The sequence below is a fragment of the Cibotium barometz genome, chromosome 14 (assembly GCF_041138505.1).
Source record: "Cibotium barometz isolate CiBa-2024 chromosome 14, ASM4113850v1, whole genome shotgun sequence".
Lineage (NCBI taxonomy): Eukaryota > Viridiplantae > Streptophyta > Polypodiopsida > Cyatheales > Cibotiaceae > Cibotium > Cibotium barometz.
This window is the reverse complement of record NC_141059.1, coordinates 25,020,987-25,093,075: the sequence shown is the minus strand read 5'-3', so window position 1 is coordinate 25,093,075 and position 72,089 is coordinate 25,020,987. Positions and strand designations below refer to the sequence as shown.

At 41.9% G+C, this 72,089-nt stretch overlaps 2 protein-coding genes across 19 annotated transcripts; one reads left to right on the top strand and one right to left on the bottom strand.

The window, feature by feature from the left end:
• Window positions 1–20,834: 20,834 nt before the first annotated feature.
• On the top strand, window positions 20,835–33,017 carry LOC147631845 (uncharacterized). Of its 18 annotated transcripts, none has more exons than XM_086808386.1 (5): window positions 20,835–21,241; window positions 21,477–21,510; window positions 21,587–31,658; window positions 31,960–32,472; window positions 32,585–33,017. In XM_086808386.1, the coding sequence occupies exons 3-5, from the start codon at window positions 30,564–30,566 to the stop codon at window positions 32,717–32,719; spliced, it is 1,743 nt and encodes a 580-aa protein (XP_086664512.1). In that variant the 5' UTR covers window positions 20,835–21,241; window positions 21,477–21,510; window positions 21,587–30,563; the 3' UTR covers window positions 32,720–33,017. The 18 variants fall into 18 exon arrangements, with proteins under 18 accessions (XP_086664512.1, XP_086664508.1, XP_086664505.1 ...); XM_086808382.1 differs by lacking the exon at window positions 21,477–21,510 and having other exon boundaries at window positions 20,835–21,476; window positions 21,587–21,704; window positions 21,910–31,658; XM_086808379.1 differs by having other exon boundaries at window positions 20,835–21,510; window positions 21,587–21,704; window positions 21,910–31,658.
• A 23,667-nt stretch (window positions 33,018–56,684) lies between these two features.
• Window positions 56,685–58,470, bottom strand: LOC147631844 (pentatricopeptide repeat-containing protein At5g44230-like). Its single transcript, XM_086808372.1, has 2 exons — window positions 58,056–58,470; window positions 56,685–57,976 (listed from the first exon to the last, which is right to left on the bottom strand). The coding sequence occupies exons 1-2, from the start codon at window positions 58,131–58,133 to the stop codon at window positions 57,182–57,184; spliced, it is 873 nt and encodes a 290-aa protein (XP_086664498.1). The 5' UTR covers window positions 58,134–58,470; the 3' UTR covers window positions 56,685–57,181.
• Window positions 58,471–72,089: the final 13,619 nt, after the last annotated feature.

The window sequence follows — 72,089 nt, the reverse complement described above, 5'->3', positions numbered from 1 at the left end:
GTGTGTGCGCGCGCACGTGCCAATGTGTATGCACGCGTATATCTCTATGTGCATGTACACGACGCGAATGAATGAACGCTCTCGAGGTAGATAGGGGCCATTATAGACCAATGTGGTCCCATACCACGTGGTCTTAACACCACTCCCGTGGTTTGTACTGATCATAAATGGTATTTATGATCAGTATAAATAAGTGGTTTGTACTGATCATAAGTGGTTTGTACTGATCATAAGTGGTTTTTACTAATCATAAATGGTATTTATAAGGTCTGACACATGAATGACACGTCAATATGGCAGGTACTCTCACTCCTCTCCTCTCCTGCATGTTTTTGATTTATTTTAGGAAATGTTATCGCGGTGCCTTATTGCCTTTGCCTTGCGAACTGCATATGCCTCCTCATCAACCCCCCCAACAAACAACTCAGACAACACCATCGCCTCTACATCCATCGCGTCTGCAGGTATTTTGAGATTTCTCGACCTAAACATAAGGGTCTGTTCAGGGGTCAATACTGTGCGATAAGGGGTCGCAGGCACTCCGCGAGCTCTTTATTGCTTTGGTACCGACCTTTTCTTAACGTATTACAGTCTGTTAGGGTAATGTTGCTGACAAGGTCTGCACCAAGCGATAAGGGGCTCATTGGCATCCTACTGGCCCCATATCGCTTGGTACCAAACCCCCTTACGGTCATGTTGCTCACGGGGTTAGTGCCAAAGTGACACGAGACTCGTTGGCATTCTTCTGGCCTCGTGTCACTTAGTAATGACCACCTTGTGGTCATTTTGCTCATGGGGTTAGTAGCAAGCGATAGGAGGCTCGTGGGCATTGTGCTGGCTCCATATCGCTTGGTACTGACTCCCCTTGGGACACGTTGCTCACGGGGTCAATACCAAGTGACACAAGTCTCGTTGGCATCTTGCAAGCCCCATATCACTTAATACTGACCCCCTTTTGTGGTTATTTTTCTCACGGGGTTAGTACTAAGAGGGTTAGTACTAAGAGATAGGAGGCTCATGGGCATCGTGCTAGCCCCATATCACTTGGTACTGAATCCCTTGGTTGGGACACGTTGCTCACAGGGTCAATACCAATGACATGAGTCTCATTGCCATCAGGCCCCATATCGCTTGGTACTGACCCCCGTTTTGCGGTCATTTTTCTCACGGGGTCACAAAAGCAAGTGACGCGAGTCTCGTTGGGAGGCCCCATTTTTCTTGGTACTGACCCCCTTGCGGTGGTCACTTTGCTCACAGGGTCAGTACCAAACGATAGGAGGCTCGTGGGCATCGTGCTGACCCCATATCGCTTGGTACTGACTTCCCTTGGGACATGTTGCTCAGGAGGTTAGTACCAAGTGACACGAGTCTTGTTGCCATCCTACAGGCTCCATATCGCTTGGTACTAACCATCTTTTACGGTCATTTTTCTCATGGGGTTAGTACCAAGCGACACAAGTCTCGTTGGCATCTTACAGGCCCCATTTTGCTTGGTATTGGCCCCTTGCGGTCATTTTGCTCATGGGGTCAGTACCAATTGATAGGAGGTTTGTTGGCATCGTGATGGCCCCATATCGCTTGGTACTGAGATGACCTTTTGTGGTCTTTTTGCTCATGGAGTCAATACCAAGCAATAAAAGGCTTGTGGCATCCTGCAGGCCCCATTTTGCTTGGTACTGACCCCTTGCGTCATTTTGCTCATGGGGTTAGTACTACCAAGCGATAAGAGGATCGTTGGCATCCTATTGGCCCCATATCGCTTGGTACTAACTCCCCTTCAGGTCATGTTGCTCACGGACTATACAATAAGGTCTTGTTAAGCAGGGTCAGTACCAAGCGATTAGTTGCTCCGAGCATCCCGCTAGTCCATTATCGCTTTTGGTATAGACTCCGAACAATTTATTAGTTGTCATCATACTGAGTTTATTTATTAGATGGCACGTATGAAGCAAACTGCTTGAAGGTTAGAAACAAGTGAAAAGCCTACGGAGTCGCTGCACATACAAGGTAGGAGGAGAAGATATCAAGCCCACACGACAGTTCTACAAGAGCTTCGATGGATTGAGCGACATATGCAACTTGCAATAGCTAGGCTACCATTTCAGAGGCTTGTGCATGATATTTGTCAACACTAGTGTATTGGCATGTGATGGCAAGTATCTGTAGTTTTATGTCTCTAGGAAATTACTAAAGATTGGCTGATTGATTTTTTTAAAGATGCATATTTCCTCTCATTGCCCATGCCCATAGGCTTACAATAATTCTTAGGGATTTCGATAGAGTCTGTAGATTGAGGTGCAAATATGACCGTTTATTAGCACCTATTTCTGTTAGCGATCGTCGCATGCTAGATATCCTAACAGTCCCGCCCCTCCATCCTCGTGCAAAGCCAATTGAGAACACCCATGCTGGTCATGATAGGGACACCCACTCTCGGACTTAGAGAAGAGTAGAAGCATAAGACCAACCGCAACAAGATACCAAAACCTCACGCACAACCAGAACCAGAGGCACAACCATAAGCACAACCAAAAGCTGCTACCGTGGAGCCACAACCCTCCGATTCTGCTAGTGATGGTGATAATTTTGCTAATGATCTAGCAGATGCTGATGATGCAGGCCAAGAAGCCAACAGGATTCGTAGAGAAATTAACGTCATTGAAGCAGAAAATATCAGAGAATTAAGGGATTTGGAGAGTATTGCACTTGTCAATATGGCATTTACAATTCGGGGCACAAAGGCTTGCTACCAACTTAGATACAACTAATTTACGTGTTTTGCGATGTGGCGGGATGCTGGAAGTCATAGACATAGTCGTGAATGTATCACTATGGTATGTTGGCATAATTGTGCTCGATTCAATTTTCTATTTCTTATTCTATTTTTCACCAATCCTAATTTTATTTTCTCACAAATCCTAATTCTATTTTCTATTCATTATTGCTTGCAGGTATTGTCTCTGACTTCTACCAGAAGAGATACATAATAGCACATATGTTGTAGACCCTCTCATATGAAGGCAATTGCAAAATGAGGGGACAACATTTTCGGACCTCAAGGCCTGGTTTGAAGAGGTCAACCTTGATTTGGCATGAATTATTGTCACAGCTTATAACAAAGAGTGAGTCTCATGTTAAGTTATAGACTGACAACATATATTAGGTAATTTGTATGTGTTTTTTTTATAACACCTATGTCCTATTTGTTTTTCAGCCAACATTGGAGTTTGCTTCTGTATGACATTACACAAAATATATGTTACTTTGCAAACTTTGTCCAAGGATATCATGGTCGCATTAAAGAGTAAGTCCCTATTGACATTTCCCCCTTCCACAAGCATAAAGATAGATTTATTGAAGTAGAATGAACTAATGCTTGTTTTGTTGACCTTTCAAATATGCTTGAAAGTTTGCACATCAGGTGTGGAACACCTATTATTGGAGCCAAATCTTGTTCGGACCATGAGATATTAAAGGATAAGGGTGCCAGTCCAGCTTGCATATGTCAGTTGTGGATGGAGGACGTGCCTTAACGCATTTCTTTTGTTAAAAAAGATTTTTTATATTCCTGATGTAAGTCATGTTTATAATCTACATCTACATCATCTAACATAGCCATAAGGTTTCTAACAAAACATTTTCCTTTATGTACAAGAACTTAATCTGCACAAATATAATCCATTACACGTAAAATAATTCTAGACAAAAACTATACAAAAAATTATTTGGCGGTGCATGATCGTGCAGAAGAAGAGATCAGATGGGCAGGTGCATTTGCAAGGGAAACCGAAGAGCGAAGGTGTCCCAGTAAGAGGAATGGTACCAAAGGGAAGTTGAAACGCACCAAACTACTATCGACGAATATAAAAGGTGCACAGCCAAGGTGGACGAGAAGGTGGATGAATGGGTGGAATCTAGGAGGTAGGTTGAGCTGGAGGCCCGGAGGCAAGAACAAGAGGCCAGCTGCCTGCTGGCAAGCATAGGAAAGATTGTGTGGGTAGAAATGAAAAGAGCGAAAGAGATCCTTAATCCAAGGCCACCCCAGTCTCATACACATTCACATTCACGTTCACATTCGTCACAAAAACCTTACCGCCATCCCCCACAATCTTCTTCTCACCGTTGCCCCTGAAATTCTCCCATGTATATATACACAAAACAACACACATGTATATTTTCTGGAATATATGAATACATCAGCTAAAATTCCATTGATATTGAATATTGTTGTCTTTTTTTTTCATTAGAAACATGTCAAGTATGCACACAATTGGATGGCATACTATTTTACACAGCTTTGTATCTAACTCGGGGGGGTCACTATATGTAAATCCTCTATATCACGTGCGTTCAAGGCCTATTTAAAAAGTCCCTTATCTGTGAATTTTTTAGTGAATATAATGTATCCTTTCCTATTCAAATCTGTAATTTTTTTCAAAAATACAATAAATAAATCCCCTCTGTAAATATATTTCTGTAAGTTTTAAATATTTAAAATGTCCTTCTGTTGAACCCACGTGATACTTACATATTTATACGAGTGACCCCCCCGAGATATCTAATAAGTATGCTAAAAATTGAATGGCATACTATTGTACATAGCTTCATGTACCTCAGTGGAATCATCACAAAGCATTTGAATCTATACTGAAGGAATATGTAATGTATAAAAGCACGCCAAATCAGTACAGGTGTTGGAGCACGTGTTATTGTTGTTACCTAAGATTGATCGAGAAGGTGTGTTGGATGCTTAACATAAGATTTTCCACCCACCAAGGCGCTTGCGACATACATCCTTTTTGTTGGATGAAACACGAGTATGGCTTAACCGAAAATTGAAAATAATATCTTTCACCTCATCATTATGCCTACTGCACGAAGATAATGGTAGAATACCATTAGCAGAGGTTTGCAAACACTCTCTAGCTATGTCTGTGTATATTCAACTGCCTTGAAGCATCTGTAATGTTAAGAGAGGATGTATTTGTGCCAGCGCCATTCATAAGAATCATTGGAAAAGTCTTTTTAAGAAATATCTCCTTAGAATTTCTAGGCACTTTCCCTGCTTCAAGTGTATTTCGTATGCACTCTATTAGACTTGTCTAGCTCCATAGTGGAAAACTATTGGAAATTTCCTTCATGAAGTGATGATGGAGAACCTAAGATAATATATCAAACCTCGTCTTCTTATCTAAACCCTTGGTTCGCTGATGTAAGTACTGAACAATGTCGTTGCATATTTTTTGACACTTCTGCTCGTTTGCACCATGACATGCATTGTGCTCATGTTCTTCTTGTAGCTTAGACTTCATCCTTGCACGTTGTTCTTGCTTCCTTTGTGCATGATAATCCTTGATTACATTGGTAGAAAACTTTACACATGACTCACATCTATCTACACAGCCTGAACTTCTACATCTGCCTCTAAATGCTTAGGAATCTATGATGGGTGAAAGGTCCATGCGTATGTGTGTGTATCGATGAAACAACAGTAAGGGGGCTGCAATAGGCACAGAGAGAAAGAAAGAGAGAGAGAGAGATAAACAACAAGGTGGCAGTGATACAGGTTTAGGGTATAGAGAGAGAGCTTGTGAGAGAGCTTGTGAGAGAGCGAGAGAGCGAGCGAGCGACACAGAGAGAGAGAGAGAGAGAGAGAGAGAGAGAGAGAGAGAGAGAGAGAGAGAGAGAGAGAGAGAGAGAGGTGTGGCGAAATGAGTGCACCACGTGCTGCTTGTAACTGGCTTTTGTTTTCAGGCTTTTCAAACGTACAAAATGTGGGAGAAAATGAGGGGAAATAACTTTTTCAAATGCCTAAAAACCAGTTTAAAAGCCACGTCCAAGACATAGGTTTCGAGTCCACCTTACCATGCATCCACCCATATGCATACTCCACATTCTAGGGTGTACCTTTCCTTTGATATATTAGTACATGTACTCATCTTTTCAGATGGAGGTTTCATCAAGGTCTTTGATAGGTTAGTACATGTTTTGTATCTTCTAGGATAATTTTCTAGGAGGAAAAACATACCCTTCTTTTGTACTAACTTTTTTTTCTTTTGGAAGCGCACCATTCATTTGATAGGTCAATATATATATTCTTTCTTGTCCTTTCTTTGATAAGTTGGTATGCACACTCTTTTTTCTAAAACAAATGGACTAGGCTTGGTGATGCTAACCCATGATGGGTTTGTTGGGTTTTGTTAGATTGCACATGTGTGCCTTCATATGGTGATATGCATAGAAGGTGGTGTTGCCTGTGATGGGTTTATTGGGTTTGTTGGATTGTACATGTGTGCCTCTCTTGGTGATATGCATAGAAGGTGGTGTTGCCCGTGATGGGTTTGTTGGGTTTTGTTAGATTGCACGTGTGCCTTCATATGGCGATATGCATAGAAGGTGGTGTTGCCCGTGAGTGGTGGGTTTGTTGGGTTTTGTTAGATTGCACATGTGTGCCTTCATATGGTGATATGCATAGAAGGTGGTGTTGCCCATGATGGGTTTATTGGGTTTGTTGGATTGTACATGTGTGCCTCTCTTGGTGGGTTCATATGGCCATATATATAGAAGGTGGTGTTGCTCAAATGATAGAATCTCAATAGGGGGAAGAAATGTAATAATCAAGTTGTGGTGTTTTAAAAAGATGGGAAATCCTTGTTGCTTATAAAGGTATGTAGAACTTAGAGGATCCTTATATGTGGGACCTCAAGGGTTGGAAACCTTAAGGATTAAGGTCACTAATGCGTGGAGGGGCAGTTGGTGTAAATAAGGCCATGTTGGGCCAATTTTGGAAGCCAATCATATGTTTTCTAGAGTACAGGCAGAACATGACGTTTGTCATGCACCAATCGGGAGCTTTAGCATATGCACATAGAACAACACATAGCATTTTCTCTTTGTCTCTAGCAAAGAGTATAGCCCTTAAGGGTAGTAGCAGTGGTTAATGAGGTGTGAGAAGAGTTCATCAGAGGAAAAACGAATGCATTTAAGAAATCAAACAATGATTTGAGGTGCCATGGGCTTCCTTCTTTGTTTTGTCACGCTAAAGCATGTCTTTGTAGGACCTTAAAGAGCTGAAAACTATTATGTTTGTATGTGCCTTAAGGAGTTCAAGGAAGAGATATGTGCTTATAGGATGGCTAGGGAGCTTTGAGGATGTAATTTACCTTGCCCAAGAGAAGAAATTGAAGATGAAAAAGGAAGAACACAAGATATAGAGAATGGAGATCATGTACAATGTGCAAATGTGTTATTTACCCATTTCAAAGTGCTTTTTATTGCTTTGTTTTGCTGGGTTGAATGTGGAAAGTATTGATGGTGAGAAGTCAATCATGTACATGCCTTATGTATGATGTGGAAAGTATTGATGGTGAGAAGTCAATCATGTACATGCCTTGTGTATGATATTTGGAGATAGTTGGTGTTTGATTGAGGTGGGAGATGCCCTTTGGACATGGTGTACACATACAAGCACACACACGGTGTATGCACACATGTGATTGTTGGCACACATAATACGCATGCACACAGAGTTGGTACACATAGTCTCAACGTGTGAGGGTAATGCGATCTGCCTTTATTAAGTCTTTAAAAGATGAGGGTTCCTTGCCATCGCCCTTTGCGTCGTCCATCTGCATCGTCATCACCCCTTCTTCTTCTTCTTCTATCTCCACAAGAAAACTGAAGCTTTTAATCAAATCTGTAGGCATGCTTTTCTCTCTATCTCTCTCTCTAATTAATGCACACACTTAAACACTCACAATATTCATTCTCAACACACACACAACCTTACAACCTTACAAAAAGAAAAAAATTATGCTCCATCTCCAATAACCTTATAGAAAGAAAAAAATTATATGATGTTTTAATGAACCATAGCCTTGTAATTGTGATGCATGCTCATTTTTTAAGACATGCAATGGAACTTTTATTTGAAGGGTTAATTCTATTATGCCCTTTTTTCCCTATATGTAACAAGGGGATTTTGAAAAATTTACCCTTCAATTCTTTGGTGGCCTTATGTGAAGGGTAAAATGGCTTATAAATGCATGAGACCTTATAATGCCACTTATGATTAGGACACACCACACCCATAGTGCTAAGACTACCATGTGGGTGTAAAACGGTCCGAATCTCCTTGGGGACATCGAGCTTTCTGCCCATCCTAAACCCTTCCTAAACCCCTGTCATCGAGCTCTCTGCCCTTCATGTCATCCCTCTGCATCACCATCACCATCGTCTAACCTCTGCCTTGCCATTGCCTTGGTGTCGAGCTCCCCTACCACCATCGTCGTCACCATTGCCAAAGCAGGTACTTGTAGTGCCTTATAGCTTGTTCTTACTGACCCCCTTTTCTTGTTAGTCAGTACGAAGCGATAAGGGGCTTGCAGACACCATGTATGACCCCTATCGCTTAGTACTGACCCCATGATCCATATGGCCTTATATTTACCCCCATGTCTCTCCTTTTATACACAAGGGGTCAGTACCAAGTGGTAGGGAACTCGTAGGCATCGCGTAAGCCCCTAAACACTTGATACTGAACCCCTTTTGTTTTCTTTGTTTTGGAGTCAATACCAAGCGACAAGGTGCTTGCATGCATCGCCTAAGCCCCTTATCGCTTGGTACTGACCCCTTGTATATTAAGCATGCTTGTCCTAATCGACTGAAATGTTTCTTTAGGCATGTCGGCAAATGAGTTGGACATTCTCTTGACGAGGTGGAAGAGTCTTGTGCAGAAAAGCTATATATGTTCCTATACAATGCACATGCCCACCACCATGCTCCTAAATTGGAGAACATTATCAAGATTTCTATGATTGTTCTCAGTGAATGGGAGCAAGATTATGAATAGATTATTTCTGGCAACATTGTGATGTCTGATGGTGAATGTAGAATTTCCTTTGGAGAACATTATCAAGATTTCTAGGATTGTTCTCAGTGAATGGGAGCAAGATTATGAATAGATTATTTCTGGCAACATCGTAATGTCTGATGGTGAATGATATGTTTATCCATTTGATTTTGCGATAGACAAAGTCATGAAAAGAAGGCTTAACCATTGTCTTAAAAATATCCCTAACTGCGATAGTAGAGTAGAGGAGAAATGCCCATTACACTCAAAGAAGTGTCGCCTTCTCCACTACAGTTCTGGATTTCTTTGTTTTCTACATCTCCTTACTGAAGACTCTGAGCGCCAGACAACGAATTTACCAAGCAGTCAAGTGCCAATCTAGGATGATGGAGTTGAGGAAGAGGTGGCTATCGATCCAACAAAGGAGAGGGCAGAGGCCAAAAAGGAAACGTTGTTGAAATATGCAAACACATCCCACATATTGTTGTATGGGGCTACATACATGCTTAGCACTTGAGTAAAGTGTGTGAACCACTCTCAGCTCATTAAGTCTCGTGCTAATCATCATTAAGTCCATTTAATCATGTGTTTACTTTTCCTTCATCCACCATAGCCTCCATGACTCCATGATCCTCATGTTTCAACTTGGTATCAGAGCCAAAATTTCTAAGCGCTACAACCTCCTCGCCATCTCTCCTCCGTCCACAGTACACCTTGCATTGCCTCTTGTGCACATGATGTAAGCAACCTTGCCATCTCTACATTGCGCAAACATGTTGGCGCTCTGGCCACATGACAAACCCGATGCCCATCTGCTAGTGCCGAGTCTTTGCTAGGGCTAGAGCCCACTGTGATAGCACTTGGCTGCGGACTGCATAAGCTACCAAGCGTCATAGTGACTCAGCACTCCCCCTGCTCCTCATATGCCATGCCCAGCTCTTCTGTAGGCTGACATCAAGCCTTGCCCAATCGAGTGCCCGACCTGCGCTGTCGTGACGTGGGCGGTATCGCTGGGAAAGTGTGAGACTTCTGGCTATGAGAGTAGCTACCAAAATCCCAGCAAGGAAACAAAACATATAACTCTTCAAGGAGCATAAGACATCTTCCTTTTTGATGACTTGTACATGTGCCAATTCACTTCAATACATTCCCAAATTTAGCTTGATGATTGCACATAAATTGTATATCAAGAGCATGATCAGATCCAAGCATAGATCTTCTGACCCTTTATCCAAATGCCATATACATGTCACATATTGGCATCACATAGACTTCGACAAGTTCCCAATACATGTGAACTTGCACATCACATATTTTGCATGTTGCCATCTTTACAACTTCAAGACGAAAATTGAACTTGTCGAAAAGACCTGCTTATAATTTCCATCATCTCACAAAGAAGCAATAGATAGAATGTAACACATATTCATTCTCTTCATGTGCCCATTAAAATTTCCAAACCGGAAATTTTGCTTACAACTTTCAAAGATCACCAATCCCAGAAGTTCTCCAAAACCATGGTTATTTAAGATTACAAAAGGGAATAAAAAAAACTTATATACTTAGAACTCCATCCTCTCAAGCTTTATAATTTAGAAATCGTAATTATTTAAAAAAAAACTTATCTCTGCATAAGGAATATTGCAAAAGCTTCACATTTTTCAATCCAATGATTTGAAAAATGCTTTGATTCCACTCGCCAGGCAGCATCTCGTTCATTTTCTTGGGATTTTTAGAAATGGATTCATTAAAAGGAGCTTCAAATACTCTTTAATTCAAACCCCTACAAGGTTAGAACAGAGGTAATCCTCACAAAACGAGATACTCTGCAAAATTCCCCCTCTGGTTTTTTCTTTCTCCCCCGTTTCTGCATACCCCCTTGTATGCGCCGTTTTGCTGGTTATTATCCCTTTCCCGCAAGAGAATCGGGCACCTCACCTTTTGCAGCTAAAATATCGTATTTTCCAGTTTCGAATACACTACGCCTCCATTATTTTAGCTTATTAATCAGAAATTTTCTTTTTTTTTAAAGACTCTTTCGCATGCCACGCAAGCTGCCACCTTGCGTCTACGCTAAGGTGCAGCTGAAGTCCTCTCTAATCATTTGCAGCTGCAACAGCCATAGCAAGGAATCTGTACGAGGAATCTCGTGCCCACCAGGGATTTCGTTCAAGATTCGGCCTCCTCCCGCGAGAGAATAACCCTTCTCATAGCACGATCGTAACGAAAGCTATGGTGCTCGGCGACACCCTCACGTCCGATGAGAAGGCCCCCGCACAAGAAATCCTGGCCCAGAGCGGCCATGATGGTGCTCTACTGGATGTCATAACAGAGTTTTTGAGCTGATAGTACTGTGCAATGATTTGGCTAGGTCCTTTGGAGAAATTGAGAGTGAAGGTGAGCTGGTCTGCCCCAAGGTAGTTCACGTGGAAGATGAGCTCCTCTGGCAGGTCTTTCTTGCTCTTCCATATTACCCACCCAATCCCTACGTACACGAGGCCATACTTGTGACCACTCACATCGATGCTCCTCACACATGGTAACCTAAAATCCCACTCTATCTCCGGGGACAAAATGGTACCACAAAACCACCGCTGGCCGCATCCACATGAATTGGAGTGTCCCATCCTGTTTCCTTGTTCTTTTTCTCAAGCAGATCATTCAAACGCTTCACATCTTCAAACTCCCCATTGTATGTGGAACCTAGAATCGTGCACACACAGATGGTGTTCTCATTCACTAGCTGGACTGCCTTCTCAGGATTCACCACATAGTATCCATCTCTCAGCCTTGTTCTTAATTCTAGGTGGTGGAAATGAAAGCCACCACCCAAGACCTTTCCCTCCATTAGCTTTATCATTGCCTTATTAATGCCTAGGCCAACCCCCAGCCTCCAACAGTGCATCTCATCATACAAAACCAGAGCCTCCTTGTTTTGCTCATTCCGAGTAAGAACAGAAATCATGGCATTCCAAGACACGATATCTCAAAAGGGCATTCTTCAAAACCAATCCTTACATCATACATGCTCTCACATTTCCATACATGTTGAAAAGGGTGTTCCCTACTACAAGATCTACCATAAGCATAAAACTCCATAATTCACACCACACTCATGTACAGAGGCTTCAAGACCTGGCTCAGCCTCAGCTCATCTTATTGAACCTCATTTACAATATGAACATATGTACTTAGGCATCATATAATGACTCAAGTCATGGCACTTAATCCCATGCATCTGGATTTGCATTTAATGGCCTCATATGCATGGTTTCACACCATAGACGTGCCATGGCACGACATCCACCCCCTCTAAACCTGTACATCCTCTGGTATGTGCCAAATCATCATCAAGATCCACATATAACTGGATGTCGTCTTCATCTTCTACATTACCAGGAAGATCATCCTCTTCCTCTTCAACCATATCCATACTATCACTGTCCAGCTTCTCATCCTGAGTCTCCTGTGAATCAAAAGGATCACTGTCATGCCTTCTTTTAAACATCTTGATCCTTTTGCCTGCTACAAGATTCTTTATCTCTGTTCCATCAAGCTCACACAGGGTATACGTGGCATTTCCATGCACATGCTTGACAATGTAAGGGCCAAACCATCTTTTTGCAAACTTTCTTTGAACAGTGAACTGGTTGTCAAGGCTACTATCATACATTAGGACCCAATCACCTTCTTCAATAGGTTTTGGCCGGAGTCTGTGTCTTCTATCAAATCTTTCTTTATTTTTCAACCTTGCATCTTCCAAACGAGCTTTAGCAAGCTCTACATCTTCAGGCCTCCTCTCCAGCTGCCTTATTCGCAATGCAAGGAGGTCTTCCCTGTTCAATCCTTCCACCCAGGGTAATACATTCCAAGTTGGAACTACTTCTTCAACTGGCATTACTGGCTTCTGACCATACATTAATTCTGCAGGCATGTATCCTGTCTCACTGAGCTATGAGTTGTACGGTCAGCCCACAAGCATATGGTAGCAGCCTTGGCCACTCTCGCATTCTTTCTCTGCATGCCTTAGCCAAAGCTTTAATGATTGGAGGATGTCCTCGCTCACTTTTACCATTGCCCTCAGGGTTGTAAGCATATGTTAGGGACAGTTTGATGCCAATTCTAGAGAAGAATTTCTTTGCTTCTTCAACATCTAGCTCACCCCTATCAGCTGTTATTTTCCCAACACAACCATACCGGCAAATCACATCTTCCAAGAGAAATTTGCACACTGTTTCCGTACTCTTTGTTCTAAGAGCACGGCTCTCTACCTGATTTGTCAAATCTTCTCTTGCAAGTGCTATGTACCGCATCTGCCAAATTCCTAAAGGCATTGTAACTAGATCCACTACCCATTTGTAGTGCATGGCAGGTGGGTAGGTTGGTTGCAAGCCATCACGATGTCGCACATTTGAGTACATTTGACATACCATGCATGTTTCCACATATTGGGAAATATCCTTGTACATTCCTTTCCACCAATATCTTTCCTTTATTTTGGTAAAGGTGGCCCACACACTTCGATGTCTAGCCCAGAGACTCTCATGGAATTCTTTCACGAGCTCCCCTTGAGTCTCTTTATCACATATGACTCTCTGTGGCATAGCATTCCTCTGCTTAGGATGCTTCCACACGTACCCATCCTTTAGAAAATACCCATATGCTTTTCTGCGGATCCTCTTAAATTCTGAGTTAGACCAATTTTCATGTCTTGTCAAAGTACTCAAGTATTGACCAATAAGCAACCAATCTCCTTCATACATTTCCTCAGTAAAAGACTCAAGTGCATTTGATAAGCAAGTATGGTCCCCTTTTGCATATGCAGTAGTATAGAATTTTGTACCTACATCATCAATGTCACTAATCATCCCTTCTTCATCTTCATACTTGGCTCTTGATAGCATATCTGCAACTGGGTTATCTTTTCCTGCAATATGCTCAAACTCAGGATTTAGTGACTTGATATAGACAATCCACCTAAGCATAGCGATATCTGGAGTGGTACAGCTTGCAATCATCCCAAGGAGTGGCAAGCAATCAGTTTCCACAAGTACAGATGCCCCAATAAGATATTCTTTTTCACATATTAAAGCAGTGACTATTCCCTATAACTCTCTCTTGATCTGCGGATATTTTCGTTGACGAATGCTTAATACCTTTGCTCCAAATCTGATTACATACCTGTGATCATCCTCATCATCTTGCCCTACTGCCCATCCTATCCCAGTAGGACTAGTATCAACTGTAACAATCATAGGCCTGCCACACTCATAATCTGCCTTCCTTAGAGTAGGTGATGATTGGAGCAAACATTTCAGCTTTCGCATAGCTTTAATATGTACTGCACTCCACAAAAATTTTTGATTTTTCCTCAAAAGTTGATAAAGAGGATCTGCAACATGTGCATAATGTGGGATCCAAATAACATAAAAGACACATGCACCAAGAAATCTCCTCAGCTCTGTAACATTAATGCATATCTCTTTCATTCTTTGTATTGCATCTATCTTGGCTGGACAAGGTCGGCGTCCACTAGTACTACAAAGATGTCCCACTATTAGCACTTCACCAACCCCAAACACTGATTTCAGTCTAGATAAAGTAAGATTCACCTCTTCAAGCCTGGATAGAATCATATCACAATCCTTTATATGATTCGCCACAAACTTGCGGCACCCCTTCGAATCCAAATCCCCATCTTTGTCTTTCTCATCACAGCCTTTTATTGGCACATCATCCAGAAAAGGCATAGTTATTTGTGGTATGAAGTCTCGCAAGACTTTATTCATTCCATTCATCATGTGCGCCACTGAGTTGGTGGCTCCCTGTGGTAAGGTACACATCCTTACCAATCCCAAAGGAGTTTTCATTGTGGTCAAGTCCTTGCTTTGTATATCCAGCTGGAACTGATCATATCCCGAATACAGATCACCCATAGAGTATATAGCTTTCCCTGCAAATGCTTCTGCAAACTCGTCCACAATTGGACCTGCTCCCACATTCCTGATTGTGACCTTGTTTACAGGTTGCATGTCTTGAATGAAGCGCAATGTTCCATTTTTCTTTGGCACGGTAAACCATCTGTCGGAATATGGAGCGCATGATGGCTCCAAAATTCCCATCCTGATCTTTTCTTTTAGTAATTCCATCAGCTTTGGCAAGAGAGCCTTTGGTACTGGAATCGGCCGCAGGTTCCAGGGCACATGTGGTATAGTGAAGATCACCATTGGCGCTGTTACACTTGGATTAACACAGCCTATCTCATGCGGCTGAAAAGCAAAGGCTTTCCCATGTTTTACAAGCATCTCCTCAAAACATTCCCTTTCAACTGGCAACAGAAAATCCTTTTCACCAATCTTCAGCTCTTTTAGGGTTTCCCGTGTAAACTTATGCCCAATTTTCTTCGGATCTCTGAGATTCGGTTGCATAGAGGCCTCATCTATTTTCTCCTTGCTTCCTGGTGGTGGCAAGGGCAAGGCAACTGGTTTCACCTTCTTTGCAACCGTTTTATACTTTGTATCAACATGAGCATCCATCTCACAATCCATGTTTTTACATTCCATCCCTTCAAATTCCCGGATTATATCATACATGCCCACAGATGACACCTCTATCATCTCATTTCCACCCTGTAAGCATGCTCTTCCCATAGCAAAAAGCACATCCATAGTATCCACAAATGACACCTCATCAAACACCCCTGAAATAAACTCATTCTTCTCCAAAAGACCACACTGCTCAAGACTTTTTTGTTCATTTTGTACATGTCGACGCATGCCACGCTTCAAATCCTTGCTTTTTACAAAGACCAGTGATCCATAGCTAGAAAATCCCTGAAAATTTACTGAAAAGTTATTTACATTGATTGAGTCCTGCGAGAACTCATTTTCCCTTGTACCATTGGAATCCCGCTTTACAATGGCACCTGGCCAAAATCCCTCATCTGCCTGATTTCAGGCTTAGCGTCGTGCTTTTTCACTAGTTGTGTGTGCACTTACCATCTCCTATATTTTTTCTCTTGAACCATACTTTTCCTGTTGGAAGTGTCCCTTTGTGCAGGAAAACTAACTAACAAAAGACCTTTTGGAAAAGATTCCCAGATGATTGAATGGCAGCAACCTCTTGAGAGGGGGATTATATATAACACTATGTAGATACCTTAACACTCTGGTGCACTAGGGAGACTAATCTATAATAAGACAAATTGCAAACACCACTCTTAACAAAATCATGAAGAAGCCATAAACTGTACTTTGCAAAAATCAAACGTCTCTTGAAGAAAATGTAGACTTGATTTCTAGAAACTGCTTGATTCAAAGAACAAATTCATTACCTTGTAAAGGCAACTCTCACTAAAACAAACATGATACCACCTCATTTTCCTTCTTTCATCCTGTTAGTCTGAGTCCGCTTCACTTGTGTTTCTGTCATGCTAGCATCAACATTTCAAGTAAGAGGAATAAACAAACGCTACCGAAGTTACACTACCATTACCAATAGACCCCACAAGAACACTTTCCGTTCTTGAAAACATGAAAGCAATTAGCATCTCTAACAAGAATACTTCACTGTTCTACTTTGGATATGTGTTGTAGATTCCAAATGACAGTCTTTATAAGCCCAAATATTTTTTACATGTATGGGTACCTCCTTGGGTGTATTAATCAGGGCACACACAATAGCCAACTTCTCATTGTGCCCACATAACTAAGATTCCTTTAAACATTAGATATGTCCTAAGACAGCCAATGCAAATCTGGGATGTGTCATTCTTCCCTCATTTTGAGAGGAGAAAGACCCTCTAGCTTTGCACCAATATAATTGCTTTGGGAATGTCCTTCAACTGCAACTAAATCGTCATGCAAAGTGTTGTTTTAATCCAGTGATTTACTCTTTTGCACACCATACCTTGGGCGCAACTCAATAACATCAAATCGCCTAAATTCCCTAGCACTTGAGTTGATTCCCACTCCAAACCTAAGCATAATTTCCACTCCTACAAGCACATACTCGTGATAGCCAAAGCCAATCCCATCACACAATTCCAACATGGAAGAAATTCACAATTCACGTCATCCACATAGATGACTAACAGCATGATTACCTATATCTATCTTTTTCACATTAAGTGCAAAATTTGCATTGGATATATGAAATCCAATGGTAACAAGATACTCCCTGATCTTGTTTGACCATGCTCTGAGTGCCTACTTTAAGCCATACAAGGCTTTGTGTAACCTGCACACAAAATCTGGGTGTACATCACTCTCAAAGCCTGGTGGCTACATCATATAAACTTCTTCTTGCAAATCACCATGCAAGAAGGCATTCTTTACATCCATCTGATGTAAAGACCAACCTTTTGCTCAGCCATAATGACAGCTCTCATGGTTTCCATTCTTGCAATCGGGCTGAATGTCTATTCATAGTCAATGCCATAAGTCTGTGCATAGCCTTTGGCCACCAATCTTGCCTTATACTTACTCATTGAACCATCAGCATTATGCTTGACTTTATACACCCACTTACATCCAATTGTCTTCTTTTTCTTACACAAAGGCACTAACTCCCATGTTGCATTTGTATCCAATGCTGCCATCTCATCATTCATGGCATCTTCCCATTTATTATTTCCAAGTTCTTGCTCAAAACAAGTGGGCTCCAATTCTTGTATTTCTTTAACCATGTAAGCATAATGATGGGCTGTATATCCCTCATATCTCAACTTGTCAATAAACCCTTGTAGACTTGCGTACAGCTGGATCACTACCAAGTGTCCTCAAAATAGCCCTCGTTCTCCTTACACTAGGAGTAACCACATATGGAATGCCAAGCTCCTCATCAAGGCTCTGCTCAGAGCCGCTAGATTCACCATCCACATATGAGTGACCTGCTAATAGATCAGGCACAAAGGGTTGATCTACCTTTTCCTTCCCTTTGCGTGATACATGTGTACCTACATTTATCCCCAACCTGCTGACCATGGGCCAACATTGGATCCACTACTAGGGTGGTTGCAAGATCAGGGTGCCCAGTTTTGTCCACTCAGGTACCCTGTAAACAGTAAAAAAACAGGCATTTGTTTACCTTTAGTGGCTAATCTCTCCTAGTAAACGAAGGAATTTTGTTTCAAGTTCTTTTGTTGGAACATCATATTCAAAGTTGGAAATATAGTTGCATAATTTGATTAAGTATTAGATAGTCAAAAGTCCTCATTTTCTTAGGTACAAAGTCAATGTATACACCCTGTCCCAAATTGAACTGATTCCATAAAATGCTGATATCTTTTACATATAAACTCATATGAGATTCCCACTTTGTACCTTAGATCTTCACATAATATGGAGCTTAACTTGATTTTTTGAGAAAATTTTAAGATATTTGTCTATTTTCTTTAAATATTTCAAGGTCTTTAAAGTGTTATAATATACGCCACTTTTTGTACCCACAATAGCTACCACTTAAGATCCTCAATCTTGTAGATCAAAAGAGTGGGTAGATACTGAGACATTAGTAGAATGTGGTGGTTAGTAAAAATTACAAATCCAATGGTTGGATTTTAAATAATCTCTTTTTCAAAATTATTCCAGACTATCAGAAGGCGTGTAAATATTAATAATCTAATTAGTAAAATTACATTTTTGATGTGAATCATCTAAAACCTATAGGGACTAGTGTACTTGTAATGGTGCATCTATGGAAAAATAAATTGGATCACTCTAAGTATGGAAAGATCATTTGTTTATCATTTCATCATATTTTTGATTAATTTTGATTAATTAGACTAATTTATATTAATTTAAGTTATATTAGGTTAATTTAAGGGCAAGTGTATTTTCTATTATTTTCTTGATCTCATTTTAAGTACCTTTCCCCCCAAAATTTTCTCTCCAAGCATTGTCCCAGTCCAGCATAAACTGGATAAAACTGGACACCCTGATCTTGCAACAACCCACTAGAGGACTCTCTAGGTCCATTGAGCACCTGTGATTTCTTCTCTACATGTGGTGTAGCATCAGCACTTCTTATATCTACATCTTCTGTTGCCTTCACTATTGGTGCATACCAGTTACTCATCTCATTAAAGACAACATCTCTGCTTACTCGCATCTCACGAGTGGTAGGATTATAACATTTATAACCTTTCTTCTCCATAGCATAACCAATAAAGATGCATTTCTCTGCCTTTGGATCCAACTTTTTTCCTCGGGGGGTGCACTACTAGAAAACCCTAGGTATCACGTGCGTTCAAGAGGTATTAAAAAAACTCCTTAACTAAAATTTTTCCCCCAATAAAACAAACCCTCTTTACTTATGAACTAATGGATTTTTTTCTAAAGTTGAATAAAAAAACCCCTTCTGTTAAAGTAATCCTGTTAATTTTTCTCAATGCATCTAATTAAAAAACTCCTCCTGCTGAACTCACATGGTACACTAACATTTTTTGAGGTGAACCCCTCGAGCTTTTTTCTCACTTCATCAAGAACATGCACATATGCAATACACTCAATGCTTTCAAGTGAGACACATCTGGTATTCACTTGTAAACTTATGTTCAGGCATCATCCAATGAACAGCTATAGTGGGTGTCCTGTTCATAATGTACACAGCAATTACTACTACTTCTGTCCAAAAATAATGTGGCATATTCTTTTCAGCCACCATCAAGGCATGTGCCACTTCTGCAATGTGCCTGTTTTTTTCTTTCTACAACACCATTTTGTTGCGGAGTGTACCTACATGTAGCAAGGTTTGAAGTCAATTGAATCAACGCTAAATCAAACAGTCAGCTAAGTCAGGGTTGTATCAGATAGGAATCAGTAGGCATTCAGCAGTGGTCAGTTGACATGGTCAGTAGGGTTTTGGAGTAAATAGTTATTGATCATGGAAGAAAATCTAGGAGTTTAGAGGATAGGAAGATGCCTGAAAGTATGATAAAGTCAATCGGGTAAGGTTAGTAGGAGTTCATAGGAGGTCAACTAAAGTGTCAAGACTAAAGGTCAGGGTTGTTGAGAGTCAGATCTGACCCAGGCTGACATTTTGGTGGGTCACCTGATTGAAGGTTAGGTGTTTGATTGTATCACCAACAAAGAGTGAGAGGAGATCCACAGGGCTGCTAGGTGACTTGAGTTGGGTGTTTTGAGGGATTTGGATGCTATAGAGATTAGAGTCTTTTCGCTCTTCCCAAAGTATGCTCATTTGATTCAATTATTCCATGTTTTTATTATTTGTTGATCAAGTTTTCTATCCTAATCATGAAGCCATCCTCTCATTGATCTTATGCAACTGAGGATAATTATAACCCAACTAAGAGGGAATATTATGAGAATCACTCTTGTGTTATTTTTCTTATTTTATATTGGGGATGCCCATGTATACTATTGTGTCAATGGTCCGCATAGTTTAAAACTATGGTGGCCTATTTCTCAAGACAACATTGGGATTAATTGATGTAGCTTCAATTCATTATTTAAATAACGTGGATCATGTTTGTGAGTATAGGTGGTGAGATGTGCGAGAGTATCGATTGAGGTGTCGTATGGATGGTGGATTGAGGGGTGGTGTGAAAACAAAGATCATGTGTTAATTATGATATTGATTATTTTGTAGCCTATTAAGCAACTAGATCCACCTCCCTAGGTATAGGTGCCTATGCAAGGCCAAACTTCATCGAAATTTAAAACCTTAACTTTTCTTATAAAAAGTGACTTGTAATCATTGTTAAGAGCTGTCCCTTGAAAAGAAGACAAAAACGTGCAATTAAGTCTATAACATATATGACATTTAGCTTATGTGGAATAATAATTTAGCTTTTTGGGGACTCCTCACGCGGAGCTTGGAGTGATGTAGATGATGATGCCATCAAGTAACGAGACATGATTCGATACGTGTAGTCAAAGATGAATCCTGTGAACACTCGTGACCATCCCATTCCATGATGTGAATGGAAAGTGGCGTCATCGCTTATGGATTAACTAGACCGGGGCTGTGTCATCGATGACCACTTTTCTGGGGTAGGTTTGCTAGCATGGCAGCGTATGATTGGTCGCTGGTCTCGCCCCTCAGCCTTGAAATTCTGTGAGAGACAGCACCAAACCCACCACCACCCATAGCCTGATTAGCTGCTTGTTGCCCTCATGAGCCTTGATATCTTATTATATGTACTCGTTCGTCATTGTTGGTAAGCAGTCACTAATTAGCACTAGCTGCCTTTGACTCCACTTGCGCTCTGCACTACTATGCCAGCTCCCTCCCTAACTTGCGAGCTTAGAGGATATGGACGCGCGGTGTGCATTTACTCTCTAATAAATTAGCTACTTCAGCAGTTGATTCGGCTAATTGGCCCCTTAATTTCTCTACGAGCTAGCCTAGGAGATCAGTAGTAACTTAGTAAGTGAAACTCTTTGGAGAATCGATATCAATATTGTTGAAAGTTCAAATTAGCTGGGCTGATCATTTGTGTTGATAAATTAATATAGCCAGCCCCATATGGGTGATCATGATGTGTGGAGCACTAGCTGTAGACGAGCTGATGATCATTAGGAGGAGGACTAGCACATGCAGCAGGGATTGAGTCTGCTTTCAACCGCGACAGCTAGACTCAGTTGGTTTATATATCTTGCAGGTCAGAAGAGGGCGCCAATCATCATCCTGTATATGTATGTATACAAGACCGTACAGCATTAATGAGAAGCATGCTAATTACATTTACTTAACAGATCTGCATAACTACAGTAATCATGATTATAATGGGAGGCAGCTGAGGATCAGATACAAGTACGTGATGAGAAAAGCGTGTTGATTACGTCTCTGGTGCGGTGGTGGGCGCTAGCTGCAGTTAATTATGCTCACTGTACTGTTCATGTCTTTGCGCGTTTGCTTCCCGTTTGCAATTGTCGCGTCGTCTACTATAATAGCTAATAATTACCTGAATCTACTACTACTAATATATTAATAAGAACCATGCTGCAAGTAAAAAAAGGATCTTTTTAGGGATGCTTTATTAGCTTGATCGAGCGTTGATTAAATAATAAGCTTCTGCAAACAATGTTGCGCAGGATCCATATACGTTTAAGGAAGGGCACGTCGATGGGCTCCTCTTAAACAGTACAGCAGAGATTTCTTTGCGTATAGAGAGTAATGGGCAACCGTCTCTTTTTCTTCACATCGGCATAATTACATAACTGTCCAACAGCTGTGGAATCCGAATTCTCAGAGGAAAAGAGACAGAATACAAGGTATTGATCCAGCAAATTATGGCCTTTCAACGATATTAGTATTGCGGTTTTTGAAAATTCAGGATGGCGAAAATGGGCGGACGAGATGCTGCAAATTAAGGAGTGGTGGAGCCTAACTTGTTGTAAAAGTTACGGAAGAACCATGAAGTAAGTTCCAAATTTGGCTTTCATAGTACATGCTTGAGAATTGTGGCTTTTATTCATGCTTCTAATAGTGTCCATGATCATTCCAATACTTGAAGTAAACTTCTTTTATTCATGCTTCTAATAGTGTCCATGATCATTCCAATACTTGAAGTAAACTTCTTTTTTGAACTACAAGTTCTGTGCTGAGATGAAGGTTGTTTGAGAATCAAATTTTATTTTATGTTCTCATGGGCATTATTGTGAAGACCCCCTTATATCACCTCCATTGGAGGGTTACTTAAAATTTCCCTACCACTGTATTTTCAAATTCTAGTTACACCCTTAAGTTTGTTAAATTTTGAGATGAAGTGTAAATTCTGTTTGTTTTTAAAAAAAACCCTTGTATATGTACTTTTATTACAACTCCATGTGCAAAGTCCTTAATTTATTGAACTCTCCTACAATCTTTTGTATTTTCTAGTAGCTACCTTAAGGATTGATTTTAACATTAAATCCGAGTTAAAATGTTTGTGAAATTGTGAAGGGTTAGGTACAAAACCTTACCTTGATAGAAAAATAGAAGTTAGAATAAGTAATGAAGCACTATCTTAGACGAGTATTCATCAAAATCAAACTAGTGCAGATTTAGAGGCCCTATCATCACAACTATATCTTCATGTTGGTTTAATCTTCACCATATATCTCTAACCACCATGACCATCTAAACTTCCCGAAGGCAGAAGGCTAACACAATGCAATGCTTGACATAGGTAAAAATGTAGTGTAAGTTGGAGGATGAAAATGAATGCCAAAATCAAAGAATTTTTGCAAAACGTTGATACAGCAACTCCCCAATGTTAGGTTTAAGCCCTTAATGGTAGGGATTAGTGCACATAGTTAGCCTTGTCCTCTGTTAATTACATATAGTTATAAATCGAGAAAAGGATTGATTCTCATGGATGGAATGATTCTAGATTTGTTGTGTTTAATTCTCATAGACCCAATTGATGATCCCTAGAAATATTTGTCTTCCATCCCACTATAGGCACTGAATTTACAATTTTCCTCTAGGTGGGTACTGTATTTTGCAGAGTTGATTTCATGGCAAAGTTCTTCAAACTCGTTGATGCCCTTTGATTTGGTGTGTGTGAAAGGGCTTAGTAAGAGACGTATATACTTAGCCTTGAAATAAAAGTCTTGAGAGAGGGAGATCTCAACTGATTTGCAGGGAAGGGTATTCTTGTTATAAAGAAAGAAAAGGCTTAATTTAGCTACCAATGATGGTTTTAAGACCATATTAGGGAGTTTGGGAGAATCCCGAGGGTTTTGAAAAAATCTTAAAAGGGTTTACCATGCCCCCCATTTTTTGATCTTACAAAATGGGAATTAGGATTTTCCCAAACTCCCTAATTAAAGAGAATGTGGGAGAGAGGCAGAGCTTCAAACCCTAGCAAGCAAACACACACACACACACAAGAGAGAGCAAGACATAAGAGAGAGATGGATAGCTGAATTTTCTTCTATTTTCTTCTTCTCTACTCAACCAACATAACATAAAGATGAGAGTACACACTATATGGGTTAGAACTCAACTACTACAACATACAAGGGTCGGTCCATAATGTGAACCCGACTAAATGAGCTAGCGCTATAACTATGCCAGTCTCTAGTAATCCAAAATGGCTTTCACATAGCCTGTCATCCCATTGGCCGCATATCATCCATAATCTCACCAACCATGCCAGTGGTGTAGGTGCGGAAGCTATCACCCAAGCGGGTCATCAATATCCGCCATAGCACTAGTTGAGCTCGATATATCAACACTCACCCTCGAGCTCAACTCCACACACTGCACTCCAAGTAAGCTTCTAACCATGTGGAGCTTCTCTGTGCCCAATGCCTTCATGAAGATGTCAGCTACTTGATCCTTTGTGCTGACATATACTAGATCTACATCTCCTACTAGAACCTTTGCGTAACCTGCACACAAAATCTGGATGTGCATCACTCTCATAACTTGATGGGCTGCATCATGTACACTTCTTCTTGCAAATCACCATGCAAGAAAGAATTCTTTACATCCATTTGATGTAAAGACAAACCCTTCGTTTTGCAGCCATAGCAATGACAGCTCTCACGGTTGCCATTCTTGCAACCGAACTGAATGTCTCCTCATAGTCTATGCCATAAGTCTGTGCATAGCCCTTGGCAACCAATCTTACCTTGTACCTACTCACTAAACTATCAGTATTGTGCTTGACTTTATATACCCACTTACATCCAACTGCCTTCTTTTCCTTAGGCAAAGGCACTAACTCCCATGTTGCATTTGCATCCAATGCTGCCATCTCCTCATCCATGGCATCTTTCCATTTCGTATTTCCAATTGCCTACTCAAAGCAAGTGGGCTGAACCTCCTGTATTGCTTTTACCATGTAAGCATAATGATGGGCTGTATATTCATCATATCTCAACCATCAAGAGGGTATCTAACCCTCGTAGACCTGGTACACTTGGATCACTGCCAGGTATCCTCAAAATAGCCCTAGTTCTCATTACGCCAGGAGTAACCACAGACGAAATGCCAAGCTCCTCATCAAGGCTCTGCTCAGAGCCACCAGAGTCACCATCCAATGGCTCTGCTCAGAGCCACTAGAGTCACCATCCACATATGAGTGACCTGTTGATACATCAAGCACAAAAGGTTGATCTACCTTTTCCTTCCCTTTCCATGATACATGTCTACCTGATCATTACTCAACCTACCTGACCATGGGCTAGCATTGGATCCATTTCTCGAGGACTCCCAGGTCCACTCAGCACCTGTGATTACTGCTCTACTTGTGGTGCAACATCAGCACTTGTGATTACTGCTCTACTGGTGGTGCAACATCAGCACTTCTTATATCTGCATCTTCTGTTACCTTCACTACTGGTGCATACCAGCTACTCATCTCATCGAAGACAACATCTCTGCTTACTCGCATCTCACGAGTGGTAGGGTTATAACATCTATAACCTTTTTTCTCCATAGCATTTCTTTGCCTTTGCATCCAACTTTGTTCTCACTTCATCAAGAACATGTATATATGCAATACACCCAAACACTTTCAATTGAGACACATCTGGTCTTATGCTTGTAAACTTCTGTTCAAGAGTCATACCATGAACAGCTGCAGTGGGTGCCCTGTTCATAATGTACATAGTAGTTGCTACTGCTTCTGCGCAAAAGTAATGTGGCATATTCTTTTCAGCCACATGAAGGCATGTGCCATTTCTGCAATGTGCTTGTTTTTCCTTTTCTACAACACCATTCTGTGTTGCGGAGTGTACCTGCACGTAAACTACCTCTTGATTCCCTTCTTTCTTAGGAAATCATTGAACTCATTGGAGAAATGTTCTCCCCCTCCATCTGATCTTAGGCATTTTATTGGCATGCCTTTTTCCTTCTCGACCAAGGCTTTAAATCTCTAAAAGTGAGTAAACACCTGACTTTTCTCCTTCATGAAATAAACCCACACTTTCTTAGTATGGTCATCAATGAATGTAACATAGTACCTGCAACCTGCAATTGTTGCAGTCTTGGTCGGTCCCCATACATCTGAATGTATGACGTCCAATGGCGTTGCACTGACATGCTTTTCATGTGGAAAAGCATGTTCGGCCTACTTACCAAGTTGGCATGCCACATACCTTATGCATACCATCTCAATCTTAAACTTTGGCAAAACCTCCAATAATATTTTGGGCCTGCATAGACTTCAGTCACTGTACATTCACATGACCAATGTGCTTGTGCCATATGTCAATATCTGCAATGACACATGTTCCATGTGCAAACATAGCTGCCTTTATCTCATGCATGTTCACATCCAAAGTAAACATCTTGCCATTTTTGTTACCCTTTGCAACCAAGCGACACTTATTTTTGAAGTCTTCCACAAAATATCCTTGAGGATTAAACCTCACTTTTGCAGACCCTGCTCAACCATCTGTCCAACAGAAACCAAGTTCTTTGTAATATTCGAAACATGAAGTACATCAGCCAAGTACTTCATTTTGTCATCCTGCATAGACAATGGCACTTAACCAACATGCGCAATGGGATGCACAATATCATCACCTGTTTCTACATAACCTAGTTTTTTTATTTTTTACATATCTAAACCACTCAGCATGACTGGTCATGTTGTTAGAGGCGCCAGAATCCACATACCATATATCTTGAGATCCTGACACATCCCATGTTATGGAACTAAGCATGTGCTGCATCACAAACAGCTGCTCACTTCTGTCATCACCTCCATGTTTACTAGATGATGCATAGTTGCCTTGCTGCAACTTCCCACTTTTAATGCCATTCTGCTTTCTCTAGCAGTCCTTTGCCATGTATTATGGTTTTCAACAATAATAGCACTCTATGCTATTTGCATTTTGATTTCTTTGCCAACCACCTCGGCCTCTTTGGTTGCCCCTGTCTCTAGACTAGCCTCTTCCATCTGTGTATGATTGCTGCTGTGAATCATTGGACAGTTGTTGTCCAAAATTCTGATTTCCTTATCAGCCAACACCACCACCTTGGCCTCGACCACGGCCTCTACCTGAATTAGAGTAGAAGGCCTATTCTGATGTGTTATTGCTTTGTGAAGAATAATCCTCACCTAAAATCTTTTCTTCTATGATCAGCATAAGTATCAAGTCCCGAAAGTTGGGAATATTCTCCCTAACTGCAATGGCGATCTTGAATGGCTTGTACTCTTGCCAAGCCCATTTAGACAAACACTCACCAAATCATCATCCTCCACTGATACATTGATAGACCCAAGGGATTCAACAATGCCTTTGATCTTTAAGGCATATTCATTGATGGACATGATTTTCTTTTCCACAGTATGCAACTCTTGCTTTAATTGCAACTTCCTTACCTTTGTGTTTGTCTGGAACATCTAAACTAGATTTTGCCATACAACTACTGGAGTGTTTGCATCCTGTATGTGTCCTATCATAGTGTTGAAAGCCAGTATGTACATTACTCTTCTTGCACCCTGATTCCAATCCTTGAATCCCTTTATATCTGTAGGAGTGGCATTCTCCTCAGATAACTCTGGAGGCTCCTCATTGTCTCCTTCTCTACATAATCCCAAAATCCTTTACCCATTAGGAAATTGGTCATTCTGAACTTCCAGGCATGGAAGTTATTCTTATCTAGCTTCTCACTAACAATCTGATTAATTCCGTCAGACATGTTTTCCCCTGTAGCAATAACCTGCAAATAGACAACTTCTGTATGCAACCTGTAATACAGCAGTATCTCCTGTAACTGCTACAGTAGTGGTACTTTAGCACAGCCTGTGTGTCACTAAATGTGACCAGAGTACATGTACATAACCCAATATCAACAATACATGTGCAAACCCTGTCTGCACTTCCAAAATGTACTACTGCACTACAATAACCAAATTTCGAGCAAAAATAGTTCTCTACCAGAATTTTCAGAAAACTATCGAAAATACCATGCAGTGACGAAACGGGGCCCGTAACGTGCCCGAAACACGAATCTAGCGGAAACACGTATTGTCCAATAGGACAGAATACTTGCCCTCGTGTAGCTCCGCTCCCGTGAAGACAGCTACTCAATCGAAGATGTGTAACTCCCAGAGCTACTGAGGGGGTGTTGTACCTAAACCAAGAAGGGGAAAGAGATGATGGTGCTCTTACCCATTTAGTACCACTTCCTTCCAGGCTTGTTCTTACCTCTTGCTTGCCTCCTTAGCTCTCACACGAACCAGGCTTTAATACCATAAAGAGAATGTCAGGGAGAGGGAGAGCTTCAAATCCTAGCAAGAAAACACACACACACAAGAGAGAGCAAGACACAAGAGAGAGATGGATAGCTGAATTTTCTTCTATCTTCTTCTTTCTCTACTCAACCAACATATTAACATAAAGATAAGAGTACACACTATATGGGTTAGTACTCAACTACTACAACATACAAGGGTCTGTCCATAATGCAAACACGACTAAATGAGTTGGCGCTATAACTATGCCAGTCTCTAGTAATCCAAAATGGCTGTCACATAGCCTGCCATCCCACTGGCCGCATATCACCCATAATCTCACCACAACAACCATGCCAGTGGTGTAGATGCAGAAGCTATCACCCAGGCGGGCCATTAATGTCTGCCGTAGCACTAGTTGAGCTCGATATCTCAACACTAATATGGTCTTTTTTAATTAATATAAACCTGGTCTTGGATCAGCTATGCATGGATAAACTAATTAAACCTATGCTTGGATAAACTAGGCTTTAACACCACTCCTAGGTTGTGATTGACGAAAGCTTAAAGGGTGGATAGAAATGATGATTAGACATGGTGGTTACGCATGGTGAGCAAACTAATCTTGGAAACCAATAGTTGTCACACCACCCATGATATGTCATGGTTCACACACCAAGGAAGAAACTAATGATTAGCCAACATATGTGCCCCTTTCGTGAGGGCTACTAGCATGCCTAGAGGCACACAGTACATCTGCATGGGGCTACGGAGACTCTAGCATGCCAAGGCATATCTGTAATCTACCTAACCAGCCCTCTAGTCTTCCACTAAAGGCAAGCTTGGAGGAGTTGAAGATAGGAGTCGTCCCTTTCGACTAGATATACCCTTTCATCTTCCACACTACCTTTGTATGTGGTATTACTTGGTATCACTTTGGACTATATGTGTCCATTCATCTTCCATACTGCCTTTGCATGTGGGATTACTTGGTATCCCTTTTTCCCATCTTGCAATTCCCACTACCCATGTACCTCCAACAACTAAGCAATAAGAGTTAAAATCTAATCATGAAAATGTTTAAGTCTAATGATAGAAGTGATTAGCATAACAAGGGCACTTCATTTATAAATTGGTGGCCTTAAATAGGCTTCAAGTAAAAGCCACTAAGGCCAAAGAAACTTAAGTTTTTGAGTTGCTAGAGATTAATTTCAAATGTCTCCTATTGTCTCCACAATTATCTCCTTGAATATAGGGAAATAGATGGCTATCCTTGGCATGTACTTTATGCTGAATGTAACTAGGATAAAACCTTCATGCTTTTGACATAACATTTTATCCTTTAAACCTTTGGTCACTCTAATGGATGATTATTTTCTTCTTCCAACAATGTTTAGCCTTTTGAAAAAATCATCTTTAATGATAATGGATGATTATTTTCTTCTTTCAATAATGCTTAGCCTTTTAAAAAAATTAGTCACACTTTGAATCTTTAGACACTTATGCTTAGTCTCAAAAAATATTTATTCACATGACCTCAACACATGCTAATAAACCAAACTTTCAGTCAAGAAAAAACTTACTTTTTGGGGTGAAATATGATGATAATGAATCTATAATGCTCCTATAATGATGAACCTCCTTATCTCATAGATAGGCTTTACAAGTAATAAACTTAGCTCAAAGATAAGAAGGTCCCGTGACTTTACTTGATCTAGAGAGGAAAAACATTATGGAATTAATCTTTTACTAAAAGTTAATCGTCAGACTTCACATAAGATAAAATTTGGGTTGTTTCTAGTAGGCGGGGGTTCATGGAATTCCTAGGCAATGTAGTGACCTTAGATAACACTACAATAATGGAGAAACAATGTGGCATAGAAGAGTCGTGTAGAATTTAAAAGAAGGATTGAAAATGACTCAACACTTATGAAAAGAGATATTGCCAAGTGTTTATCATATGTAATATAATATAATTTTTTCAGGCTAATGTCATATAGGGGAACACTTGCAATCAAATTCAAAGACCCAAGTTGAGTCACGTATAGCGAGTTACCTTATCTTGAGATTTTTCCTGTACCTACCCTTGATGGGTTGATTATAAGCATGTACGATGGGTTCACCAGCACTCATCCCGGCGGGGCCACCTCCACCTCACGGAGGCTAGGTGTGTGTGTGTGAAGGGTCATTGGTTGCTCTCGCCAAGTCATGGCATATTGCTCATGTGTAGTATCAGATGATTTTGTAAACTTGATGGAAAAGCACACATGTTGCAAAGTGGTGGGTAGCTTATAGCCTAAGAGAAAGGGGGTGAATTAAGGGTCCCTTTGTCATGTTTTGAGGGTCCTTGACCACTTGATTGTTTTGTTTGGAGGGGTCATGGATGCTATCATCAAATCATGGCAGATGGGTCACTGTAGTCAAAAAATCAAAGGGTGGGTCATTACATATTGTGTAGCCAAAAATCAAATGCAAACGTGGTGGAAAATCACACATTTTGCAAAGTGGCGTCATAGGTTACGGGCCTATGGAGCCTGACTGGGCCAGCAGGTTCTGACATGGCAACCTATGATTCGTGGAGAGGTCCTGGTCGACGGTGCGCGTTGGACAGTCTTGTCCCTGTCTAAAGGCCACTGCTTCTCGCATTGCCACAGACTAAGAGCTCTTGCGCCCTGCTCTTTACATGCGCAGGAGATAATGAAGCCCATTAACGTGCCCCTACACCAGCCATATATGGATCCTGCACAGAATTATTGGCCAATTAATCATAATGATCATCAGCTTGTTACTTTACCCCCCCTGAATCACATGAACACAGTACTCATGAGCCCACCTACCATATCGGATCAGCGTGTTTCTTTCAAGCACTCTCCAAGTCTTTTATCTCCCCCGGCCCCAATTGCCTCTGCCGCCGATTATAACTATGATTACTGTTGTGATTCTTGGAGTTATCCTAAGCAGGCTTCTTCCATTAATGCTGTACCATCTAATAACCAAGGTTCATTAATCCAACTAACTGGGTGTCAATTATTAGACTCGGAGTCCATGATCTCTGGATGTCAGAGTCCTCCTCCTCCTCCTCCTCCTCCTGAGAAGGATTGCTATAGTTATGCTACCGCATGTGACCAGTCAGCCCAGCTACTTTCATTGATAACTCCAGTACCCTGCAATATTTGGCCAGCCAGTTTCATTGATATAAATTCTGCAAAGAGTCTCATGGCATGCAGCAGAAGCAACAACTCAACACTACCCAGTACTCATGTTGGATTCAAGCCTTGGAGACCGCAATTTGATGAAGATATACAAATGCAGGGTGGTACTCGTCCTACGTCTAGCTGTTCTCTGTTGAAGAGATGTCTCACACGGTTTCTTCCAAGGCTGGCTAGTGTAGGTAGAGAATTTAGGGGGAAATTAGAGGACCATTCAGCAGCTGGTTCTTTTGAGGGAATTAATGGCCAGACTAATTTACTGACTAATTGTCTGCATGAGTTACCGAGTTTATGCACACCTTCCATTTCCTCTAATCTTAAGCTGGATGGCAATAGCAGAGTGCAGCAAAAGGTCGAAGTGGCTAGGCTACACATGATAGCAGAGCGCAAACGGAGGCAAAGGCAAAGCGAAAGCTTCAAAGCCCTCAGAAATGTTGTGCCAAGTATAATGAAGGTGACGACTACTTCTTTCTACCAATGTCTAGCATATGCGTGAATTTTAAGGACGAGAGGCTGCAGCAATGTAAGGCTGTGCTTGTCCAGCCAGCCAGTGTGTGACTCAGTCATTAATTACATAGCGGGTGTATCTAAATCACATATAAATTCATAGGTCTACAGGGATCAGTTGCTTAATTGGTTAGCTGTAGTTATGATGATCAGTAATTATTCCTATATGAGTAAATTAGTGTTGTTTCCCATATAATCATATATCCTGCATTGATTTTTTCTTTCTGTAATTTTACTTTGTCTGGCAGAAAGCCGATAAGGTGACTATCCTGGAGCGTACTCTCCAACACCTCAAACAACTCCAGAACCGTGCCGATGAGCTTGAGCAAGCCGTGCGTGTAATACAAGCTGCTTCAAAGCCTTCCGCGCCCATGATCGCGGGCACTGCAGCTACTAGTAGCTGTGTAACGGCGGCGGCTAGCCACCAACTGCAGTACTTTCTCTCAACTGATCTGCATCAGCCGCCAACTCCTCCTCCTCCTGCACAGACCGGCTCTTGCAGTCGGTCAGTCTCTTCAGCTGATCCGCCGGAAACCCAGTACTCGGACATGCAGGTGCTGACAAGCCAGCAGGCCGCTGGTCAACAACCGCCTCTTTTTCACATCAACATGAACATGACTGTCCAAGTAGCAGAAGCTAATGACACCATTATCAAGGCTATTAGCGGTCTTGAAGAGAAGAAGCTGCACTGCATCCATGTAGAATTCAAGTTTTCTGAAGAAAACAACAATTCCAGTGTCAACATTTTGGCAAAATACAAGGTATAACCGCCGAAATTAAATGGCCCTTCCTCCTTAATTGAGCTATTTAATGTCTTGAATAATGAAACCTATTCGACGACCTATACACATTTTGTTTTGCTTGGGAATGCAGGATATTGGGGAGAATTCCATACCAAGTGCCGATGAGATATTACTCGAAATTAAGGAGTGGTGGTGGAGACATTCAAGTGTTCAAGGAAGAAGAGGGAAGAACCATGAAAGTGAGTTCCAGGTATTTAAGGCTTGAAATAGTGGTTTCGGCCATGATCATTCCAATACGCAAAAAACTTTATTGATGTACAAGTTTCGGTTGAGGGGAAGGTTGCATTAAATCAGAATTATGCCCCCCCGCCGCCCGGCCAACCATGCCAGTTTTATGCTCACGGTTATGATTGTTCATATGTGAGCCAATTTGAAGAAGTCTCTTTGATGTGACGACCCGATGTATCCTACAAGTAAGAGCGCCTATATGCAAGTAGAGCATTAATTTCGCCTATATGTAGCATTATTGGAGTATTTATCAATTCACACAAAACATTATACTACTGGCACTAAAGCAAACTCAACTCACAACTAGCATTTCGTTAAGATAGGGGCTACCAAAGGATAGGGCTCATGGATATTGTACCCTTTTTTACACTTTTATCATATAGACATCTATGTCTTCTTGGAGCTCATGCCCAAGCGTCCATGGTGACCTCTACCCATGTATTGGACTTCATGTAAACGATGTCTCGTGTTTCCAACTCCACGCTAACAAGTCATCTTCTTCCTCACTTCTTTCATTGGTATCAGAGCCTGATCTTTGGTCCTAGAATAGGTTTTTCTAATCACAGATTAGCAAAATCCTAAAATTAAAAAACCCTAAATTCTGTATTTTCTTGCCAAATCTAGGAGTTTCAACCATTTTATGGATTATCTCTTAGTTTTGATCTTGGTTTTGTAATTAGAGAGTGATTTGAGCTTTCATCATTTTCGGATTTGATTTTTACATAGTTAATTTGCTAATTTCTTGATTTAAGAAGAATAGCAATGAAAATGTATTGACCATTTTTGAATTTGTATTAATCATTGTTTTCAGAAACCCTAATCCACTTTACTACTTGATTTCTTAAATTTCTTGAACTTGCTTTCTTGATTTTCTTATTTTCAAAATTAGGGTTTATAGAAATTTCAATTACCAATTTTGAATGATTTCTTGCATTATCTTTCTTAGGGAGCATACTTTTTCAAAGATTAATCCTTAGAACCCTTATTTCTTCAAGATTAAAACCCTAGATTGCCAAATCTTTGAGTTCTTAAAAGAATATTGTAAGAAAAAGGTAGTTGTATAGTTTGTTGTGCAGTTTCAAGTGCGGAGTTAGAGATTCAACTGTAGAGTTGAGGATTAGTGAAGATCTATTTTAAGATTAGTGTAAAATTAAAGATTCAAGTGCAAAAAAGCAAGATTGGTACAAAGATTCACAGTTGTGAGTGATATTTGTCAAAATCCAACACATTCTTTGCATCTCTTTGCTATTTGTTATAGTTCTTATTGAATTCTTGCAAGAAATAGTTAAAGAATCAAGGAACAGTTGAAAATACCAAGAAATATTTGCAAAGAAAGATTAAACTGCAATGATTTGTGAAGATTATCCTCATATGATATTGTTTACAGTCTAATCAAGTAGATTCATACTAATTATATTAAAATATTCGTATTAATTTTGTGCAAATCTAAGTAAACAAATCACAGAGGTACTGTCTTGATACATCAAGTACAGTTTTGATAAAGATTGAGTGCAGATTGGGAATTGAACCCAGTCCACTAGTGTGAGCCAATGTGCCCCATACACCAAAGGGTTCCTAGCTAACCTGCATATAAGAATCAACAATAGTATTAAAAAAGAAAATAAAATTGAATGAAAAGCAAGATTACATCAAATGCTTCAACAAACAACAATGACGCAGGTGTAGTTATCATGTACAAGTGCAATGAGTAATGCAGAGTGCAAATGAAAAATTGGAGGGACATTACAATGCAAGAGGCTTGGTGAAGACCATCAATTGGAGTGAGAGTTTTGACAAAGAATCTACATGATGATGCATGGTCCAACTTTTTGAGAGGCAACCAAAGACCCAGCTATGTCCTGCTAGAGCAAAGAAAGCTACACAGTAGGACTTGTGATAAAGAAGGTGATCAAAGTCACACATTTGGCTATGCCACTGGATAAATAAAAGAGCTTATGCCTGTGATCCATGTTTTAGCATCTACAAGGTAGTCAACTATGTAGGTCTCTCACTGGCATTCCAACAATAGCACAAGTTACCTCAACACAAAAACAAAAAAAATAGAGGAGGAGATACCTCACACGCTTCGGGCAGCAGACAAAAGACAACCAATGTGGGGGGAAGATCCTTAATGTCTTTGCAAGGTCAAAATTTAGGGTCATCTTGTTATACTGCTCTAATCTTGTCCCCAATTACTACACACTTTGGAAAATGAAAGCCAATCAATGGGGGAGGAGTTCCTTAATGTATTTACAAGTTTGAAATTCAGGGTCATCTTCACATACTGCTCTAATCTTGCCAATTACTCTAGCTTGAAGAAAGCATCCTGGAAGAACAAGCTCCTCCATAAGGACTAGTGCATCTATGGGATCATTATCTTCATTGTAGAGAGTGTGTGGAATAAATCCTTAATTATGAGGATAGTGTTGAAATGAGTGATGCCACAGTGCCAAGTCACCTAGCCAAGTTATCCCACATGAGCTATCATAGCCTTGTTGTACTCTCCTCATACAAAAATGGACCATTTCAAGAAATGCAAAATGTAGCAAACTCTCAAGCCTCTCTATAAGTATAAGTCTCAATCTTGTAACCTAATTATGCTTGAGTTTTAAGCTGAATTAGCTTAATTTAAAGAAAGGAGACTCCTTAGCTCATTGCTAAGAGGTGTACCAGAGGAATTAGAAATCTTTTCATTCCTCAACTCGATTTTCGATGTATGGCTATCACTAGTGATTCATCTCATTTGCTGCATGTGAGCAGAACTATACCAAGCCATTCTAGGGTTATCTAGTACTTGGTACAAGCTTCTTATATTCCAAATCTTAAAACCATGTAGTATACGAGCCGGTTAGGAAAAAACTAGTTTCCCTTATTCGTCGTTTTTGCCATTTTTTTAAGAAGCATTAAGCTTCCTTTTAGTTTTAAACAAAAGAACTAATCAAGGGCAATAAGGCAAAGTAAAAAGTCCCATCAAAAGCACTACCAATGTGTTCAATTTCAACCTCCACTTTTCAGCTCTGTTAATCATAGTGATTAACACTTATTAGTAGTCATTTTGCAGAAATTGTGCTTAATCAAAGGCAAAATTGAAAAATTAGAGTGCTATTCCATTGTGGTAAACTCTTTGTTACATCAAAATTAATCTCAACCACTTGCATTTCTCAAACTTAAGTGATTCTTTCATCGTATTGAGTTTATCTCTAGCATATAGTTTGCAAATCTATTGTGTAAGAGTTAGACACTGCCTGAGCACTAAAATCAAAACTCAAGGTAAGAGCCCCTTATCATCATGGAGCATGTAGAAGTCATCTCAAGATTTAATGGTGATGGATTTTCTTACATGGCAAATCAAGACCATGTACTTGCTTATGGGTAAGGGGCTCTAGCACCGTATTGAAGATGAACAAGTGGAGGTTGAGCCACCTCAAAACAACAAAGCATTGGGCCTTATCACTCAAAATCTTGATAACAATGTGATTAATCACATTGCTGGCATCAAGGATGCCAAGTTGGCATCCTGATGCCAACTTGGCATGGCAGGAACTCAACAAGATCTTGTTGAGTTCCTACCAAGTTGGCATGGCAGGAACTCAAGAAGATCTTTAGCACTGACTCAAAGAGCTCAAAGATCAATCTTCTCATGCAGTTTTACAAGCTCAACAAGAAGGAGACTGAGACCATGGCACAACACATCAATAAATTCAAAGGTATCAAGCAGCAACAACTTAGTGCATTAAAGAAAGTCATCGAGGAAGATGAATCTATTGCCATATTGTTAAAAAGTGTTGACAAAGAACCTTATGAATCACTTGCAGTTGCTAGAGGTTTAGGGCATACTGATGCTAGAATACCGACGCAAATGTCGAGCGTTTCGGTATGTACGTCCTAAACTTGGAGGCAAAGAGTATGGGCGGGTAATTTTCAAAAGGGAGTATACCGACGCTTATACCGTAGCATATACCGTAGCAGATACCGACGCTTATACCGTGGCATATTTCGATGCAGATACCGATGCCTGCTTATACCGTAGCATATACCGTAGTGGATACCAACGCATATTCCGATGCATATTCCGACACAGATACTGACGCCCGTAACTTTTTTACAGCCGAGAACCTCTCATTCTCTATTTTGCAAGGCTTAGAATGTCAAGATAAGGTATGCGTGTCTTGCCCCTCATCTCCCTCAGGCGTTCGCCTTATTCCATTCGACCCACTCTTGATGTGTGTGTGTGTGTGTGGAGAGAATTAGTGAAGGGTGTGTGTAGATCTTCCTCTCTCTCCTTGGGCATTTTGCCTCTCCCCATCTCCTCATCTTCTTGTGTGTGTGTGTGTGTGTGTGTGTGTGTGTGTGGAGAGAATTAGGGTAAATGTGTGATGTGTGTGTATATCTCCTTCCCCTCTCTCCATCCTACTTCTTACCTTCTTAATTATGTTTGGAGAGAGGATTTGTATGTGTGTGTTGTGAGAGATGTAGAGAGTGAGAGAGCTTGTGTATGTGCATCTATTACTAATGTATGCAATGTGTGTGTAGGTTTGTTCCTCCCATGTGTGTCCTAGCTTGCAGATCTACTTCGAACACACACTATCCAATCCACATTTGAGAGGTAAGCACATTACCAATTATGTTATTTTATTACTTCTCTTTTTGTTATGTTTTAATTTGTTCTCAATTTGTAATTATTAATTGAAATTATGAGTATGCAAGCTTGTTATTTTATGTACATATATGCTAATATTAGCATATATGTGAGTGCATAAGAAATTAATGTATGTGCTTATTTGTCTTTACACATACACACACACACTTTGCAAGAGAGAGAGAGAGAGAGAGAGAGAGAGAGAGAGAGAGATTTTCTTTTTGGCGCATACCCAAGGCGTTTCGGTCTCTTTTTCGACTTGAAATCTAATGTCTAAGACATGCATGTCAACGCTATGTCTATATGTATATACTCTAATGTATATGCCTAAAGGACTTATCCATAAGCTAATGTATATGCCTAAACATCGCTAATGTATACTTGATCTCCCTCAACGACTGGGGAAAAGAAGCCCGTTTGACACTTTAAATGTTATTTTTAAAATCTCCCTCATAGCTGGGAAAAAGAAGCCCTGTTTTATGGTTTACATAATGCTTAATGATTTGTGTAATGCGTAATGATTTGCATTTAATGAGCTACATATACATGTTATCTTGCTAGATGGAGCCTCTCAATCTTGAAGAGAGAATAGTGTGTTAAACGAAGGATTTGCAACTAGCATATTCATGACGCTGGCATGTTTCCAATGGAGCGCTTACAAAATTTACGGTTTCAATCGTACAACCAAGCAAGTGTGCAACCACATCTTGATAACATTGCACCTATGAATTCTTGTCCCCAACAAAGGATGAGAATATCGAAGGAGGGAGTGACAGATGGAGCTCAATTAACAGCACTCGAGGGAATGGAAGAAGGTCCAATGGAGGAAATGTTGGATGCCTTTCTCGAGCAACTGTGTAAACTTGCACGCCTTCCACTATACAATTGTGCCAAGATATCTGTATTGCGTGCATCTCTTACAATGCTAAATTTACAGTCAATTTTTGGATGGTCTAATACAAGTGTCACTGAACTCTTCAAGTAAGTGATTTATGGAGATTACACCTAATGTTGGAATGATAAAATTTCAACTTGTATTTGACTAAATCTTAATAGTAACGATCAGATATTGCCATACTTGTAGGTTTTTGAAAGACAAGATATTGTCATATGGCAACGAGATGCCTCCATCTCGTGCAGATGCCAAGAAGTTATTGAAATCCATAGGCATGGATTACAATAATATTCATGCTTGTCGCAATGATTGTATTCTCTTTCGCTATGAATACGAGCATTTGCAAAAATGTCCCCATTGTGGCTCTAACAGATATAGAGAAGATGCTCACGGGGAAGCTGTCCCAGTAAAGGTTCTTAGGCACTTTCCAATCATCCCAAGAATAAAAAGCATGTTCAGGTGAGCAAGCTTGATGACATGGCATACCACAACTCAATCCACAGATGAAGTGATGCGTGTGCCTGTTGATTCACCCGCATATGGAGACACATTGAAGAGAAATGGCCGGCTTTTAGGGAAGATCCTCGTAACCTCCGTCTTGGCCTAGCAATGGATGGTGTAAACCCTTTTGGTTTACGGAGCTCTTCATGGAGCACATGGCCTGTTTTCCTTGTGAATTATAATCTTCCGCCATGGTTAGCAATAAAGAACAAGGAGATACTTTTGTGTGCGCCCAGAGCATTGTGAGCAGGTTGTCTTTAAAGCGGATCCAAAAGATCCACGCTGGCTATTTGTGGTTCAAGTCGCCCCCCGCAGTAAGCAAATTTGTGAAGAATTAGAGCTACAACAGGGTGATGTGGATTCATAGGGTGGTGGGGAGCAACAAGAACAAGCCGATATCAACAATGAAGAGGAGCAAGCAAATGAAGAGGAGCAACTAGAGCAAGATCCAAATGAAGAGGTGCAAACCAATGAAGCTGGGAAATCTATTGAGGAAGAAGAGGTGCAAACCAATGAAGCTGGAAAACCTGTTGAGGAAGAAGACATAGATGATGAGGACAGCCTCATCAAGGGACTTTTAATGATGAGGATGCTGAAATGTACATAGAAATAGATCTCTTTGGGGCTACTGATCTTAATGAGGATGATAGAATAGATAATGATTTTTAAAATGATGTATCTTAATGATTATGCAAATAGTTATGACATATTTGATGATTTTATGACATTGAAGGTGCAAAGTGATATGGCTTACTATTGTTGTTTAGGGAAGTTAATGTTTGTCATATGGTCCTTTCATTGTTTACCATTGTTAATGTTTACCGTCATAATCACTAGTGCTTGCACTACTTGACGTTTATTAGTAGAAGGTGGGGAGGGACGATCTCAATTCTATGACCCAACACATAGACTGCAGGTGAAAGTGATATGGTTTACCATTGTTCTTTATCATTGTTAATGTTTGTCATATGGTTCTTTCATCATGTAATTTTCATTTCGCACAAGTTTGTCATATGGTTTTTTGTCCAACAGGCCATGGATGATGACTCACCGCCGTCTACAGTCCTAATTTCTCATTTAACCCTACACCTCAGGGCATGAGTCCCGACCAGTTATATGGTTTTTTCTCGTCCATGACTCCAGAGCAGAGAGCCATGGCTCAGACTTATTGGGGTTCTGGAGGAGCAGGGACATCTGCCTCACCATCTGGCATCACGACGGCAGTCATCAGGGAGTTTGATCCATGAATCTTAACAAATAGAGATCTGAAGAGTATATCACTCTATCAATCTTTAATTTTGGTGTCCCATTAGTTGGAGGCAAGGGGCTCAACAAGAGGGGAGCCAAGAGACATTAGACATTTGAAGAGAATATCACTCTATCAATCTTTAAATTTTGTGTCCCATTAGTTGGAGGCAAGGGGCTCAACAAGGGGGGAGCCAAGAGACATCACCAAGCCCACCATTCGGAGGCTTGCTCGCAGAGGAGCATATGCGTGATGCGACAACATTCAAGGCGTCACCAAGCCAGCCATTCATAGGCTTGCTCACAAAGGAAGTGTAAAGCATATTAGTGGGCTCATCTACAAAGAAACTAGGGGGCCACCATTCACAAGCTTGCTCGTAGAGGGGGTGTGAAGCTTACCAATGGGCTTATCTACGAAGAAAACAAGGGAGAAAACCTACACAATGTATTTCAGCAAACATCATAGAGCATACATAGCCACCTCCCTTGTGCTTCAGCCCATCAACAAAAAACGTCAAACTGCCTACTGGAGCTACCGTTTTTTGCTAATTTACAGGCACCATGACCGCACATCTTGTTTACACGTAATGATGGTTTTAAGGTGTGTCACATGCATTAGCACATCATTAGCACTTGTTCATATGTCCTTGCACATTGTGGGTTTTATTCAAACAATTTACGTTTGGGTTTGTTCACACGCAATGTGCGTTTTGTGCATTGCTAGCCTTGATTCATGCACACTTTGGTATTTTAGCATTTTATTTACTGTCCAGTTCCCTTCTTGGCTCCTCATCCTTGTCAATTTTGAGTTCTTTATTTGACTTAGAACACTTTTCCATTCTTTGTACTTCCATTAGATCTTCATTACTTTTCCCCAATGCATCCTCATCATTACAAAAAAGCATCCCTGTAACAACTTGTACATTATCCTCCAAACACCGCAAGTCAACAACCTGTTGCATCTCCAAGTCAGCATCCTCAATCTCCTCCTCCCATAATCCGCTCAAAGAATCTAGAAGCTCTTCATCCCCAACACACTCTTCAATACCCATCTGGGCAGCATTAGCCTGCTCACCATCATCTAGACCCACATGTCCCTTAAACAAAACAAATACACCCTCCAAGGCGTCATCTAACGGAACACCCACATCACTATCCACACCTCCATCCATGTATTCACGCACATATGACTGATGGTCCGTGCTAACATCATCAACCCCTATGTCAACATAGAAAGGCAATTTTGATAGAGAAAAAGTGTGAATTTGAGCCAAAGCATGGAAAACAGCCTCTCCATAATCACAAGCCTCACAGCTAGCACACTCTTTCCTATGAGCATCTAAAACCAAAAGGTCATCTAAAACGTCATCCAATAGGTTGCCATCATCATTAGAATCTACCACATCATATCCCTCGGTATTATCATATGGAGGTGTCTTCCTCTTACTTTCATACACTACCAAGTCTTGCAATGCCTCAACTAGAAACATATCCAAGTCTTTACACTCAATAGCAACCTGAAACTCATTTAACTCCTTGTATGCAACCTCAACATCTCCATATTCATCAAGTAAAAGCATCTCCATATTCAATCATCAAGTAAACCATGCAATCCACCATCAAACATATCTTCATACACAATGCATGCATTTGAAGCATTTGTGACTACTAATGCGCCATCTTTTGTTGGATATGTAGACCAACACACTCCAAGATCATCAACCACACCTACTCCTTTTTCCTCAATCACCTGCTTTTGCTCCAAAAAAACCCCTTCTTCTTTCATATTTAGGCTGTGTCTTCTAGCATGCTTCTTCCTCTTCAAGATTTCTTACTCTTGGTAACATGCATGATGTACTGCGTCCACTTACATATGGCATTGTTGATGCAACACCCTATCTTGCAACTTGTCATTCAAGCTTTGAATGAAGCTTACTAGTTAATCAACCACACCTACTCCTTTTTCCTCAATCACCTGCTTTTGCTCCAAAAAAACCCCTTCTTCTTTCATATTTAGGCTGTGTCTTCTAGCATGCTTCTTCCTCTTCAAGATTTCTTACTCTTGGTAACATGCATGATGTACTGCATCCACTTACATATGGCATTGTTGATGCAACACCCTATCTTGCAACTTGTCATTCAAGCTTTGAATGAAGCTTACTAGTTGAAGCATCTCATGCACATGATCTATCTCATCAAAGAAAGTGCACGTGATCTATCTCATCAAAGAAATAAATATAATCAAACCAAAGCTCCTCAAATCTAATTAGAAAGTCATTTGACAGGTTCATTATCGTCGTGGATCAAGTCTTCCACATCCAACCATGTTGCATATTGATCATCACTAACTTTAAACCTACATATGAAAGCTGAGAATAGAAGCCTCCAGCTGCATTTGGTCTCAGCACCATGTAAGTCTTTCCACCACAAGAGGGCATACTCCTTCAAACCATGTGTAAGGAAGAGTGATTTCCTCCTATCATCCTCCGAGCTACATCTCTTGTCAATATATTGAACCATCTCATGAAAATGCCAAAAATTTTCTATTCTCACTAAGGCTTGAGTCAAACTTTAGATGGATTGCCTAGATCAGAGCCTTCATGATCCTCATTGGGGGCACCAAAAACATGTGTGGTCGCTGGGTGTGATGGCCTCTATACACCACCAATAGGCACATAAGAAGAGCATGTAAGAGGAACAGAACTAGGGGACACTCAAATCCTGGCTCCAAGGCAACAGTTAGCTCAACTCCTGTCCTCTACCCTCTAGCTGACTACTCGAGACACTTCTACAATCCTCTCAACACCCTCACAACCTCCCTATCTAGTCTAGCTGCCCCTTTGCCAACTGTCCTCCTAGGTCAAATCTGACCTCCAGCACCTCTTATCTTTCTCTTAAGAACCTCTGCTGACCTTACCTGACACCCAACTGACCAGAAACCTCTTCAGCTACTAATGCACAAATTGCCAATTCTACCTCCTAAAGCCTGATGTCTCACCCCAGTCCAAAATAGGTCCTCCATGCTCCTCCAATGTCAGATCACCTCAATATCTTACCTCTCAGAAGATCTCTAAACTAGTCAATTTCCCTTTGTTCTGACACATCCCTGACTCCCTTCCGATTTCTCTAACTAAGATAAACTCGATTGTCTGAAATACAATAAATTGACTCAAAAGACTAAACTGGATTCAAAACCCCACACACACTTCCTCTGACCTTCCTTCACTCTAAGGCATCTTTAGACTCAAAGAGATATCACCCTCAATACTCACAACCAACTATAGCTAACCTTATTCTGACCCAAATTTGATTGTGCTTGACCAATTAGACCCAACGGGGTCAGAATTCCTTTTCATTGTGTCCCTAGACTCCTCTAAACCCTCAAACCTCTTAAACCAAACCAAGATCCACCACAATAAACCTTCTGTCTGACAGCAACAACTAACTCATAGCTACTACCAAAATACCTTATTCCCACTAGCCTTTCTGCTTGCTGACAACTGACATTTGGCAGTCTTTAAACAGTCAGTTGTGACTCACAAACACTTCACCCAAGCTCAGACAAGACAAAGCCAACCTTCTACTCTCAGCGCGGATGATATTGATGTTCAGTTGTGACACATAACTAACTCTGTACCTTCTCAACTAATTTTGACTCAAAATCAGCTCCCTAGTTCTCAGATTGTCTCACACAGAGATTCAACCTTCAGGAACTCTATGAAAACAACACCTTAGCCATAACAAAACATCAAACAAAACTCTCTGTATCACTCACAATAGATACAATCCAATCTTCTATCTTCATCAGATAAATCCAAAAACTTCTTTGGGGCTCCAAGAAAAAAGAAGAGAAACACAGAAAACTTTCAGGGGTCCTCCCCACAAGTAGACCTCAGTATGAACTCTTCACTACATCATCTTCATCCATGACTTGAAACTTCTCAGATAACAACATCAACAGATACCCAACAATTACTACTATTGTCAATCATTTTTGACCTGGGCCAAGTCTCTAAGAGAGATTTTGTATAGAGAATCTAAGAGACACACCTCTTAGCCAATTCTCTGATCTTCTACCTCCCTTTGCTTTGATCTAGATAGGCTTTCTCACACAGTGCTGCCCTTCTGTCTACAACCTTCCATAGATAAAACCAACGTGCAGGAGTCCACTCCATTGCAATCTACTCACCTTCTCTCTCTAGTAGTTGCATGATACCTTCTCCCTAAGAGTCCCACCGAAGAAATTAATCGTCCTTCTTGAACTCGCATCGCCGCCTTTGATTCTTCCAGATTGTTACACCGCTCATCTTCCATGAGTCACCTTTTTACACATGTTTTTTCATATGGCTGCCACACGCCACCTTCCACCACCTGGAATCCTTCTCACAGCATCTCATCTACATTTCTTCTATCTACACATTGCATTTAGGAGGGGCCCATTTTTCTCCTCACATGGAAACTTATGATGATGATGATGTATTGACACTCATACACATGATGATGTATCAAACACATATATACATGATGATGTATCAAACACATATATACATGATGGCATCGATGTATATCATTATGCATAGTGATATACATGTGTTGGCAGACAATGGGCTCATTTGGCTGTGCCGCCCCAGATTGCCATATGGACTGACTGCCGTATACAACAAACTCAGCCTTCTTGTTTTGTAACAAACTTGTAACAATTTCTTGAAGAAAGGGTAGTACTCGTATGTAAGCAGAAAAGGGGGATTAGTCAGATATGTGTGGATTTTATTTTAGAGGATAAGAAAGATGAAGAAGTACAGAGACCAAGGTATTCCTACTATGAGACAAGGAGAAAAGCAGCAACTCCATGAAGGAATATGACCTGTGGAAGGACATCAAAAAGATGAAACTAAACATCACATTGCACTAAATGCTAAATCTAGTTCGTAAATTACATTCAAAATCTGCTTCAATCTGTAATGCCAAATAGAATCACAATCTAGAGAGGAAAAAAGAAGGTGTGCATCTCGGTCGCTCTCGCAAGAAAATACAAGTTAAATCTAGCATGTAGACTGTTGCACACAGAAGGCTTAAACTACCTAGAAGGGGTAGAAGATGACAAGGAAGAGCAGATCCCAAAAGATTTGAGGTGGACATTGAGCGGATTGAACAGAGATATGATCCAGAAGTCCTAGTCATTGATCTTGAGATCCTCATGAATGAAGAAAGGACATAGGAGGATGAGAAGGCCACTCAGGATAGTATAGTAGAAATATAGGCTAAGCAGGAAGGCTAAGCAGGAAAAGGCCATGATTTCTCTCAATAAAGAGGAAGGACAACTGAGCAGGAAGAACACCAAAGTTCAAGAAGATGAGCTTGAGGAAGTAAACCCGGGAGATGATCAGGAGCCCAAAATAGTCAGAGTCAGTGTAAAACTGAATCAAGAATTCAAAGGGAGACTCCTAGAGCTATTGAGATCCTACAATGACATTTTTTGCATGGAACTACTCAGACATGAAAGGAACTGATCCTAGCTTTTTCCAGCACAAGATCAGCCTAAAGGAGGATGCAATTCCTATCAAGTAGTATAGGAAGTATAGAATGAACCCTAACTATACCAAACAGGTGAAAGAAGAAATTGATAAGTTGTTAAGGGTGGGGTTCATCTATCCAGTGGACAGAGCAGAATGGCTATAATCCATAGTCATTATCCCGAAGAAGAATGGGAAGCACAGAGTTTGTATAGAGACTACCCCAAACTAAACTCCTCCACCATATCAGATCCATTCCCGCTACCATATTCATAGATTCTCTATTGGATGCGGGAGCTATTCATGAGAGATACTCCTTCCTGGATGGGTTCAATGGGTACAAATAGGTGTAGATGGCTCCAGAGGATAAGCAAACAACAGCCTTCGTGACACAATGGGGGGCTTTCGCCTCCAACGTAATCACTTTTGGGTTGAAGAATGCTCCAGCCATGTTCAAGAAATATTCCATGAATATTTAACCACCTTCATGAGGGTCTTCATGGATTATTTCAATGTGTTCAGAAAGAAAGAAGACCACATAACACACCTTATGACGTGAGTGGAGAAGTGCAAAGAAGCTAGACTGAGCCTCAATCCAGTCAAGTGCACCTTTGCTATCACGAGTGGATCCCTACTAAGGCACATTGTATCTGTAGAAGGAGTGACAGTAGATCTAGCCAAGGTCTATTGAAATACGTGGATCAAGTGCCAAGATATGGTGGATCAAGGTAAAATAACAAATCCATGATAGGAAAGAAGAATATAATTAATACTTAATTGAGGACTACTATAATCAAGACAATGAACTCAAAACAAACTCATAAACTCCATAATCTCTTCTCATTATCTTGATCCAAGTACATCTATTTATAGCTCTCATGGAGCTCCCAACTCACAAGATGTGTTTACCCTAGTGCCAGCCAAGTGTCCATAAATTCTCACACTACATGTGCCTCCTTGCACTTTCCATGTGATACCATTTTGAACTTTGACTTCACCTTTTACAAATGACCAAACAAATCAACCTTTGCCAATGTATCCATAGTCTATTTCTCTTTCTAATGTGCATGCTCCTCCCCTTGCTCTATTTATGTTCCAACCTCACACATTATTTTTCTCAAGACCTGCCCTCAATGTGATAAGTGTCTTACACCTAACATGTATTGACCTTACCTACACTCCATACTCATATGGTTGAAGCGGTCCTTCTAGGTTTCTCTATGAGCTACAATGTTGGCTTTTTCTTACCACTTTACACACTGGGAGAGTGGAGTTACAACCAGGAGTTAGGAGCCATGGAATTTCTTTACACTAGCACCATTGGTACCCTTCATTTATTGGGCTCTTTGGCTTGTTCTCCACCTTGGACTCAGAGGCTTTTAGCTTATTCCTTTTGCTTGTGGATGCTTAGTGGCTCTTCCCAATGTCTTTCTCAGGAGCTCTTTCTTTTCCCTCACACACTTACTCCACGTGTGCTTATTTGGTTGGGTTTCATCAATGGTTACATTTTTTTCAACTCTTGGTCATGAAATTGCCTGCTCATATTGGTAGCATTTACAAAGATTACATATTTTTGTAGAAAACATTTTGTTGATGAATATCTCACTTACAATGACATATTGTAAATCCCATGATGATTTGTGTGATGCCTGAATTAAAAAGGCCATTTTCATGAATTTTAATTTATGTGTGTGAACATCTCTTATCACCTTAGGAGCTTAAATTTTTTAATTAATTTCCTTACAGATTTTATCAACTTCTTATCTGCCATGCTGGTCGTGGCCCTTCTTCTTCTCTCTAAGTACTGCCCCCTCGCCATCGCTTGCTTGTTGCAAGTTCACCACAAATACCTCATACAACTGATGTTTCATATCTTCTAGCTTTGCTTTGCTACCCTTTAGCTGCTGTAAAGGTAGCATGCTCCATCTCGCCTATCTCGTTTAGAGATCTCAATAACACCTTGATATGAGAGGTGCCCACTACATATGACCACTAAGATGCAAATGTTCTTGCTGCACTATGATCTATAGTGCCTATGCCTTCTTGCCTTCCTTTGCTCTTGTAGTGTTGCTTGCAGTTGAAGCGCTAGAAATATTGTCTGTCGTGAGTATAGTTGTCACTAGATAGAAGTCTCTCTTCTCCCTTTTCAGCTTCGGTGATAGCTATGAGGTGTGTAGCAAGCTTTCTTGTAGGTGTTTCTCTGCATATTACGCTGAGGCTTTGTTTGTATTATGTGTGGGTCTCGCTACTGAATCAGTCTCCTCCTGCCTTGCCTACAGGCATGCCTCCTGTTTACTGTTGGAGATGCGAGATCTATGGAGCTGTTTGTTGCTACATCAGCTTCTTGTAATTGCTTTAACTTCCTCTCTCTTCTTCAACAGGTGAACTTTGATCTGGTGTTCCATGTATTTGTTGGTGCTTCTGCTTTTGCCATTGGTAGTTCTTTGATGTAAGAGGCGCATAGAGGACTGGTTTCGACCAGTTTACTATGCAAGCAAAAGACTGTCCAAGCCAGAATAGAACTACTCCACCATGGAAAAGGAGTCATTGGGGATGACCTACTCGATCAATAAATTTAGGCACTATGTGTTAGGAAATGTGTTTGAATTTCATGTGGACCACAAAGCACTCTTGTACCTAGTGAACAAAGCAGACCTAGCAGAAACATTAGTGAGATGAATGCTATTGTTACAAGAGTTTGAGTTCACTATCAAGCACACCCCAGGAAACAAGCACGTAGTAGCAGATTTCATGTCCATACTGGAGTCAAGATAACATCTAGAAGGGGTGGAAGATGACTTTGGGAATGCTCAGCTCTTCATCATAGATGTAGAAAAACTAGCTAGTATGATGAGATGCTACAGTTCCTCTCCGACTTGTCCTTTCTGGAGTATATGTCCAGAGATTAGAGGAAAAAGATGACTCTCCAGAGAGCAAGTCATTTATGGTGGTAGCAGGTCAGCTCACGTATGATCATACATAAGTACTCAATAGTCTACTACCTACCTGCAGGCAACAACAAGGTAAGCGAAATCCACCAACAAAATCCTGAAGGGAATTCTAGTCAAGACGGTGAATGAAAACAGGATCCACTAGGGTGGACTCAACGTTATGGGAATGGAGAAGAGCTTACAAGAATGCAATGAGACTTACACCTTTCAGCATGGTGTATGGACTGGAAGCAGTAGTGCCCATGCAATTCCTCACACAGAGCCTCAAGATAGCTGTTGGGCAGAGACTCTCCTCGGAAGAGTTAGAGTTGCACAGAATTGACCAACTCCTTCGGCTAGATGAAAGGAGACTGTATAGTGCATGGATGGTGAGAATTGTACAAAAGAGAAGAAAGCTCTAGGTGGGACAGCAACACAAAGTTTAAGATCTTCGAAGAAGGAGATGAATTCCTTATTTTCAAGAATGGGACCCCACCAAAAAGCTAAAAATGAGATGGGTCCATACAAAATTGTTAGAAAAATGGGGAGAGGAACCTTTGAGCTAGCAAGTTTGGATGGTGAAAGGCTAAGGAAACTAGTGAATGGATATAGGCTAAAGCCTTATTATGGACGGATGCTAGAAACATGTGTCTGGATTTGGAGAAACTTGTGTCCGAATCAAGATGTCGAAGTCAGATAGGATTCTAGAGAGTATGAAAATAGAAAAGAATAATATCTAAAATTAGGCACTACCCATGTAAATATTATTGTAGTGTGCACAGAGAACAAGGTGCCAGCCTGCTGGGGCAATAGCGTGGAGGTGCTGGAAAAATCAAGATTGCGGCCTTGAAAAAGGATACATGGATGGAAGGGAAAATGTGTCAAATCATCGTCACCCCTACTCAATTTGGCAATTAATGACCTTGCATCTCAAGAAGTGGGCACTCATGGAAAGATTTTAAAAAGAATTTGAGAATATCATGGAGATATCACGAGGCACTCATGCTCATACCAAGGGCGGCATGCACCACACGACAACAGCTGGTGGAAATCATATCACTTTCTTTGTCTCGACGCCCTAGTTTGCATGTCATTATGCAAAAATTCTTTACTACGCTATGCTTCTATCATTCTCTATGATAAACATTGCTACCACCCCTGCCTTATGTCCCTTAACCCTAGGTCTCTTTCATCTTACAGGATGGTGGAATTTGAGTAAGCATGCCGACTGGTTGGATAAAAGGGGACTAAATCAATTTGTGGAGCTACCATGGGAGGATCTCCAACACAACTTCAAAGCTACGGAGCGGTTGGAGTAGCTTCAAAAGTCAAATGTCATCACTCTACCATCAGGTGAGTAGAAGTTCTTTGACCCCTCGGATGTAGCTGAAGTGTTTATTTTGCTGGCCGAGGGGGAGGTCAAGATCAAGCTGGTGAACAATGAGGACTTGAGCAGGGGATTCGACCCGTTGGAGGGTAGGGCCAAGGAATTCAAGATTACCGACACGGTAGATGAAGACAAATAGAAGCACATGCATTTTATGGTGGAGATGATGAATATCACACATAAACCATACTGTATGTCCAAAAAAACTTTTGGAATGATGAAGGCAGCCGAAGCCAGAATAAGAGTGGCATGGACAGAGGTCACGTACCAGAATTTGAATGAACAAATTGGAAACTAACCAGGCACAAAACCAAAACAAAGATTGGCCCATACCTAATGGCCTTGTTTAATGAGGAGTTTAATGAGGAGGCCCAAGCACAAGCTAAAAAGGAAAAGGAGGAAGGACCCAAAGAGGAGGTAATGGGAAAGCCCCAAGAACATCCAACGTTCAAACAGGGCAGCCAAGCAACTTCAGGATAGGGCAAGAAGACTCATGCCCAGGCATCATCGAGATTGGGGAAGAAAAGAATCTTTGCATTTGGTGAGAAAAAAGACCGACAAAACAAGAAGAGAAATTTTTCCAAGGAGGGGGGTGTTGCGTGACGAGTGGTGATCAATGCAAGGATGCAACAAAAAGATGCAAGCAGGAAAACAAGAGACTTGACATTCTTATTTAGGGCTCTTGTAAAGAGTTCCAAGTTGTAGATGAGTGTGGGAGTGGGCTTGAGAATAATCCCACATGGAAAGTTTTGGGAGTTTTAGGAGTTTTAGTATAAAAAGTGGCTCATTTGAGAGCTTATGGACACATTGGGCTAAACTTATGCTTGAGCTCTCTTGAGACTAGCTCTCCCTCTTATTCATAGAGGTGCAAGCTCTTCTCTCTCCCCATCTACATTATTGTATGAGCAAAGCTCTTCTAATTCCATGCAATGATATGAGGTTTTTCTCTCTTCTCATTTATATTCCTTTGTGTGCATGCTAGGGAAGTAAGAGCTTGAGAATGAAGTATGCTTTGAGCTTGTGTATGCATTAGCTTAGCTTTCTTCTTGTATTGGATGCATGAATGAGTGAGATGATGAGTGAATGAGTAATGGCAAGATTGAGCTTGTGTGTGTTAAGTCTATGTCAAGGTAGTGGTGTTCATAGCATTCTCTCCATTTGTGGATAAGCTTTTGTGCACCGGTACGGGTTGAATCTCTAGCTCCGAAAGGGATGCAAATCCCATTGGATTGAGCTACACACGGATCATACTACTCATGCTACAAGTGAGAGAGTTTCCGTCTCTCCATTGGCGCCACTGTCGGGGAGCTCAAAACCGGTTGAGAAGCTTGCATTACTACCACTATTTCTTTTTGTTTTTAGGTTTAGGGTTAGCATGAGTGTGGAATCTCGGAGCTAGAGATTAGAAGAGAAAAAAAGTAGATTACAAAGACAAAGGAGGGGCCGGATAAGGTCGCAAATTTTATTTTTGTTATATTTTTTAAAAAACACACAAAGAAACCATGCATTTGTGACGGGTTGTAGCTCTCATGGAGCATTGCGGAATGCTATTGGGTGCGTTGCTAAGCTCTTCCATAGCTTATGCAAGCTCCATAGGCTTTGAAGTTTGAAGGTGGTCGTTGAGCTGCGAAGGCTGGAAGGTGGCGATAGCGAAGAGTGATAACTGCCACTATAAATAGCTAACCTGTTATAGATAGCCACTAGCCTTAGTTTTATTAATTCAGAACCTTAGCTCTCTTTATCTGCAGGCTGTAGTAGCCCACGTAGAGAGCAAGAGGAGGCGGAGGCTGCGAAGAGAAGTCAGCTGGGCCGGCGAAGGTGAGCCTCAGCTGAGAAGAGCAACGTTGAGAGCGAAGGTGGAGGCAGCGAGGCTGCTGGGTAGTGAAGCAAAAGAAGGCAGGACGGATGCGTGGAAAGAGTGCAGGCCGGTGTGGAGGTGGCCGGAGGAGAGGGGATGGCCGGCGAAGCAGCCGAGCTAGAGCTGCTGGCGGTGGCGGAAGGAGACGAAGAAGAGAGAAGGCCGTGTAGAAGGCGACCGAAGAAGGCGTAGGAAGTGTGGCTGAAGGTTGCACCTTAGGCGGCGGCAAGGAGGAAGGAAGAGAGGCTGCAAGGAGGTGAGGCGGCATCTGAAGCAGCTGGCGAAGGACCTGCCGAGCTCGCCGAAGAGAAGGTGGGGAGGCGAAGGAAGATGGACTGCAAGGAGGCGTGAAGAGGTCCGGCAGTGTTGTGCAGCTGTGAAGGCGGCGAAGCAGAAGGCGGTGCCAAGCTGGTGAACTGGCCGAAAAAAGAAAGTGAAGGCTGGCCGAAAGAGACGGTGACGTGGCGGCCGGCGAGAGGCAGCTGCGAAGGCGAAGGCCCAAGCGACTGCAGCTGTGAGGGTCCAGAAGGCAAGAGAGGCCGGCGAAGCAGAGGCGGCTGGCGCTTCGGCTGCTGGCGGGGTCAGGTGGGTAGGTGGCCGCTGCTGAAGGCCGAAGCAGGGATTTTAATATTCACGTGATCACAAGATTTTTTGTGATAATAACACATGTGAACCAGTTATTCACATGTTCTCATGTTACCGTTCACAAAATAACAGGTCACTTGCCATTTGAGAACCCCTTAAACGCTTGGCTACACATGGGAATAAGCTATTCACATGTTCTCATGTTACCATCTTCACATAATAGCAGGTCAGTGGCCACCTAAGAAGATTTTTTATGCCCGACAAAGATAATTCTTTTAGGCTCTTGTGAAAGCTTTGTGAATATAACATGTGATCACAAGATTTTTTGTGTTATTAACATATGTTATTAACATGTTCACAGGTTTTCGTTTACGTCAGTGAAATCCCTGGGCCGAAGCTAAGAGCTCCAGAGCGGGCAAAGGAGGAGGAAGGAGTCGTTACGGAGGAGCCAGCTGGCGGTGAAGGCTGCAGAGAAGACGCAAGGAGACGTGCGAAGCAGAAGGAGCCGGCGCATGATCCGGAGGCGATAAGGAAGATAAGGTTAGCATGCCATACCACAAGATTAGGAGAGAAGGGCAACTTCTTTATCATTGCTACTGCGACGTCTAATTGGCCTGCACGGCAAAGGAGATCAACCATGCCATTGTGGTGCTCAAGACTTGGAATGATGCCAAAGTCTTTGCTCATGACCTCAAAATACATCTGGCTCTTCTTAAATAGACCTGTGCGACTGCATGCATTTAGAACAATAACAAAGGTGACCCGATCTGGTTTTACACCTTCTCCTACCATTCTGTCAAAGACATGGAAGACATTTTCACTTTCTTCAAGCTGGGCAAATCCCGTGATTAGTGAATTCCACGAGACTACATCTCGAACTGACAGCTTGTCAAACACTTGCTGTGCAATGCCAAGCAAGCCACATTTGACATACATATCAACCACGGTGTTGCCAACAAAAAGGTCCCTTTCTAGTAACCCCTTTCTTTCAATCTCAGCATGTATTTCCTGGCCTTTGTCTATGGCTCCTATGCTGCCACAAGCCTTCAAGATGCAAACAAATGTGACAGCACTCGGGGAGACACCCTCATGTTGCATCCGTTCAAAACACTTGAGTGCTTCCTCACCATGCCCATGTTCAGCATAGCCCCCAATTAATGAATTCCATGAGACAACATCTCGAGCTGGAAGTTTCTCAAACACTTGCTGTGCTTTAACAAGCAAGCCACATTTAGCATACATATCAACCAAAGTGGTGCCAACAACAACATCTCTTTCCAATAACCCCTTTCTTTCAATCTCAGCATGTATTGCTTGGCCCTTTTCTAAGGCTCCTATGCTGCCGCAAGCTTTCAAGCTGCCAATAAACGTGGCAGCATTTGGAGAGATACCCTTGAGTCGCATCTGTTCAAAACACTTAAGTGCTTCTTCACCCTGCCCATGTTTAGCGAATCCTGCAATTAGTACAGTCCAAGAGACAACATCTTGTACTGGAAGCTCGTCAAACATTTTCTGTGCTATGGCAAGATAGCCACATTTGGCATACATATCAACCAAGGTGTTGCTAACAAGGCCTCTTTCCAATAAACCCTTCCTTTCAATCTCAGCATGCATTTCTCGACCCTTCTTGGTGGCTCCTATGCTACCACAAGCTTTCAAGCTGGAAAGATATGTGACTGCATTTGCAGAGAAACCCTCAAGTTGCATTTGTTCAAAACACTTTAGTGCTTCCTTAACATGCCCACATTCAGCATATCCTGCCATTAGTGTAGTCCATGAGACAACATCTCGAGCTGGAAGCTTGTCAAACACTTGTTGTGCAATGGCAAGTGAGCCACATTTGGCATACATATCAACCAAAGTGTTGCCAACAACAAGGTCTGTCTCCAACAACCCCTTTCTTTCAATCTGAGAATGTATTTCTCGGCCCTTGTCTGTGGCTCCAATGCTGCCACAAGCTTTCAAGCTGCAAACAAGCGTGATAGCATTCGGGGAGACACCCTCCAGTTGCATCTCTTCAAAACACTTCAGTGCTTCCTCACCATGCCCATGTTCAGCATGTCTTGCAATTAGTGAATTCCATGAGACAATGTTTCGAACTGAAAGTTGGTCAAAAACTTCTTGTGCTTTAGAAAACAAGCCACACTTAGCATACATATCAACCAAAGTGGTCCCTACAATAAGGTCTCTCTCCAATAACCCATTTCTTTTAATCTCAGCATGTATTTCTTGGCCCTTATCTGTGGCTCCTATGCTTCCACAAGCTTTCAAGCTGCAAACAAATGTCACAGCATCTGGAGAGACGCCCTCAAGTTGCATCTGTTGAAAACACTTCAACGCTTCCCCACCATGCCCATGTTCAGAATACGCTGCAATTAGTGCATTCCATGAGATTACGTCTCGCACTAGAAGTCTATCAAACACTTCTTGTGCTTTGGCAAGCGAGCCACATTTAGCATACATATCAACCAAGGTGTTGCCAACAACAGGGTCTCTTTCCAACAACCCGTTTCTTCCAATCTCAGCATGTATTTCTAGGCCCTTGTCTAGGGCTCCTATGCTGCCACAAGCTTTCAAACTACAAACAAATGTGACAGCATTCGGGGCTACACTCTCAAGTTGCATCTGTTTAAAACATTTGAGTGCTTCCTCACCATGCCCATGTTCAGCATATCCTGCAATTAGGGAATTCCATGAGACAACTTCTTGAACTGGAAGTTTGTCAAAAACTTGATGTGCTTTATCAAGCCAGCCAAATGTAGCATACATGTCGACCAAAGCGTTGCCAACAACTTGGTCTCTTTCTAACAACCCCTTTCTTTCAATCTCAGCATGTATTTCTAAGCCCTTGTCCATGGCTTGTAAAATTCCACAAGCTTTCAAGCTGCAAACAAACGTGACAGCATTTGGGGAGACACCCTCTTGTTGCATCTGTTCAAAACACTTGAGCGCTTCCTCACCATGCCCATGCTCAGCATATCCTGCGATTAGTATGGTCCACAAGACTACATCTCGATTTGGAAGCTTGTCAAACACTTGTTGTGCTATGGCAAGCCAGCCGAATTTGGAATACATATCAACTAGGGCGGTGCCAACCACAAGGTCTCTTTCCAACAACCCTGTTTTTTCAATCTCAGCATGTATTTCTTGGCCCTTGTCTGTGGCTCTTACGCTGCCACAAGCTTTCAAGCTGCAAACAAACGTGACAGCATTCGGGGAGACACCTTCAAGTTGCATCTGTTCAAAACACTTAAGTGCTTCCTCACCATGCCCATGTTCAGCATATCCTGCAATTAATGCACTCCATGAGACTACGTCTTTAACTCGAAGTTTGTCAAACACATGTGCTGCTATGGCAAGCGAGCCGCATTTGACATACATATCAACCAAGGTGTTGCCAACAACATGGTCTCTCTCCAACAACCCTTTTCTTTCGATCTCAGCATGTATTTCGTGGCCCCTGTGTGTAGCGCCTAAGCTGCCACAAGGTTTCAAGCAGCAAAGAAACATGAAAATATCTGGAGAGACACCCTCTTGTTGCATTTGATCAAAACATTTGAGTGCCTCCTCACCATGCCCGTGTTCAGCATATCCTGCCGTTAGTGAGGTCCATGAGACTACGTCTCGAACGTGTAGCTTGTCAAACACTTGTCGTGCTTTGGCAAGCATGCCAAATTTGACATACATATCAACCAAGGCGCTGCCAGCAAAATTATCTTCTTTGAGCAACCCAATTCCTTCAATCTGAGCATGTATTTCTTGGCCCTTGTCTGTAGCTCCTATTCTGCCACAAACTTTCAAGCTGCAAACTAATGTGACAGCATCTGGAAAGACACCCTCAACTTGCATCTGTTGAAAACACTTGAGTGCTTCCTCACCTTGACCATGTTCAGCATATCCTGCCATTAGTGCGGTCCAAGAGACTAGGTCTCGAACTTGAAGCTTGTCGAACACTTCCTGTGCAATGGCAAGCATGCCACATTTGGCATACATATCGACCAAGGTGTTGCCAACAACAAGGTCCGTCTCCAACATAGTTACCACGGAACGTCGTTCCGCCTTCCTGGAACGCCGGAACGCCGTTCCGGGCGAAGGCACGTTCCCGGAACGTCGGAACGTTCCGCAAAAAATAATAATAATAATAAATAATAAATAAATAATTTTGGGGGGGGTGTGTTTTGCTTGCAGAAATGTATGTTCATGTCTTGGGGGAGCAAATATTAGGAAGCATATTTGGCTATCCGTATACAAAAAGTTACATTTTTTTGTGTCATATGCTGACATGTCATATGACGTGGCGTTCCGTGACGTTCCCGATCCGCTCCCGTTCCCGTTCCCGCTCCCGTTCTAGCATCCGACGTTCCCGGAACGTTCCCGTTCCGTGGTAACTATGGTCTCCAACAACCCCTTTCTTTCAATCTCAGCATGTATTTGTCGGCCCTTGTCTGTGGCTCCTATGCTGCAACAAGCTTTCAAGCTGCAAACAAATGTGACAGCATTCGGGGAGACACCCTTGAGTTGCATTTGTTCAAAGCACTTGAGTGCTTCCTCACCATGCCCATGTTCAGCATATCCTGCGATTAGTGCCGTCCACGAAACTAAATCTCGAGCTGGAAGCTTGTCAAATACTTCTTGTGCCATGGCAAGCAAGCCACATTTGGCATACATACCCACCAAGGTGTTGCCAACAGCAAGTTCTCTTTCCAACAGCCCTTGTCTTTCTATCTGAGCATGTATTTCGCGGCCCTTGTCTGTGGCTCGCACACTGCCACAAGCTTTCAAGCTGCAAACAAATGTGACAGCATTTGGAAAGACACCCTCAAGTTTCATGTGTTCAAAGCACTTGAGTGCTTCCTCACCATGCCCATGTTCAGCGTACCCTGCAATTAATGCAGCCATGAGACTACATCTCGAATTGGAAGCTTGTCAAACACTTTCTGTGCTATAGCAAGCGAGCCACACTTAGCATACATATCAACCAAGGTGCTGCCAACAAAAAGGTCTGTTTTGAGCAACCTGATTCTGGAAACCTTGGCATGTATTTCCAAGCCTCTTTCCAGATCTTTCAGCTTCGCACAAGCCTTCAGTAAGGCCACAAAAGTTTGCTGAGTGGGATTTACAGAATCATCCTTTTGCATTGTTTGGTACAGGGTAAGAGTATGCCTTAGCTTCCCACATTTGATATAACCAGTGATGAGGGAATTCCAGGACCACTCATTCCGATACACCAATGTGTCAAAAACCTGATGGGCATCGTGCATGCTTCCAACCTCGACCAACATTGGGACGAGGTAGTTCCCCAGTGATCTGTGAGCTTCCAGCCCGCTTTTGCACATGTAGGCATGCAAGCGGAATGCATATGCTCGGTCTCTCTTCTTCCTGCAGTTGTGCAAGATGCGTGCAAAGTCGTCAACGGAAAGATGGGGCAGCATCCCTTCCTCCAGGCACTCCAAGGAAGGCAGTGCCTCCTCTAAGCTAAGCATCCTCCAACCACCACCAGTATTGTTCCTCACTTCTTCTTCCTCTTCTTCTTGTGCGTTGTGCATTCCTTCAACAACACAATGCTTCTTCGTTTCCTCCCTGGATTGTAGCAGCCATCCATCCTTAGCCCAGCCTGGATTGTAGCAGCCATCCATCCATAGCGACTCCTGGGTAAGCTTGTCTGGGGCCCTTGGGTTTTTCTGTAACACGCACATCTGGCCATTCAAGAGAGCATCATCACTTGATTAAAGCAAGAAAGGCAAGACAACCACCACATACTTTGCTCTTTCGGATGTCCCACCAGTGCGAGGGATCATTCAACCACAAGCGTTCCGTCCGTGCTCGTGATGTCTGCATGTCCTACGGGGACGTATTGAACATCAACGGATGTACCCAAAATGGCACGTATGGTTACGTACATAATTTGCAAATCGGCCTGCCACACAGAGAAGCGAGAGGGAGACGGTGCCACGCATATATTCATTAAACTTTACTAAGATGGTTATAATTAGTATTGAGTCATTTATACTGACTGCGCATTGCTACTCGAGCGGTCGTACCGCCTTCAGAAGGGAGAGCATAGAGCATGCAGCAAGTCATGGACCCCTTGTAGAAACAAAACTCAACCAAATCACCTGAAATAATATTTCAATTGCCCTATGTACCAATTTGTGATCTTATATTGGAATATGAGTGACTATATGTGTGAATAAGCTAATGTGCATATGTTTTGTTGAGATGAACACTATTTGGCTACGAAACCTTCGAAAAATCATATCTACGGAACAGCAAAGGCGATTGAGAATCTGTCACCATACAAATTTTTTTCTTGACATGAGAAAAAATCCAATGGCGTACGTCTTGCTCCCTTCAGATTTTCTGCAACAAAACAGAAAGGCTTGTTGTCTGGCTGGCTACAGGTAAGGATTTTTGAGCGAGAGACAATTCCTGCGTGCTGAACGAATCGGACGCTTGGTTGCCTGGGTGGTTGGACGCTAGTAGGTGATAGCATGCGGTAGTGTAGCGTTCGCAACGAAAGAAGAGGAGATGGTGACGATCCCTGCGGTATTGCAGTGTTCGCCAACGAATGAAGAGACACGAGCGGACAGTTGCAACATTTAATCGACCATATTAAAATTAATAATGGTTGAAAACCTTAGCTCTCCACAATATTAATTGAAAGATTTCTTTTTTTCACTCATTGTGGCCCCCTATTATAAGTATGTGTGTGGGTCCACACATCTCTCTCTCTTTCTCTCTTCATGTGTGTAGGTTCACACCTCACTCTCTCTCTCTCTCTCTCTCTCTCTCTCTCTCTCACACACACACACACACACTCTCTCTCTCTCGCTACTGCAGGTATAGACCCTTGCGCTCAAATAATATGCATGTGTGTACACACGTGGACATGTATGTATATATACATGTACGTGTGTGTGTCAATTGTGTGCATGCCAACTTTGTGAGTATACACGTGCGTGCAAGTGTGTGTACCTTTGTGTTGATAGTGTGTGCGCACGTGTCTATGTGAGGGCACCATCAAGTAGTAAGCCTTAATGAAGGTAGCTCATGCTACCCTCGTGCTCAGACTGCATGTGTGTGTGTGACTATGTGTATCAACTGTATATACACATACACGCGATTGTGTCGCCCCATGTGTGTGTGTGTGTGTGTGCGCGCGCGCGCATGTGTTGCCCCATGTGTGTGTGTGTGTGTGTCACCCCATGTGTGTGTGTGTGTGCGCGCGCGCGCACGTGCCAATGTGTATGCACACGTATATCTCTATGTGCATGTACACGACGTGAATGAATGAAAGCTCTCGAGGGAGATAGGGGCCGTTATAGACCAATGTGGTCCCATACCACGTGGTCTTAACACCACTCCCGTGGTTTGTACTGATCATAAATGGTATTTATGATCAGTATAAATAAGTGGTTTGTACTGATCATAAATGGTATTTATAAGGTCTGACACATGAATGACATGTCAATATGGTAGGTACTCTCACTCCTCTCCTCTCCTGCATGTTTTTGATTTATTTTAGGAAATGTTATCGCGGTGCCTTATTGCCTTTGCCTTGCGAACTGCATCTGCCTCCTCATCAACCCCCCCAACAAACAACTCAGACAACACCATCGCCTCTACATCCATCGCGTCTGCAGGTATTTTGAGATTTCTCGACCTAAACGTAAGGGTCTGTTCAGGGGTCAATACTGTGCGATAAGGGGTCGCAGGCACTCCGCGAGCTCTTTATTGCTTTGGTACCGACCTTTTCTTAACGTATTGTAGTCTCTTAGGGTAATGTTGCTGACAAGGTCTGCACCAAGCGATAAGGGGCTCATTGGCATCCTACTGGCCCCATATCGCTTGGTACCAAATCCCCTTAGGGTCATGTTGCTCACGGGGTTAGTACCAAAGCGACACGAGACTCGTTGGCATTCTTCTGGCCTCGTGTCACTTGGTAATGACCACCTTGTGGTCATTTTGCTCATGGGGTTAGTAGCAAGCGATAGGAGGCTCGTGGGCATTGTGCTGGCTCCATATCGCTTGGTACTGACTCCCCTTGGGACACGTTGCTCACGGGGTCAATACCAAGTGACACAAGTCTCGTTGGCATCTTGCAAGCCCCATATCACTTAATACTGACTCCCTTTTGTGGTTATTTTTCTCACAGGGTTAGTACTAAGAGGGTTAGTACTAAGAGATAGGAGGCTCATGGGCATCGTGCTAGCCCCATATCACTTGGTATTGAATCCCCTTGTTGGGACACGTTGCTCACAAGGTCAGTACCAAGTGACATGAGTCTCATTGCCATCATGTAGGCCCCATATCGCTTGGTACTGACCCCCGTTTTGCGGTCATTTTTCTCACGGGGTCACAAAACCAAGTGGCGCGAGTCTCGTTGTTGGGAGGCCCCATTTTTCTTGGTACTGACCCCCTTGTGGTCACTTTGCTCACAGGGTCAGTACCAAACGATAGGAGGCTCGTGGGCATCGTGCTGACCCCATATCGCTTGGTACTGACTTCCCTTGGGACATGTTGCTCAGGAGGTTCGTACCAAGTGACACGAGTCTTGTTGCCATCCTATAGGCTCCATATCGCTTGGTACTAACCATCTTTTGCGGTCATTTTTCTCATGGGGTTAGTACCAAGCAACACGAGTCTCGTTGGCATCTTACAGGCCCCATTTTGCTTGGTATTGGCCCCTTGCAGTCATTTTGCTCATGGGGTCAGTACCAATTGATAGGAGGTTTGTTGGCATCGTGATGGCCCCATATCGCTTGGTACTGAGACGACCTTTTGCGGTCTTTTTGCTCATGGGGTCAATACCAAGCGATAGAAGGCTTGTGGCATCCTGCAGGCCCCATTTTGCTTGGTAATGACCCCTTGCATCATTTTGCTCATGGGGTTAGTACTACCAAGCGATAAGAGGATCATTGGCATCCTATTGGCCCCATATCGCTTGGTACTAACTCCCCTTCAGGTCATGTTGCTCACGGACTATACAATAAGGTCTTGTTAGCAGGGGTCAGTACCAAGCGATTAGTTGCTCTGAGCATCCCGCTAGTCCATTATCGCTTGGTACTGACTCTGAACAATTTATCAGTTGTTGTCATCATACTGAGTTTATTTATTAGATGGCACGTATGAAGCAAACTGCTTGAAGGTTAGAAACAAGTGAAAAGCCTACGGAGTCTCTGCACATACAAGGTAGGAGGAGAAGATATCAAGCCCACACGACAGTTCTACAAGAGCTTTGATGGATTAAGCGACATATGCAACCTGCAATAGCTAGGCTACCATTTCAGAGGCTTGTGCATGATATTTGTCAACACTAGAGTATTGGCATGCGATGGCAAGTATCTGTAGTTTTATGTCTCTAGGAAATTACTATGATTGATTTTTTAAAAGATGCATATTTCCTCTCATTGCCCATGCCCATAGGCTTACAATAATGCCTAGGGATTTCGATAGAGTCTGTAGATTAAGGTGCAAATATGACCGTTTATTAGCACCTATTTCTGTTAGCGATCGTCGCATGCTAGATATCTTGACAGTCCTGCTCCTCCATCCTCGTGCAAAGCCAATTGAGAACACCCATGCTGGTCATGATAGGGACACCCACTCTCGGACTTAGAGAAGAGTAGAAGCATAAGACCAACCGCAACAAGATGCCACATAACCAAAACCTCACGCACGACCAGAACCAGAGGCACAACCATAAGCACAACCGAAAGTTGCTACCGTGGAGCCACAACCCTCCGGTTCTGCTAGTGATGGTGATAATTTTGCTAATGATCTAGCAGATGCTGATGCAGGCCAAGAAGCCAACAGGATTCGTAGAGAAATTAACGTCATTGAAGCAGAAAATATTAGAGAATTAAGGGATTTGGAGAGTATTGCACTTGTTAATATGGCATTTATAATTCGGGGCACAAAGGCTTGCTACCAGCTTAGATACAACTAATTTACGTGTTTTGCGACGATGTGGCGGGATACTGGAAGTCATAGACATAGTCGTGAATGTATCACTATGGTATGTTGGCATAATTGTGCTCGATTCTATTTTCTATTTCGTATTCTATTTTTCACAAATCCTAATTCTATTTTCTATTCATTATTGCTTGCAGGTATTGTCTCTGACTTCTACCAGAAGAGATACATAATAGCACATATGTTGTAGACCCTCTCATATCAAGGCAATTGCAAAATGAGGGGACAACATTTTCGGACCTCAAGGCTTGGTTTGAAGAGGTCAACCTTGATTTGGCATGAATTATTGTCACAGCTTATAACGAAGAGTGAGTCTCATGTTAAGTTATAGACTGACAACACATATTAGGTAATTTGTATGTGTTTTTTTTATAACACCTATGTCCTATTTATTTTTCAGCCAACATTGGAGTTTGCTTCTGTATGACATTACACAAAATATATGTTACTTTGCAAACTTTGTCCAAGGATATCATGGTCGCATTAGAGAGTAAGTCCCTATTGACATTTCCCCCTTCCACAAGCATATAGATAGATTTATTGAAGTAGAATAAACTAATGCTTGTTTTGTTGACCTTTCAAATATGCTTGAAAGTTTGCACATCAGGTGTGGAACACCTATTATTGAAGCCAAATCTTGTTCGGACCATGAAGATTTTTTATATGTAGTAGCAGTGGTTAATGAGGTGTGAGAAGAGTTCATCAGAGGAAAAACGAATGCATTTAAGAAATCAAACAATGATTTGAGGTGCCATGGGCTTCCTTCTTTGTTTTGTCACGTTAAAGCATGTCTTTGTAGGACCTTAAAGAGCTGAAAACCATTATGTTTGTATGTGCCTTAAGGAGTTCAAGGAAGAGATATGTGCTTATAGGATGGCCAGGGAGCTTTGAGGATGCAATTTACCTTGCCCAAGAGAAGAAATTGAAGATGAAAAAGGAAGAACACAAGATATAGAGAATGGAGATCATGTACAATGTGCAAATGTGTTATTTACCCATTTCAAAGTGCTTTTTATTGCTTTGTTTCGCTGGGTTGAATGTGGAAAGTATTGATGGTGAGAAGTCAATCATGTACATGCCTTGTGTATGATGTGGAAAGTATTGATGGTGAGAAGTCAATCATGTACATGCCTTGTGTATGATATTTGGAGATAGTTGGTGTTTGATTGAGGTGGGAGATGCCCTTTGGACATGGTGTACACATACAAGCACACACACGGTGTATGCACACATGTGATTGTTGGCACACATAATACGCATGCACACAGAGTTGGTACACATAGTCTCAACGTGTGAGGGTAATGTGAGCTGCCTTTATTAAGTCTTTAAAAGATGAGGGTTCCTTGCCATCGCCCTTTGCGTCGCGTCCATCTGCATCGTCATCACCCCTTCTTCTTCTTCTTCTATCTCCACAAGAAAATTGAAGCTTTTAATCAAATCTGTAGGCATGCTTTTCTCTCTATCTCTCTCTCTAATTAATGCACACACTTAAACACTCACAATATTCATTCTCAACACACACACAACCTTACAACCTTACAAAAAGAAAAAAATTATGCTCCATCTCCAATAACCTTACAGAAAGAAAAAAATTATATGATGTTTTAATGAACCATAGCCTTGTAATTGTGATGCATGCTCATTTTTTAAGACATGCGATGGAACTTTTATTTGAAGGGTTAATTCTATTATGCCCTTTTTTCCCTATATGTAACAAGGGGATTTTGAAAAATTCACCCTTCAATTCTTTGGTGGCCTTATATGAAGGGTAAAATGGCTTATAAATGCATGGGACCTTATAATGCCACTTATGATCAGGACACACCACACCCATAGTGCTAAGACTACCATGTGGGTGTAAAATGGCCCGAATCTCCTCGAGCTTTCTGCCCATCCTAAACCCTTCCTAAACCCCTCTCATCGAGCTCTCTGCCCTTCGTGTCATCCCTCTGCATCACCATCACCATCGTCTAACCTCTGCCTTGCCATTGCCTTGGTGTCGAGCTCCCCTACCGCCATTGTCGTCACCATTGCCAAAGCAGGTATCCTTGTAGTGCCTTATAGCTTGTTCTTACTGACCCCCTTTTCTTGTTAGTCAGTACGAATCGATAAGGGGCTTGCAGACACCGCGTATGACCCCTATCGCTTGGTACTGACCCCATGATCCATATGGCCTTATATTTACCCCCATGTCTCTCCTTTTATACACAAGGGGTCAGTACCAAGTGGTAGGGAACTCGCAGGCATCGCGTAAGCCCCTAAACACTTGATACTGAACCCCTTTTGTTTTCTTTGTTTTGGAGTCAATACCAAGCGACAAGGTGCTTGCATGCATCGCCTAAGCCCCTTATCGCTTGGTACTGACCCCTTGTATATTAAGCGTGCTTGTCCTAATCGACTGAAATGTTTCTTTAGGCATGTCGGCAAATGAGTTGGACATTCTCTTGACGAGGTGGAAGAGTCTTGTGCAGAAAAGCTATATATGTTCCTATACAATGCACATGCCCCACACCACCATGCTCCTAAATTGGAGAACATTATCAAGATTTCTAGGATTGTTCTCAGTGAATGGGAGCAAGATTATGAATAGATTATTTCTGGCAACATCGTGATGACTGATGGTGAATGTACAATTTCCTTTGGAGAACATTATCAAGATTTCTAGGATTGTTCTCAGTGAATGGGAGCAAGATTATGAATAGATTATTTCTGGCAACATCGTGATGTCTGATGGTGAATGATATGTTCATCCATTTGATTTTGCGATAGACAAAGTCATGAAAAGAAGGCTTAACCATTGTCTTAAAAATATCCCTAACTGCGATAGTAGAGTAGAGGAGAAATGCCCATTACACTCAAAGAAGTGTCGCCTTCTCCACTACAGTTATGGATTTCTTTGTTTTCTGCATCTCCTTACTGAAGACTCTGAGCGCCAGACAACGAATTTACCAAGCAGTCAAGTGCCAATCTAGGATGATGGAGTTGAGGAAGAGGTGGCTATCAATCCAACAAAGGAGAGGGCAGAGGCCAAAAAGGAAACATTGTTGAAATATGCAAACACATCCCACATATTGTTGTATGGGGCTACATACATGCTCAGCACTTGAGTAAAGTGTGTGAACCACTCTCAGCTCATTAAGTCTTGTGCTAATCATCATTAAGTCCATTTAATCATGTGTTTACTTTTCCTTCATCCACCATAGCCTCCATGTCTCCATGATCCTCATGTTTCAACTTGGTATCAGAGCCAGATTTCTAAGCGCTACAACCTCCTCGCCATCTCTCCTCCATCCACAGTACACCTTGCATTGCCTCTTGTGCACATGATGTAAGCAACCTTGCCGTCTCTACACTGCGCAAACATGTTGGCGCTCGGCCACATGACAAGCCCGATGCCCATCTGCTAGTGCCGAGTCTTTGCTAGGGCTAGAGCCCACTGTGATAGCACTTGGTTGCGAACTGCATAAGCTACCAAGTGTCACAGTGACTCAGCACTCCCCGTGCTCCTCATATGCCATCTCGAGTATGCCATGCCCAGCTCTTTTGTAGGCTGCCATCAAGCCTTGCCCAATTGAGTGCCCGACCTGCGCCCGTCTGAAGTTGTCGACACCGAATCTTTCAACAACACCAACACTGTAGGCAAGCCTTGACGACCAATTGACAACTCTAGCCTAGTTTTCTCTATCGTCATTGCAGTGTTGACGTGCACGCTCAATAGTTCCTAGCTCAACTACGTGGTGTAGTTGGCTGCACCCAACTCTGCAACCACAAAGTTGTCGTCTATTCCCATCGACACCATCCACTGACATCATCACCGACAGCACCGCTTGCTTGCCTTCTGCCACTTGGTAATAAATAAGGTGGTCTAGGCTGACAAGAAATGGTCGCTTCCACGTCTATCAGCATTGAAGTAAGGGGCACCATGTCAAGGTTAATGCATTCATTAGGAATTTTTTAGACCCAAAGAGGGCCTCTTGGATTAACTTTTGATTAGGAATGGACCAATAGGAAGAGGGCTGGGTACAGATTTTTGACTTCTTTGACCCTAGGGGGCCTAGGCTTTGGTTTGCTAATGGGGCCTAATTTCTACTCTTGTCCCCCTACCTCTTGGGCCCAAACTTAGAGGTCCACCCACCTAGAATCGCGCAGATTAAAAACCCTAAAAATTGAAAATTTTTACTTTTTTTTCCCAAAAGTGTGTTTTCCCTCTCAAACTTTCCCCCAACATACTCTAGGTTTGGAAAGCTCATTTTGAACCTCTTTCTTCCTCTTCTAAGCTCTCCATTGCTGCGGAAACTCCATACCTCTCAAGCTCTCCCTCCTTCTCAAGCCCCCTCAGTCTCAAGCTCCCTCTCCCTCTTTCTTTCTTTTCTAAGCTCTTCATTGCTATGCAGAAACTCCATCCCTCTCAAGCTCTCCCTCCTTCTCAAGCTCACTCCCTCTCAAGCTCCCTCCCTCTCAATCTCCCCCCCCCTCTCTCTCTCTCTCTCCCTCTCTCTCAAGCTCCCTCCCTCTCCATTGCTGCGCAGAAACTCTATCCCTCTTTAGTCTACTCTAGGTTCAGGAAGCCTATTCTCAACTCTAACCCTCTTTTAAGCTTTCCATTGCTGCACTGAAAACCCTGAACTTTCTCTCCTCTCCACTTCTCTGTTGTAAAACAAGCTTTTCTTTTCCCTTCTTCTCTTTTCTTGCCACCATGGCCTCTTCCAGTAATGTGAGAAGACCTAGGGAGAAGGTGGAAGAGCTTGTGCTGCATAACACAAGAAGAGATGAGAATGGAGTTTGGGCTCCAACAAGATTCAGGGTTGGGGCTTGCGTCTACATGCAACCAAGCTCTAAGGGACCACATCGAGTGCGTCAACTAGGGAATATGCTACATCATTGGAAGGGGTGGCTACAAGGCTTCAAGCATACTAAGAAGGAAGGACTTGTTGCCATAGTGCAACATGTGTATACCCTTGGAGACCTATACATTCAAGGCCAATGACCAAGGTTTCCTTCAAATTGTCAGTGTAACATAAACATAGCTTTAACAACATGCTAATATTGGATTTTTTGTTTCAAATTTTCTTATGATTCTCCATTTTCTTATGTCTCTCTGCAGATATTTTCCCCTCTAGTTATGTTGAGGAACAACCACTCCAAAGCCTCACTGGAGTTTTCTATGCTATGCATGCATCCATTGGAGAGGCAATGTTTGTATCTCAAAGCCCAAGTGATCTTGTACAGAATAATATCTTTTTCTTTTCTTACTCATATTTTGTAGATAAAAAACCAGGTTTATTTGGCAAGCTAGAAGAGATCCCTAACCCCCTCTTAACAATCCCGAATGGCCCAAACCTGATGCTTGGACCATCTTATGCTTAAAGTTTAAGATGGTAAGTGATATCAAGATATCACTCAAGTTTTCAAAGGCATCTAGGTCAATAGGACTAAATTGGTTTTGTCCTTTACATGTTTTTGTGCACATGTTATATTATGCCTTGGAGAATATATCGTAGAGACAGTTGCTTTGGTCAAGGAAACTGTGGTTGAGACCGCGGAGCAAGCCCTAGTTCCAGAGGAGGAATTCACAACCTTACAAGACAAGCTAGAGACTGAAAAGGATACCCTTGCTGCTGGAGTGATGGAGGAGACGAGAAAGGATGAGGTTGCCCTCGATTGACCTCTCCGCCCCCACCAGCACTTTGGCAAAAGAAGACATTGAGCAAGAGGTAATAATCGACCTTTTACAACTTAGAAACATTTGTAATTATGTATACGAAAATATTTTAATTTTTCCTTTGATTGCAGAGGGTGGTTGAAATTGACGCATTTGCTTGGGAGAGGTGGCAGCACAGCAGAGACCATGCCAAGGTCCATGGACATGATGCTACGTTGGCGCACTATCTTGGTCAGCTTCCTATGAATGGCATCGCCATTATCCACAGGGACTACACCCCTCAATCTTCCTTCACTCTCTTCTTTTTGAAAGCCCTCTCTAAGGTGCTCTGTGTAGCCTCTATGTCACAGAGCACCAAATGTATAGTTCTGATTAAAAAATCCCTTGCCTTCGATGTTTTTGGTTCTAGATTTAGGGGTAAGCTTCTTGCTCGTATAGGTATAGCCAAAAGCATAGGCATAGAAGATCCTCAAGAAATAGCCCAATCACTCCTTGAGCACACTCTGCCCAATAACAAGAGAAGGAAGCTCAATATTGTAAGAAAGCTTTTGTAAAGATGATGTATCACTTCTTATTATGATATAATTTTTGCAAACTTATTTTCATCAAGTATATCATTGTTTTTTCTAGTTTGTACCATCAATGTTTTTGTAAATGCATCAGAAATGACCCTGGGAGCCTGGGGGAGCAGTGCCAGAATAGTACGAATTTTGAGCCTGCACCGGTGTTGTAGAGCCCAAATTCGCACTGTTTTGGCACAGCTTCCCCAGCTCTTCAGGAGCAATTTTGATGCATTAGATGACAAATAATGAATTTTTATACATGATTAAAGGTATTTTTATCTTGTAAATTACTATTTTTCATTATCAACGTACTCAACTCCATTATAAATGCATCAGAAATGATTCTGAGTGGCTGGGAGAGTAGTGCCAGAATAGTGTGAATTTTGAGCTTGCATCGATGCTGTAGAGCCCAAATTCGCACTGTTCTAACATAGCTTCCCTAGCCCTCCAGGAGCAATTCTGATGCATTGGATGACAAATAATGTATTTTTACACATGATTAAAGGTATTTTTATCTTGTAAATTATTATTTTTTATAATCAATGTACTCAACTTCATTATAAATGCATTAAAAATGATCCTGAGTGGCTGGGGAAGTAGTGCCAGAACAGTGCGAATTTTGAGCCTGCACCGCCGCTGCAGAGCCTAAATTCGCACTGTTTTGGCATAGCTTCCCCAGTCCTCTAGGAGTAATTCTGATGCATTAGATGACAAACAATGTAATTTTACACATGATTAAAGGTGTTTTTATCTTATAAACTATTGTTTCTCACAATTAGTGTACTCAACTTCATTATAAATGCATCAGAAATGATCCTAAGTGGCTAGGGGAGCAGTGCCAGAACAGTGCAAATTTTGAGCTTGCATCGTTGCTGTAGAGCCTAAATTCCCACTGTTATGGCATAGCTTCCCCAGTCCTCCAAGAGCAATTCTAATGCATTGGATGATAAACACTGTATTTTTACACATGATTAAAGGTGTTTTTATCTTGTAAACTAATGTTTCTCACAATTAGTGTGCTCAACTTCATTTATAAATGCATCAGAAATGATCTTGAGTGGCTAGGAGAGAAGTGCCAGAACAGTGCAAATTTTGAGCCTACATCGCCGTTTTTGCAGAGGCCAAATTCGCACTGTGCTCAACTTCATAAATGCATTAGAAATGATCTTGAGTGGCTAGGGGAGAAGTGCCAGAACAGTGTGAATTTTGAGCCTACATCGCCGTTGCAGAGGCCAAATTCGCACTGTTTTGGCACAGCTTCCTCAGTCCTCCAGGAGCATTTTTGATGCCTTAGGTGACAAACTAGCACATGATAGACACTCCATGTTAAACAAACATGATGACACGGAGACATTGTAAGAGAAACTTAAAATTTTAATTATCAAAAGGTTACAAATGAAAGCCAGATAGGCTTGTTACAAAGGAGGGCTTGAAACAAAAGAGTTGCTTCAAAAAGAAGGTTAACATCTAAGATCTCTAGATCGTGTCTCACTCGCCTCGATTGCGCCGAGCTAGTTGCATGTCCTTGGCAGATATGGTAATCCTCTTTGCATGTATTGCAAGGAGGTTGGTGTCTTCAAAAAGCCCAACAAGGTAAGCCTCAGAGGCTTCTTTTGCAATGCTTCAAGGGCCATCCCCTGCACATGGAACTCTGTTCTATATCGTTGGAGAATCTCCTTCACTGTGCAAGCGAAAGGGGCTCTTCTTATCAGTAACTCAGTGTTCCTCTGATAAAACTTGATTTCTTGTCGAGCCCTATGCCCTTGGCGCATCCATCTCCTTGGAGCTCTCTATGTTGTGTTGGTGCGTTGGCGAGGTTGGGACTTACTTGCTTGAAGAGCTTGACCTTTCTATGCTTGCGCACACTTGCAAGAACCTCCTCTTGGTCTCTCTCATAGTCTGAATCCTCCTCCTCTTGTTGCAAGAACCTCCTCTTGGTCTCTCTCATAGTCTGAATCCTCCTCCTCCTATTGCTGTAGTACCTGTGTATCAAGTTCCTCTCGGGTACGTAGGGGACCTTGTCCTGGTAGTAGGGTCTTGCCACCTATGGTGCTGCGCAATGTAGGAATGTTTTCACCAACCCAGTCAAACTGCTCATCATCGGCCTCTCTGTCTTGATCTCTGGGGTGGCTGCATTGTAGAGTTTTGGACTCTGGTGATCCCATTGGGCGTGTCCTAGAATCCAAGGGGTCACTCTCTTCCATGGTGTCGCCCACCAGTATGTGGTCATTGGGTGCCTTGCACTGTGTTTTGTGAAGGCATGGTAAGACGTGCGGTGTTCTTGGTGCATGCCATATCCATGTACGACTATGCCTATTGTGCTAACATGGTGATGTGCTAGTGTCCTTACGTGGGTGCCTACGTAGATCTTGAGCTCAAGCTCTCTAAAAAAGTGAAATGAAAATGAAGTGAGAGAAGGAACTATTAATAGTTTTTTTTAAGGGCAAAAAAAACCTAACTAAACGTATTTCTTAGCCTTATTACATCTAGATTTATGCTGGTGCATGCACAACCCAACGCCCCCTTGTCTCCTCATTCGTGCTTGCACGCCAAGCACCATGCCTATGGGGAGCATTGGTCTACAACTATTCAAGCTGAGAATGACTTTTTGCAGCCTTGCGTGTCTCTTGCACAAGCTTAGATTGTTGGGCCCGCTCCCTAACCAATACCCTTCCAAAGGTTGTGCGATAAAACTAACTGAACATCTCTTGTAGATAGTTTGTATGTGTTCCTCCTGCAGAAGCTCCACCTCCATGTCTTGTATTTTTGAAATAAACCCCTCTTGCTTTATAATGTCATTTCTCCATCCCTTGGGTACTCCACATGTCGAGCGATCCATACTTGTTCATGAAATATGCACCATGCGCATAAACTATGTGCTGTACACATGACAATAGAATTTAATTAGAAAAAGTCCAGGTTAAAACATGAGGTTAAAACACCAGTTTATTTTTTTATTGTACAACTTACCATATAGTGTGTTACTTTACTCTCTCCCCAAGCACGTAGCACACTTTTGGTGAATTCTACGATATGTTGTTGGATTGATGCTCATTCTTGGGCAGTTGTGCTACTTTGATTCATAATGCGAACCATGTTATTAAAATTTATCCAAAGCTATTTGCGCATATTTACAAGAGCTGGCATTGGACAATCTACATTTGTGGTGATTGCACACAGGTCTCTCCAGAGTCCCCAAGTCTTCTTTGAATTCTCTATGTTTGCTGGCTTCTCCAAAAATCTCCTTGCCTTTGATCCAGTCATGGAGACCTTTTGAGCAACCTCGTATGACATACCAGAGGCCTCCTTATTCACTTCAATTTTCATGTTTCCGCCATGGCGGCCCAGAGAATTCAAAAGATTCTCTAATTTACCAAGGGCTACAACTTTCCTCTCTTGTGTAGGCATTGGAATGCATAATCGATATGGTACTTAAGCAATCGATCGAAGATTCTCATGAATGCATGGTGTGCAAAAGTGATTATTCTTTAGTGAAAAATTAATGATGGGGCTCCAATTTGAATTCCTGTTTGGTTCTCCTAGCATATCAAGAGACATGACACCTTCCATCCATCTTGCATTTGGTTTTTCCTC

Excerpts from the sequence above, each read along its gene's own strand:
- LOC147631844 (XM_086808372.1), bottom strand. The coding sequence starts at position 58,133 with ATGCAGACATCACGAGCACGGACGGAACGCTTGTGGTTGAATGATCCC. Across the intron at positions 57,977-58,055 it reads GGGACATCCGAAAGAGCAAA|AAAAACCCAAGGGCCCCAGA; the intron begins GTATGTGGTGGT and ends TGCGTGTTACAG.
- LOC147631845 (XM_086808385.1), top strand. The coding sequence starts at position 30,564 with ATGATTCGTGGAGAGGTCCTGGTCGACGGTGCGCGTTGGACAGTCTTG. Across the intron at positions 31,659-31,959 it reads TTGTGCCAAGTATAATGAAG|AAAGCCGATAAGGTGACTAT; the intron begins GTGACGACTACT and ends TTTGTCTGGCAG. Across the intron at positions 32,473-32,584 it reads ACATTTTGGCAAAATACAAG|GATATTGGGGAGAATTCCAT; the intron begins GTATAACCGCCG and ends TTGGGAATGCAG.